The 72089-nt window shown below is 39.6% G+C and overlaps 1 long non-coding RNA gene across 1 annotated transcript; it reads right to left on the reverse strand.

The window, feature by feature from the left end:
• Positions 1 to 3034: 3034 nt before the first annotated feature.
• LOC125110628 (uncharacterized) lies at positions 3035 to 19655 on the reverse strand. Its single transcript, XR_007130677.1, has 2 exons — positions 19569 to 19655; positions 3035 to 3193 (listed from the first exon to the last, which is right to left on the reverse strand). It is a non-coding gene; the product is annotated as an uncharacterized LOC125110628 (long non-coding RNA).
• Positions 19656 to 72089: the final 52434 nt, after the last annotated feature.

The following is a 72089-nucleotide window of genomic DNA, read 5'->3' on the forward strand; positions in this document are numbered from 1 at the left end:
ACATTGTCGAGGTATATTTTAGTTCTCTCTGAAAAGACAAATAGCCAATCCATAATAAGGCTTGGTCAAGGTGGACCATTGCTGCAAATGCTATGACATACTTTGGAAAAACTGCCTCAATCCTTATCATTACTATCAGATAGTTATAAAGTACAAAAACACTGCTATAAGAGTAACAGCTGGTCACCTCATCACTCTTTACTGTAGAATGTTATCTTTTGTCAGGGTCCACCCCAATCAAGTGGTTAGGACACAGCCCCAGTTATAAGCACCCTTTTGCTTTCTGCTTCAATATATTCAATCATTCTGGTTTTTTGTTTCCTCCTCCACCTCAATTTGCAGATGGGAACTGCAAAAATCAGCTGGAAACCTCAACTTGGGCACAACTACTTGGAAATCATTTCTTTGATGCTGATGTAGCATCAGTGAAAAATGATGGTTAAAAATACTCTTCACTTCAAGGAACAAAGAAATACCTTTAAGAGCTATGTTCCAGTATAATAGAAAGGTTAAACAATTGAAACTCTTTTGTAGGTAACCTGAGGGAGAGTAGAAGAAAACTTATAAATTGACCTTAGAGAAGTGTTAGCCTAATAACCTCAGCACTCTCTCATACTGCATGAGTATGAAACTCTTATCTTAAAATGAAAAATAGAAGTACTGAGATGTTATTAATGGCAGCAAGACACAATAATGGTACTTAGGATTTAGCAAACCAAAAGCAAATCTAGGACTTGAAATCCACCCCAAGTAATAACTATCAATTTGATAAGAAAGGTATCACCTAAATTCTAGTCAGATACACACTATAAATAGATATCCACTGTCCAACTTTCTCACTCCCTAAATCCCTTCCTTAACTCCTGCTGCTGCCTATGCCCCAACTTGAGGGTCCATTTGGTTGGTATCACCATCATTTTCCCAGGAATGACTCTGAGCCAGTTAAACTTTATATGAGATCCCTGCACACTGATATCACTGAAGAACATTACTCCTGTCAGGTGAAAAGGAGAAAAGATACTTTGATTCATTCTGTATTATATCAAACAAGAAAGAGAGCAACACTGAGTCCAGGACACTCTATAGCTAGGATGGAGAAATATTACAATTTTCTCAATGCATGAGCATAATACCATGGTGGGCAAATTTTTAACATCTGAATTTTTGTTCCTCCCTATCTTTTCTCCTTCCCCTTTCTCTACTACAAAGAGAAACTAGACTCTGTGCTGCTTCACCCCAGGGAAGATAAGTGGCAGGGATTCTATGAAGAAAGGAGGACCAATGGAAAAAAGAGAAATTTGGAGGAAGAGGTAGACTGTCTCTGAAATGAACAAACATGATTCTCCAAACTGGGGAACAGAGGAGTCAGTAGTGTCTTCAGAGATGGAAACCTGTTCACTGCTCACTAAAAATGTGGCAGCACCTTAGAGGGAAAGGCCAGTTGGTACAGGTTGTGGAGTACAGTCCCGGTACCAAAGAACAAAACCAAGAAAAGAGCAGAGGAATTCACCTCCTGTGCTGACGGTGGCAACAGTGGTCATCCAAGCTGTTTAAAGTTTCCTGCTCAGAACTCACAGGTAGAGAGAGGGCAGTGCCTGGACAGTAAACTCGGAGGCTCCTGTCAAGACCAAGGCAAAAATGCAGATAATGCGCTCTTTTGTGATTCCTGTGACTGAAATTTTCACAAAGAGTATAGTGGTTGGCCACTCACCAGGACGCCAAAAGGCACATGGATGTGTCAAATATGTCCACTAGGGAAAAAGGACAAAAACTTCTACAAAAGAAGGTGCACAGATAAAATAGCACTATACTAATCCAAGAGGTCATCAAAAAAAAAAAAAAGACAGGTTAAAGAAACAAAACACAGTATCAAAAGGTGTCTTCAGCAAAGTTACACAGGCCCCAGCAGGGGTCAGAAAGGTAAAATCACTCTCTGCAGTCAACCATCATCAGGAGAAGGATATTTAGAGCAAATGAATGGCTTGGACTTCTGCAGAGATGGCAGAAAATTGAAAGGCTCATAGATGGCCTGACCAAATTCATTGCCTTTTCCCCTACTGGACACCTTGAGGGGAAATGGTAGGCTCCTCTGAGAATCAGGACAAAGAGGCAATAGAAAATCAAGAACAAGGGTTCCCACTATAGCTTAGCAGTAACAAACCCAAACAGTATCCATGAGGATGCGGGTTCAATCCCTGGCCTTGCTCAGCTCAGTGGGTTTAGGATCCAGCATTGCCACAAGCTGCTATGTAGGTCGCAGACAAGGCTCAGATCCAGAGGTGCTGTGGTTGTGTATAGGCCAGCAGCTATGCTCCTCTTCGACCTCTAGCCTGGGAACTTCCATATGCTGAGGGTGCAGCCCTAAAAAGAAAAGAAAATCAAGAACATCAGATTGGCCACAATCAAGATGACAGGGATGGCAGACAAGAAAGTGAGGGATCACTTTGGGGGAGCCAGGAAATCATGGCTGAGAAAGAAAGATATAGAACTGTTTCATGATAGCCAAGGATAAGCACTGCAGGTAAAGCTGGATATTCAGATTGGACAATCAGACAATTTGCTCATGGATGAGAAACAGAGGCTTAATTATATTATGGGTAAAGCAGTAGCAGCTATATATCTATCTGGTCTGTGAATCAATGTGGTTTGTGGGTGTACATAATTCTGCTGGTTAAGATGGTCTTTTCAAACACATGATAACTGCTTTGTTTATTTGCTTTGGTTTTGCAAATAAACACATTGCTTTGACTACCAGTATTAAATAAGCTGGATTTCTTTATTTTCTGTTTCGTAAGTTCAGTAAATGTATTTTTCACTCAGTTGAAAAAAAAAACAAACAAACAAAAAAAAGGTGGCAAGACCTCAGATACAAAGGCCAGTTGGTACAGGTTGTGGAGTAAAGCACCATACCTGAGAACATCATATGCCGAGGTAGCCCTGAAACAGTAGAGAAGTAGGGGGAAAGCAGGAAGGAGCAGGCAGATAGAGATAACAATCCAGTTGGCACACAAGGTAAAAACCAATATAGTCACAATTATCTTCACAAAGCCTTTAATTGCCCATTAGGTACAGTCTACAAATACAATCTCTCAGTAAAACCCGAATCAGCCAGGTTCCTTTCAACACCAAAACGGATCACGATTTCTTCCATTAAGCCCCAGATTAAGTCCCTGGATTGCAGCAAGGGGTGATGCTGTGAAAAAAAAAAAAAAAAAAAATCCTTGTAGTTCCCGTCATGACTCAGTGGTTAACGAATCTGACTAGGAAATATGAGGTTTCGGGTTCGATCCCTGGCCTTGCTCAGTGGGTTAAGGATCTGGCATTGCCCTGAGCTGTGGTGTAGGTTGCAGATGCGGCTCGGATCCCACGTTGCTGTGGCTCTGGTGTAGGCCAGCAGCTACAGCTCCAATTAGACCCCTAGCCTGGGAACCTCCATATGCCGTGGGAAGCGGCCCTAGAAAAGGCAAAAAGACAACAAACAAAACAAACAAACAAAAAAAACATCCTTTCAGCTCATCTCGATGCTCACATTTGGGAAACTGAACCTGAACGAGGGAGTAGAGGAGAACCAGCCTTTCCCAGTGTCACCTTCTTGAGGCCCAGAGAGGTGAGGAGAATGGTTTTCCTCACATTTTCTCTGACAAAAGAGAGTTGAATTTTACTGAACTACATGAAAGAATCCAATTGGGTTAAAAGATAAATGCAATAAGCAAGAATCTCTGTAGGGAGAAGGTTTCCCCAATAACCTGTTACTGTGTGGTTACTATGAGGTGTGCAGAATCATGGGCCTGTTTGGGGGCAGGAAGTAGAAGAGAGGGTTGAGAATCTGGAAGTGATTACATCTCAGAGGTAGAGTATGTTTTGTTAAGCAGGGAATGAGCTCAAGAGCTAAATCGACTTAAGGTCAAATGGTGGATCTCGGTTCACCTGTGTTCTATGTGTGATCTTGGGCAGGTTACTTAATCTCTTTGCCCTTCACTTACCTTACTGACATGAAATAATGAGGCAGGGTACATGGACAGGGGGATGCAGAAGGGTAACAAATTTGAAAATACACAAACTCTACACCATTGCTTAATCCCTACAATGTATCAACTGCTGTTTTTTTCCACACTACTCTCCTCTCAGCTCCCATTCCTCATCCTACCACTGGCATTCTTTTTTTTTTTTTTTATTGAAATTCTGAGAGTGTCATTCTAATTTCCTAATGCTGTAATGTCTGCAATGGCTTAGGCTCCATGTAAAATTTATAAAATCTTGTTCTACTTTCAAGTTTTTTCTATGAAAACTTTTAATTTATTTTCTTCAACTCCTCAAAACCTTTTAGCTATTAGCTCTAAAGCAAATAAAAGAGGGATGGAACAAAGCAATTCAATAAAAATTGGATTTACTTTTAAAAAAGAAAGGTTTTAATCTTCCTTAATTGGCCCTTTGATATAGATAATTTCCAAGAGTGAGACGTTTTATAGACTAAAAGATCATGTTAAAGTCTTTCCTTAGAGTAATCAAGATATGGTGATCCTTTAGAAGAACAGGAATCATTAAAAACAGCAAAGAGAAAGGAGTGATTAGATGTGGAAGATCAAGGTCTCCAATCTATTAAAATAAGCAATGAAGGCCCGCAAATTCTAGCAAGCTAAAGATAACATTCTTACTGCACATTTCTTTAAAAGAAGTAAAGAGCATCGAATCAATATATCATTGAAGAGATTATTATTTAGTACAAGCTGAAGGTTGGTGCAGGTCATTCAACTAAAGCAAACAGAACTTGTTAATTTAATCCAACAGACTTGGCAGTGAAACCAAACAGGAATTTAATCAGCAGGAGAAGTTGGTGAGTATCTCTGAAAATTGAATGATCGCTGTGCAAACAGTAAATATCATTATGGAAGGGTGAGGAAGGAAAAAGAGGGCTCCTTTCATGGTTTTCATTTGAGTTCATCAAACATAATAAACGATTCCAAATAAACCATTTCCAGGACTGCAACAATGACCTAATGTTACTTGTGCTGGAAAGTTAAAATTTATAGTTTTCCAGTCTCTCACTTTTCCTAAACACTTTTTTTTTTAAGCTGCAAGGTTATAAAATGAAGGATTGGGTGTCTTATATTCTGAGTCAAGACAGCAGCTGACTTTCCAGTTTCTCATCTCAACATCATGTGTCAATGCTCTAATGCCAACATGAAGGCTTTTTAGTACAGAGACACACAGCGACAACACAATGACAAGGCAAGAATGGAACATTAGGTATTCAGTTGCACAGTAATTGTTTTAATCATCTTCAACACTAAGAGCATTTTTAAAGGATGTATAATATTGCCAAAGGATAAATAAAACTTACCTTCTTCCCAATTCCTGCCTCTTGCCACTTAAATGTGAAATTGCCATCAAAGTTAATTCAGAATTTTTCCCACTTCTGTTATTGCAGAGTTTTCAGTTTCACCTGTCCTCCCTTCTTCTCATTTCAGCCTCTACTCTACTCTACTTGCAGGCTTTTCTTACTTTCAGCCTAGTCTCCTTGAAACCCTGTTTTAAAAGCATAATCTTTTGGAAATCTCATGCTAATGGGGCATATTAAGTGTATAGTATCTCCAAAACAGGAGGATTTTCTCAATGATGTTTTTTCTCTAGTTATAAAAACACAGTGTTATCATTAAACCAGTAGATTCATTACCCCCTGGAACCTCAGTAAACAAACATCAATTGTTTCTGAGGAGTGACTAACAAATGTAATTCATGTGATAAGTATCAAAAAAAGACATTTCAAAATCTCATGGAAGATATTTTTAACGTTCAATTACTCTGAGTAAATGATAAACTTATTTGGAAACTAGGTTGTCTAGCTTCATGGAAAACCAGATCAAGAGATAATGAGAATGAAGAACTATACTGTGTTAAGCTATTGAGAAGAAAAATTAATGATTGGAGGAGTTCCTGTCATGGCGCAGCAGAAACAAATCCCACTGGGAACCGTGAGGTTGTGAACTTGATCTCTGGCCTTGCTCAGTAGGTTAAGGATCTGGCATTGCTGTGCGTTGTGGCATAGGTCTCAGATGTGCTCGGACCCCACATTGCTATGGCTATGGCGCAGGCCAGCAGCTGTAGCTCCGATTCAATCCCTAGCCTGGGAATCTCCATATGCCACATGTGCGGCCCTAAAAAGCAAAAAAAAAAAAAAAAAAAAAAAAAGGAGCTACTATTTCAAAGTTATGTAGTCAAAGAATGGATTTGAAAATCCTAGCTTTAGGGAAAGAAGAGTGGTAGTTTTTCATAATTTTCTGTGTCTAAAAATTGACAGTAAATACATGCTCATTTGTTTCTAGCCCAGTTTTTATACTATCGTGAATCACTTCCCTCCATACGTCACCTTCCAAAGGAACAGAATATACTCATTTTTACGTGTATACACGTGCACCATCCTCTCTTCATTGTTATCCAAAAGGGTGGAATATTTAGCAAAATTTTAGTTAATTTGAAAGTCTAAATATCCCTGAAAATATTTATGATAGCCTATTTTCTAAGTATCAAGTGTTTATGGCAGGTTGTTTACAAAGAAAGCCACAAAAATTCTTCCCATCCTAATATGCACATTATCCCTTTGTAATGTGACATGACAGCTTCTTCCATCAAGAGGTAGAGAAGATTTCCCCTCATCCTGAATCTGAGCTGTCCTTGTCACCTGCTTGGGCCAAAAAAATATGGTGGAAATGATAGCTATGATTTCCAGTTCTAGGCCTCAAGAAGCCTTTCAGCTTGCCCTCGCCCTCTTGGAATGTTATGCTAAAACTGCCATAGGAAGAAGACAAGACCCTAGGATCTTGTCCTGGCTGAAGCCCTCCAAATCAACCTATCAACAACTACCAGATATGAGTGAGGTCATCTCCAATCATCCAGCCCCACTCAACTGAAACCACAGGAGTGACTCTAGGTGAGACAGGAAAAAGAGCCATTCAATTGTGTCCAGCCCAAACTGTGTACACTCAGAATCATAAGCACTTAAATGTTTATTGTGTTATGCCCCTTTGTTTTGGAATGGTTTAAATTATGTAGCAATAGTTAAATTATGTAGTTTAAATTATGTAGCAATAGTTAACTGATACTAGTACTGGAAGCAAGATGCAACAAAACCTGGAACATTTATCCTTGGCTTTGGGACCAGGAGATACAGAGTCTAAAAAGTGATAAAGGAAATGAAGTCCCTGAAGTTGAAGAAAATCGTATTAGAGGCTGTAAAAAGAGTGACCCTTATACACTGGCAGAATGTATAAATCACAATAAATTCATACGATAAATCATAATAGTAATACCACACCATTACATGATAAAAAATAAAACAACTCAAGAGTTAGAAAATGTACCTAATGAATTCATTGACCTGGCTGAAGAAATCGCTGCCCAGTATTTTGAAAGTCAGATCATTGGGTGTTTCTAACTGCACGTGACAAGTCAATGGGGGAGAAAAGAAGGAAAGAAAGAAGGAACTTATAATTTGCAAGCAGAATTTTTGAAAAGTTGCTGGGTTGGAAAATAAACCTATTTCTTATCACCAGATTATCCAGTTGGCAAAAGATTCCAAAGTTAAGAAATGACCTCAAGCAAAGATCAAATCAAAGGTGTGGGTATAAAACCCTTTGTTTAGGGAGTTCCCGTCGTGGCGCAGTGGTTAACGAATCCGACTAGGAACCATGAGGTTGCGGGTTCGGTCCCTGCCCTTGCTCAGTGGGTTAACGATCCGGCGTTGCCCTGAGCTGTGGTGTAGGTTGCAGACGCGGCTCGGATCCCACATTGCTGTGGCTCTGGTGTAGGCCGGTGGTTACAAATCCGATTCAACCCCTAGCCTGGGAACCTCCATATGCCGCAGGAGCGGCCCAAGAAATAGCAACAACAACAACAACAACAACAACAAAAAACCCTTTGTTTGACTTCACAAAGGGAACTTAATAGACCCTTTCAGATAGACAAAGAATTTCTAAAAACATTAAGGATGCTGTCCCACTACATGCTGACCACAGAAACAGAGATCCGTCTGAAAAGGAATCATGGTGTGACTTCAGGGGTGCATAGTCAAACCTGATAAGAGGTACAGGAAATGCACAAAGTTTTTTTTTTTAATTTTTTAAATTTTTTGGTTTTTTAGGGCTGCACCCATGGCATATGAAAGTTCCCAGGTTAGGGATCAAATCTGAGGTGTAGCTGCTGGCCTGCACCACAGCCACAGCAACACCAGCCCCTTAACCCTCTGAGCAAGGCCAGAGATTGAACTCAAGTTCTCATGGATACTACCAGATTCATTACTGCTGAGCCATGATGGGAACTCCAGAAACGTACAAAGTTTTAAAAACAGTTGTACCAGCAAAAGCCTCTCCTGCTTGTATTAAAAAGAGCTAAGTAATTTAAACAGACTGATGGGTTTCCAGCTTTCCATTGGCAAAAAGCAGGCTGAGAAAACAACTCAGCTGCAAACACAGACCATTTCCTCTTAAAAAGGAAAGATCTCACAGGATTGACCCAAGAGCTGAGAAGAATGTACTAGGGAATCAGTCCACTGCAGTTGAACTGGTCTCTAATCAAGGAACATCCTTGGCTCCTAGAGCTGAGGAACCTGGCATCATGTACCTGGTTAGATTTCCAGAATTTCCATGTGCAGATAATCACTGTGCGTTTCCATTCTTCCCCTTTTTGAATGCAATTGTCTACTGCAGTTATCCTTGTCCCATTGTAAGACTGTATGTATGTTGTGTATGGAATGTAAAAATATTTATCCTCTTATTTCTTAGGTTTCTAGATCAAGAGTCATAACCAAGGAGGTGCACTGAACAAATCTCATCCACATCTGGGCTTGATTTGGATGATTAAATCCTGGACTTCAAGGACAATATAAATATAAGACTTCTGTGGGAGGAGTGAGTATATTTTCACATGGGAAGAGATGTGAATTATTTTTGCTAGAGAGCAGATTATAGTCGGTTGAAGCAAAGATGGCTACAAAACTCCTCAAACCTCTGTATGCAAGTCCCTTTGTAATATAACTTTGTTGCTCCTCCCAACCAGAGATGGAGTTTATTTTCTCAATCCATGAGTCTGTCCAGGCAGGCTACTAGGAGCTTCAAATCCTAAGCATCAAGAGGTTTCCCAGCTTCTCCTCTTCCCCTCCTGGAATGCTGTCCTGAGACTGCCATGAAGAAGCCCAGGACAGTCAATTCGAGGATAAGAGGCCATGTGGAGCAGAGATAATTCATCTCAACGAAAACCCCTAGCCAAACAGCTGATAACCAGTATCCACTGCCAGACATGTCAGTTAAGCCTTCTTCTACTATGCAGTGCCACTAGAGATGCAGAATGCAGCCATGTGAGTGAACCCGAGAGAGAAGCAGAAGAACCACTCAGCTGAGCCCTGCGCAAATTATTTACCCACAAGAGAAAAAATGAATGTCGTTTCAGGTGCTTTCTTACACTGTAATAAATAATGCAGCGAACACCTTATTTCCTAATTTTTCAACACAATCCAGATTGTAAATATTCTGTCCTGTTATTATATGATATCTCAAAGGGATGCCATTTTTGTTGGAAATATGGCCCTGTAAGAAAGCAAGTACTAAAATGTGTGCTACAGCGATGGCTGGCCTGAATGAACATTGCTCACCTCATAGAAGGGAAATTGTTATTATAGTTTAGACTTAAAAGAAAGTCCTTTTAATCCTGAACACAGCTCACTTTGCTTCCAGGGATGCTAATCCAAAGGAGCGGGGAGGTTATTCAAATTCAAATGCCTTCTATCTGCAGAGGTGTTATAGATACTACTTGGTGACTTTTTTTTTTTTTAAGATTTTTATTTTTTCTATTACAGTTGATTTACTGGATACTTTTTTTTTATTATTATTACTCAAATGACAGATGTGATAAACACGATGACATTTAAATCCAAAAAATTCCCTGAACATTGTCTCAAGGCTACTCTTCCTGCCACATGCATCCACGAAAAACACAGACACGTAAAAGATAAAGTGAGGAGAGGAGTGAGAAAACTGTAGATTAAGGGACAAAGATGAATAACTGCTATAATGACACACTGAACAATCACATTTCTATAATATATTTTTGTTTGAACTGCTTCCCAGCTAGACCTCTCCTTTGGGAGACGCTGTGTAATTTCTCTAGTTATGTGATAGAAGCAAGATGAAAGATAACTCACAAGCTCCTGTGGCTTAAAATAATAATGGTTGAAAATCGGTGGGTTATTTTTAAAGGTTTTTTTTTTTTTCCTTCTGTCTGAGAAAGGAAGGCAGGATGGATACTCACCAGTCCCACCCCTGTCCTTCTTCTTCTTTTGGAGGTCAATCTGCCTCTTTTCTGTTTTTAAAGACATTGCTAAAAAAAAAAATTCTGATGCAAATGTATAATGTTAATACAATGGCCTAAATAGCATCCTCCTCCATCCCTCTACAATGAAAACCAAAAGATCTAAAACTTCTTAAAATAAAGTATATTCAAATGCTGAAGAACTCAACTTTAAATATCATCTATAATTGAATATCACTTATTGCAAAAACCATCATTATAATATCAAATGCCTCATGGAATAGTCATTTGGATTATGCGATCATTTATTTTAACCCCCAATCTTCCTGGAATAGATAAAACTCAAGAATTTATACATCCAGAATCTCATCTCTTAGGATCACAAATTAATTCTACCCAAGTTAGAACTTATTTAAACATTGATTATAAATTTAAATTAAATTATTTTAAAACTTGTAGACTAATTTAGCCCTGGTAGCACCTCTGTTCAAATATATAAAATTACTTGAGGGGTTTTTTCCTTAGTATATATGCTAGACATATGCAAAAGTTTGTGTTCTTTTTATGAAAAGCCAAAATCATAGACTCAGCTTTAAAAATGGACCAAAGTTAAACTTCCTAACTTTATATGAGATAACTAAAGGTCAGAGTGCTGAAATGATATGCCTGAAAGCATCAGAGCTTATTAGTGATGATGCTAGTTTAAGAATCAGGTTTCCTGGACTCAAAGGCCAGCAATCTCCCTGCTTTGCCATTTGGCTCATGTAGGAACTTGTGTCCACTGTGGATGGGAGGGCCTGGCCTCTCCTAGTACTAAATCCAGGAGCTGCCACTCCTAAGCACAGAACTTCCACAATCTTTTGTTCTCGCCCCATCCCTGACTCATTAATTCCAGTCCTCCAAGGAGCGGAGCACTAGCAAGGGATGTTTTAAAGTGCCCCCCAAGAGGCTCTAATAGGCAGCCAGGCTAAGAACCAATGAAGTGGCTTCTCATCCTCATTCCCTTAAATGGCTTACAGCTAACAGGCTGGTCGTCCCAGCCTTACCTCCCAGTGTTTCTGGCTCTCTGGCCCTTTGATACCCTAGATATCAAGAACAAATTCAGGGAGTTCCTATTGTGGCTCAGGAAGTTAAGGACCCAACATAGTCTCTGGTAGGCTACGAATTCAATCCCTGGCCTTGCTCAGTAGGTTAAGGATCTGGCATTCCTGTAAGCTGTGGCATAGGTCACAGGTATGGGTCAGATCTGGTGTTACTGTAATTGTGGTTTAGGCCAACAGCTGCAGCTGCAATTCGACCCCTCGCCCAGAAACTTCCATATGCCACAGGTTTGGCCATAAAAAGCAAAAAAAAAAAAAAAAAGAACAAATTCTAAGAATCTAGATTCTTAGAAAGGGATAAATAAAAAAGGAAAGATAGAAAATATTAAAGTACATGGTCTTAGCAACATGTATTGTCAGTGGCACATCTTACAGACACATGAGATCTAATAATAAACACCCATAAAAAGGGAAACTCAATTCAGCTATATAAAAGTAGCATTAGTTTAAACAGCTAACCAAGTTTGCAATACTGTGTATCAGATTGTTGATTGGTTCATTTCATATCACTCAACTGCTCATACAAAGTCATGGTCATTTGTTCACCAGCTCAAGAAATTAGAGGCAGGAGTTCCCGTCGTGGCGCAGTGGTTAACGAATCCGACTAGGAACCATGAGGTTGCGGGTTCGGTCCCTGCCCTTGCTCAGTGGGTTAACGATCCGGCGTTGCCGTGAGCTGTGGTGTAGGTTGCAGACGCGGCTCGGATCCCGCGTTGCTGTGGCTCTGGCGTAGGCCGGTAGCTACAGCTCCGATTCGACCCCTAGCCTGGGAACCTCCACATGCCGCGGGAGTGGCCCAAGAAATAGCAAAAAGACAAAAAAAAAAAGAAAGAAAGAAATTAAAGGCAGGATGGCTTAAATAGATTCTTAGACATTACAGTAATGGAGAGAAACAGAAATAGAAATTTTCCTATAAAGAAGGTCTACATCAGTCAGAATCCAGTTTAACCTACCATAAGAACTACTAGCAATCCAAAGGTGAACATAAATGTATCAACCAATTCTCAATTCCAAGCCAGTCCTCGAAGAACAAAACGAAATCCAGGTTGCTTCGAACCTCAGAGGAGAGAAAGATAAAACTGTACTTGTTGGAATAAGATTATAAGCAAGGATGGAATCTCTGTCTCTTGAAATTCCTGCAGCCATGGTAGAAAAATGGTGATAATTCTGTGAATTGAGCCTGTAGGTTATTTACACGCCAGGGGAAGCATAAACAAAGCTTGCCCAGCAGCAGTGTCCAACTTGGGTCAAATATTAATGAAAATCATATTTACCACCACATATCAGATATTCTAAATGTGAATGACCTAATCAAGAAAGATCATGTCTATCAAGTGGCTTGACTCAGAAGGGTCCAATATTGCAGAAACAAGCATGTTCCTTAAGCCTTCAACGGGTCTAAAGAGGAAAAAGTTAAAGTCTGTCTGGTTTTATCTTAATGTTCTAGCTGGGGGCATATTTTATGGAATGGATGGTTTTGTTTTTCTGCCTCTGTCACCAATTTTTCTCCACTACATTAAATCCCACACATGGAAGACACGAGTTAATTAAGCATTATATTACAGAGTATTAATATAAATATTTCAGATGCTCCTCTTTAAGCCTCTACAGCATAATTGCTAGTGCCCTGAAGGAGAAATGAATTTACAATGTTAACAGAAATACTTAGAAACAAACGTATTTAAATATTGAGCCACTGGATCTAAAAGACTGGATTAAAGGAAGCAATAGTTAAATCAAAACTTTAACATTTAGATGGCCCAGTGAAGGAAGGTGAAAACAAAATTCTGTAGGTGCCTGTTGCCATGTCAGTCCTACCGAAAGAGCTTCAAATAACCTCATTTACTTTCACTCCAAGAACCTAACATGAGTGTTGTCAATATCACTCTTTACTTTCTTCCAGGCTAATCATGAATATCATCAAGAAAGCATTTCTTCCAGCTCATCAAGCTCCCTCCCTTCAATAGATGAAGACAACTTCACAAGCATCAACAAGCACAGCCAATGTAAAATAATATGAGGGTTGAAATCACAGGGCTGCAAGTGACTTTCAGCTATTATACGGTGCGTCCTCCTCATCTGATATAATCATTTAAACCTGTGGTTTTCAACTTTCACTGCATATTGAAATCATTTGAGAAGCTTTTTAAAATTTGGCCGCCCAGCTCTAAACCTCAGAAATTCTAATTTAATCTCTCTGGAGTATAGCCCGAATGTCAAGTGGTTTAAAAGCTTTCTAGATGATTTTAACGAGCAGCCAAGTGTCAATGCCCATCAAACAAAGACCACCAAGAAAACACTTGTAGTCAATCAAGGACCGTCCGGTTTACATAGCTTGCAGTAGCAGAGAAGACCCTTACTAGCATGTCGGGCAATTTGGAAAATCTTCAAACTGGTGACTTTAAGGAAAACTGAGGGAAGCAAGAAACCATTCTGGAGTGGATGACATCAAGAAATGGGGAAAATTGGAGTTCCAGTTGTGGCACAGCGGAAACGAACCTGACTAGTATCCATGAGGATGCAGGTTAGATCCCTGACCTCGCTCAATGGGTTAAAGATCAGGTGTTGCCATGGGCTGTGGTGTAGGTCACAGACACAGCTCAAATCCCGCATTGCTTGCTGTGGTGTAGACCGTCAGCTATAGCTCCGATTTGACCCTTAGCCTGGGAACTTCCATATCATATGGTGCAGCCCTAGAAGGACAAAAAAAAAAAAAAGAGAGAGAGAGAGAGGGAGATATGAGGAATATTCAGTGACTGAGTATCTCAATTATCTTCATTCAGGAGGCAGAAAGATTAGAGCAGAGCTATCACTGATAAATAATCAAGATCATTCAGAAGGCAGGGTTGTCAGCAATGAAAGCATGTGTTAATCATTTTCAGGGTTCATGTGTGGCCTGTTCTAAACGTGGTGATTTATGTTCTTTGGCAAACACTATGAGTCTTGTGTTTTAGTAAGGCCAATCTCCCTTTCTCTGTTTATTTAATAGGACCTATTTTCATATTCTCACAAGGTTGAAAACCACCACTTTAAACAAATTTAAAAACCCAGCTGGGAGTTCCTGCTGTCGCACAGTGGGTTAAGACTCTGACTGCAGAAACTCGGGTCACTGAAGAGGCACAAGTTCAAAACAGTCCAGAGCAGTAAGTTAAAGGATCCAGCATTACCGCAGCTATGGCATAGGTCACAGATGCTGCTAGGATTCAATTCCTGACCCAGGAACTTGCACATGCCACAAGTGCAGCCTTTTAAAAAAAAAAAAAAAGATGGGAGTTCCCGTCATGATGCTGTGGTTAACAAATCTGAATCCGACTAGGAACCAAGAGGTTTCGAGTTCAATCCCTGGCCTTGCTCAGTGAGTTAAGGATCCGGCATGGCCATGAGCTGTGGTGTAGGTTGCAGACATGGCTCAGATCCCGCGCTGCTGTGGCTCTGGCATAGGCAGGCATCTACAGCTCCGATTCGACCCCTAGCCTGGGAACCTCCATATGCCACGGGAAGCGGCCCTAGAAAAGGCAAAAAGACAAATAAAAAAAAATGTATACATGTATGTGTGACTGGATCACCTTGCTATGCAGTAGAAAATTGACAGAAAACTGTAAATCAGCTATAATGGAAAAAATAAAAATCATTATAAAAAAATTAAAAATTTAAAAATTAAAAAAAGGTGACCATGAGTGCTATCTGGTTGTAACATCTGCCATTCTTTTGAGTTCCAGGGTTAAAATTAGTTGATTTAGTTTATTAAACATGTATTTGATTGCTCCCCAATTTTTCCAAGTGAATAAATGTTCCCAAAGCTGGACCTTCCCAGATAAAACTCTCTGTTCCCATTCCCTTGAAAAAAAATCTAATTAGGATCACAAGTTTAATTTGCTAGAGAACGCATACTACATTCTAAAAAAAAATTCTGTGAAATAGCCCCTTTTGATAGCATCACCATTAAAACACTGGTTCTGCTTTATTACAAAGTCATGTTCTATTTATTCTGTTCTCAGTGGAAGCCACCGTTAATTTTTCACAATTATTAACTCAGAATTACCTTGGTATGGTACCGCACATGAAGGATGGGGATTCTTCACCGAAGTGTTTCCGAAACCCTTCTGATAATGCTCTGCTCTATACAGGATCAGAATGTTATAACTGTTTATGCTTTAAACCATGAGTGAATATGTATATTCAGTGGAAATTGGGATTATGCAACTCTTCTTGGTAATGGGAAATACTGGATTGCTCTCTTAGGAAACCAAATCATAAGCCATACTTCATATCTCCCTGAAAATAAGGCTCTTGTGGTGTTTCACTCGTGTTAATATAGGAAGTCCTATTTTTATTTATCAATAAGAGTCAGAAAATATGTTAACTATCCAGAGTGCCAGTTACTCGCGGGGAGCACCACTCAGGTTTCCCTGATTTCATCTGTATTACCTACACCTCTAAGCTACACAGAGATCAGGTAAAAGTTTTCCTCACTTAGACCAAGTTACTTCCACTGTCAGATCCTAAGGAAACCTGTAAATGGCACCATTGCTTCCCTACTTGAGTTTGGAACCAGCTAAGGAAACCAAAAATTAAGGCAGACGGATATCTAAGGCCTTAATAACCCAAAGAGGCCATGTCATAAGTTGTCTTCCCCAAGTGCAGACACTGAGACAGAGTTTGAGTTTAAGATGTATGAACTGGGGACTTCACATTGTGGCTCAGTGGTAATGAATCCAACTAGTATCCATGAGGACTCGGGTTCAATCCCTGGCCTTGCCCAGTGGGTTAAGGCTCTAACAGCATTGCTGTGAGCTGTGATGTAGGTCACAGATGCAGCTTGGATCCCATGTTGCTGTTGCTGTGGCGTAGACCAGCAGCTGTAGCTCTGATTGGACACCTAGCCCGGGAACTTCCATACACCGTGGATGCAGCCATAAAGAATAAAAAAAAAAAAAAAAAGATGCATTAACTAAGTGAACATTGCCTGTGAGGATCATCCCAGAGTGGGGCTGAAAGATCTGGGCCTTTAAACCACCTCTTAGCTCATCATCAATTGCAGGCTGCCCTGGGAAGAGCATGGCAGTGAGCAAGCTGTCTGGCTCCACGCAACTGAGGCAGATACTAAAAAACAGGCAGTTGGGGGCACTCTGCCCATCACCCTCTTCACAGCTGAACAGAGAATCCTTTCTCAAAGGAGCTCTGGGGAGCACATCTTCGTGTGCTCCAGTCAGAGGACCTGACCAAGATGTTCATTAGCATTGGGTTTTTCAGTATGCCCCCCAGAGCTGGAACATCCAGACACAGGCAGCACGACCTAATCACAGATCTCATTTACAGAAAGAAGGCCCTGAAAACTCATAGCATAGAGATGCTGACCCAGAATATGCAGTTTCACTAGCCGCTGGCCCTTCAAGAAGAAAGAAAGGAAGAGACAGAGAAATATATATGCAAATTTCTGCTCCCACATTCACAAAAAAAAAAAAAAAAGGCACTCCATGAGAGGGAGTTGGGAATGGAGATGTGGAAACAGGCCAGGGGTTATGTACCTGTGTCTGTCTGTGGAGACAAGCCAGGGGTGACCTTCCACATGAAAGGAGGGACACAAGCCCCTCTGTCCTCCACCAACTCCATCACAGAACTTGACAGCCAGTTAACAGGAGTACAGCTAGGCTCATTAACATGTTTAGGTCCCCAGATTATAAGAATAATTCAAAACTCTCATGTATACGGTAATCATTTTTCTCCATACTTATAAATACTGTTCCATTTGAAAGGTTGGTTACTGGGGAGTCAGTTTGGTTGGTTGTTTGAGGAATTAATCAAGGTTTGAATTTTTATTATTGCAGTTGCATGTGAAAGAATAGATTTCTATACCAAGACTTAACCAATATTAACATTTTTTAGATCCTCTGTACTCTTTTCTGTCTTAATGCAAAAGTCACAGGTGAGATTTGAATAACTCAGTGGCAAAGTGATATATGCTACAGGTGGCAATTCAGCAGCCAGACTTCTTACCCTCATACCCTTTCAGGCGCGTACCTCTCAACACTATCCAGTGGCAGGCTGACAAAGAAGGGAGGCTGCCTTGTCAGCCACTTGGGATAGAAAGTACCTAGGAACTAGGATCAGGAAGTCGTGGAGAGCACAGGAAGCAAATGCAACCATGAAGATCCCCACTTCCTTAGTGAAATGTTGACAGTGAGTCCAGCAGTGACCACAAGGTGAAAAATCACAGATTTTTACGGAAGGAGCATTGAACTGTCAAAGACATGTCAGTCTTCTTAGCCAGCCAGCCAGTTTCTTTTAAGTCATTAGCTAGTCCCTCCTCTATGAGGACATGATAATGAAGTTTTGCTAAGGAGTTTTATTTTTAAAAGAAAGGTCAACTGTTTAATCACATTGTTTGATGTCATGAAGATTTAATAATAATATGACAGGCTGTTCATTTCTGCTTGTGCAACTGAGACAAGACTGTCTTTAGAACTCATTCTAGATGAATGATCTCAAGACCACCCTACAGAAAGGGAAACAAATAACCTATGATGTCACTTATATGAGGAATCTAAAATATGGCACTTTGCAGCAGAAGAAAGGCTGGGGGAAAAATGTAATTGTAATGTATACATGTAAGGATAACCTGACCCCCTTGCTGTACAGTGGGAAAATAAATAAATAAATAAATAAATAAATAAATAAAATATGGCACAGATGAACCTATCTACAGAATAGAAACAGACTCACAGACATAGAGAACAGACTTGTGGTTGCTAAGGGGGATGGACGGGGAGTTTGGGGTTGGTAGATGCAAACTATTACATTTAGAATGGATAAGCAATGAGGTCCTTCTGAACAGCACAGGGCCAGTCTCTTGAGATAGAACATGATGGAAAAAAATACGAGAAAAAGAATGAAAAAATATATATATACATACACATTTGACTGGGGTTATTATGCTGTACAGCAGAAATTGACACAACACTGTAAATCAACAAAACTTTAATAAAAATTGAAAAAAATAAGAAGGGCCACTCTAAGACCCTTTCCTAAAACCAGCCACCTGGAATGTTGGCCTAAAGTTAACCAAATTAAAAAAAACACAGATCCAAGTTGGTTCTGCCCAAGTCTTCCAGAACCTACCCCTTTAATAGTATTTTACAAAGTGTGGTGCCATGACCACCTTCTACACAAACACTTCAAGCACTTGCTAAAAATGTGAACAGCTAGACCCTGCCTAGTGAATGAGGCTGAGTCAACAAGCTCACCAGGTGATTCTAATGCAAACTAGGGTTTGAGAAAATTAGGCTGAAACAAGGTCAGAGACATAATCCAGAATTCATGCTCAAAGGGAAAATTCTACAAAATTCATTCGACATTTATTTGGGAATAGCATTTCTCGCGAGAGAAAACCGCAACTCTTATCCATTCAATAAATAATTGATTATGTGCCTGCCACATCCAGACCCTGTGTTAAATATCGTAGATTCAAAATAAAATGCATAGATTATAAGAGGTCTAGTAGTGTCACGCATTCTAAGTCCTTTCACACTGAATTCAGGTTTTACAATATGCGTTATGACTAGAAATTAAAATGAGAATTCAGGAAAAAATTAAGCTTCTGCTTAAGGGGAACTATCCTTTAAAAAGACAAACACTAAAAAGCATATACAGGATAGGATTACATGAATCTAGTTCTCTTCAGGGAAAAGAACCATGCAAAGGGTGGAGAGATGAGCACATGACTATTTTAAAATAAAAAGATCTCTTAAAATAAGAGATCAAAGCTTAGAGATGATTCCCATCCCAACTGGAGTCAGTTCTTTATATGAGAATCAGAGAGTTGATGAACTTTTGATCTGTCCTTTCTTTCCCTGGAAGCATAGATCTAAAAGCTATTATCAAACAGGATTATGAAGAGAGGATAAAAGGATAACATATAAATCATTATTGATTTTCCATAAAGTATCCATGAACTCAGCTGAAAGAAATGCGAGACATTAAAACTGCACCACACGTACTACCTGCTATGGTCAGAGCATTTGTGCCCCCCACTCCCATTCATATGTTGAGCCCTGCATGCACCGTGCGGTCTTGGCACATGGGGCCTTTGAGAGACGATTGGGTCTTGAGGGCAGAGCCCTCATAAATGAAATTACTACCCCATAAAAGAGACACAGAGAGCTCCCTTACCTCCTGCCACCACGTAAGGACACAAGAAATCTGTGAGCCAGGGCTCCTCGCAATCATGCTGGACCTTGGTCTTGGACAATTCAACCTCCAGCACTGTGAGAAAGAAACACATGTTGTTTTTAAGCTCCCTAGTCTGTGCCATTTTGTTATAGCAGCCCCAAGGACTAAGACACTACCAGAACCAACACGATAATTTCTCTTTGCTTGCTACACTAAGCTAAACTTGCTCACAATTCAGCACCTGAAATGGTTGCTTTTTTGTCTTTTTTTTTTTTTTTTTTTGTCTTTTTAGGGCAGCACCCATGGCATATAGAGTTCCCAGGCTAGGGGTCAAATCAAAGCTACAGCTGCCAGCCTACACCACAGCTACATGGGATCCAAGCTACATCTTTGACCTATACCACAACTCACAGCCACGCTGGATCCCTGACCCACTGAGCAAGGCCAAGGCTTGAACCTGCATCCTCATGGATTCATTTCCACTGAGCCACGATGGGAACTCCATGAACTGTATAAAGCTTTACACAAATAGGGTTACGTTTTGAAAAACCACCTAAATATAGTTCCAATTGACCCTCATAGCTTTTGTTTACAGAAAGATTTTACAAAATATTTGTATTCATAAAGTTGCCCTGTGATCAATTAAAACCTAATTAGATGGTTTTATCAACATCCTCCTGAAGTCAAAAAAAAGAAAAGCGTGTTCTTTAAGAAAAAAAAAATGGAAAAAATTTATTGTGTTAAAATTAAATGGAATGATGGCATTATGGTTGATTTTCCTACATTACCCAAATGTTTAGCAATGAGAATATATTACTTTATAATGAAAACATTTAAAATCCATTTCTGGAGTTTTTTTTAAGACAGTACAGTTTCTTAAGTAAAAATAACTTTCAAAGTTAATGCTGTCAGACCCTAGTTCATGTGCCCAATGCACGGTGTGACCAAATCAATCAAAATGTCAGAGTTTGGAGCAGAGGAATGTTTGTTAGTTGAGGAGGCGCTAACCTTGAAGAAGGGAGACCCAGGCTCATCTCAGATCCATCATTCTGGCTGGCTAGGGTGCAAGGTTTTTAAAAACAAAAAAGGTAAAGGGGAGAGGCGTCTTTGTGGTTTCAGCTTCCTGATAAGACCTCAGTTGCAGACTTTCCCTCCCTATCTTGTGACTCCTTATGTCACTGGTGACTGCGATTGATCTGTGTTTTCCTACAAAGCAAACCAGTAAAGTCATGGTCTTGTGATCCCTCAACTTCTTTCTAGGAGGGAGCTCGAACAATGGCTGGGGCATGTCATTATTTATTTAGAGACTTTGTGATGGTTCGAGTCAGTTCTTAATTGCTCCTCCCAGTGTCACCAATTTTAATCCTGCTTGGGGCCATCTGGTTGAAGCCACAGACCATTGTCCCGCCAGTTTGCAGTCATAAACTCAGGGATTCCTTTAAGCTAAAATCATGAAAAAGATAATGTTGGGCCTGCTCTTCCTCTGTTTCTGTGTTCTCTCACTTTCCTGGTTAGTGTTTGAATCTGCTCTCAGGGAAGGTCTAGGAGACTAAATAAAGCCTTTTTACAAACAAGAGGCAGCCAGAAGACCAGGCTCAGAAGTAGGGGTGGGGGTAGGGGGAACCCCATAGGATCCTGCTTGTTTACAGTAAGAGTCTCCGATGGTCACTGTTTTCTTTTTACCTTATGTCCTTTCTTCTTTTCTAAAAAATATGTTTTAACCTGCAGGCCAAATCACCTCTATTCTTTCAAACATTTATAAACCTCAACATTTTTGATATAAGAAAAAGTTTTCACTCTCCTTTTTCTCTTCTTTTGTATTACAAGCCTATAAATTCTAACTACAGCTGTCCCATCATTCTCAATAATCTTGACTAACTGACTTTGAAAGCATATTGCTTTAGCACATTAACTTTTGCTGGGGCACCTTTTTTCCACACCTGACTCTCCTACCCAGCAATTTTACATCCATTCTAACTAACAGTTTTCTAGGTAATAAATTATACATGACATCTGTCTTGTCCTAGTTTTTAAAATCCCTGTAGCCTCTTAAAAGTCTTTTTTAATGTCCTTATCCTCAAGTCCAGGCCATCTCCAGTATTTTCTTTATGTGATAATTCTCTAGTTATCTTTTCTTTAATCTTTGACTTTATCCCCTACTCTACTATCTTCCTCAGCATTTCTTTCCAGAACTTTTTTTATTCCCCCCCCCCCCCCCCCCCCCCCCGCTTTTATGGCCACACCCACAGCATATGGAAGTTCCTGAGCCAGGGACTGAATCTGAGACGCAGATGCAACTGACACTGAGATGCAGGCGAAATACACTGCAGTTGTGGCCATGCCGGATCATTTAACCTTCTACACTGGGGCAAGGAATCAAATCCACCTGAGTCACACAGCGGGATTCGTAATCCTTGCCCCACAGTGGAAACTCCCCTTTTTTGTTTGTTAAATTCTTCCCCTTTGTAGTTCACGTCACCAGCTGTGGGCTACTAAAATGTGACTGCTTCTAATTCCCCACCAAAATTTCAACCCTTCTATCTACTAAAAATTTAAGTATAAATATAATAAGGTAGGACAGAATCTGCCATGCATCACACCCAGTTCTTGCCAGGAATAAAGGGCTACTCCCAGCAAGTCCCTCAGAATGTTGCCTTGAGCGGAACATTTTCCACGCCATATCTTATATTTTTGTCATGTCTTAGTTTTTCATCTACTTTTCCCTCTAAACTTTAAAGTCCAAATAGAGGAGAATGGGTTCCTATTCAGGCCTCTAGCATCAATACTTATCATAGGTACTCGCAGCAGCAAATGTTTAATAATTGTCTATTAGGTGTGTGAAATGAAATTCACATTTTATGGCAAACAGGAAAAATATAAACAAGAAAATCTGTGCCCTTTGGCTTCCTCTCTCCTGCTCTCCTGGGCATTGTGTATGTGCAATATACATCAACCAAACCTTCCCTATCAGCAAAGACACCTGCTCAACCAAAAAAAGCAACATTTTCCTAGCCACCACCAAGATAACTACTTAAAGATAACATTCTTGATCCCATAAGAATTCACATGACACTTGGATCTGGATCATGTAAACTCTCAATAACACAGCTCTCGGTCTCAAAAAACTTACATAACTGTACCTTGATTTCTAATGGACAGAACAGTTCTTGGAGTTTTCTGAGATGTTCTTCCTGGGTTATAATCTCCAAATTTGGCTCCAATAAAATTTTTCATTTCTTTCTTAGATCAACTGATTATTTTTTCTTTGACAAGATAATATACAGGATCCATTTTTCACAACACATGAATTCAAAAGCAAACATAGGAACTCAGCTGGCTTCAACTAAGCCAAATAGTAAAGAGATTTGATAAAATACAAAATGTTGCCTGCCTTCCCACTAATTTTTGTTTTAGAAAATATGATCACTAGATATTATATTTCAGATGATAACAATAATTAAAATTGTTTTATGCATGTAAATATGTAGTGGGTTTATTATAGTTATTTTAAGTAAATTTATCCATAACTTTTTAAAATTTTTTCTCAATTTTATTTATTTTCTTTCTTTTTATTGCCTCATTTGCAGCATATGGAAGTTCCTGGGATAGGAGTCCAACTAGTGCTATTGCAGGCCTACACCACAGTCACAGCAACACCAGATCCAAGCTGCATCTTTGACCAACGCCACAGTGTAGTACCTGATCCTTAACCCCCTGAGCAAGGCCAGGGATCGAACCCACATCCTCATGGACATTATGTCAGGTTTTTAACCCACTGAGCTACAATAGGAACTCCTCAATTTTATTTCTAATATGATGATATTAGTAAGTAATAATGCACATAAATAGAAGCTCTATGGCATCCTCAATAATTTTGAAACTCCAGAGGTATCCTGAGGCTAAAAAGTTTGAGAACTACTGTTTTAAATCATCTTGATAAACCAGAGAATCAACACTGCTTAGTGTCTCCCCAGATCTTCCAAGCTTCACTCTTCTTTGGGGATTTTGACCATTTGTTCCAGCCACTTCTTCAGTGACCAACTCTGCATGGCATCTAACTTCACCAGAAAAAGCCGGTATCATTTGCCTACACTGTGCACCTCTGGCCTCCTACACAGGCATTCTCTGTTTACACCAAGGCAGTCATTTTCAAGCTATCTTTGGTGAAGGGTTATTTCTTTTCTCCAATCCACTGCTGACTGACACTTTGTAAAATTAAAAAAAAAAAAAAGAATTGCTATAAAAGTGAATTGAAAAGAACAAAAGCATACAAAAAGACAAGCACAATTTTTTGATATTAAATTCAAAAGACATAAAATTACTCAGCCAAAATGCTATAAAACTTTCTAAACATTTACTTTCAACTTCTGTACTTATCATGGACTAATGACAGTTTCTACCCACAGATCACACTTTGAGTAGCGCTGCACTGAGACATAGGACAGCCCGGGACCTGCTCAGCATCCATCCATGAAATGTAGGAATTGAAAAACTCAAGGGGTAACCTTCAACCACTAGAAGATGAGAGCTGACAGATAAGGTCACGGGTCTTTTCCAATGGGCCCATGGGTTGGCAACAGCCAGCCACAGCAGTGACAAATTTTATTATGCATCTTCCTTCCTGCTTTGCTGACCCTCTATCTCCTACTTCTACTCCCTAGGATAATGTTCCCCAACAAGGCACTCAAACTTGAGCTTTTGCCTCAAGATCTGCTTTCTGGAAAGCCCAGGAAACAAAAGCCAAGATACTCCCTGAAGCTCACTAAAGTCAGGAGAAGCACAGGGGCACAGAACATGCAAAACTCTGGTTATTTTCCCTTTAATGCTTCACACAGCTTATTCTTCTATTGGTTTCCTCTTTTCCCACCTTTTGGCCAGCCTGTGACAGCTGCTGCAAATTTAATCACCCAACCTATGACAGACCCTTCTATTCAACCTCGAGTGCAGGTACCAGGTTTTCTTCATCCTAACATAAACCACTCAGTCATAGGCAAGGTTCGTTTGATCCTTACAATTGACCCTTAAAATTGGCTAGTGTGGTGAATAGGACATTTATCATAACCCTTATAGATGGGGAAACTGAGAAAGGTTAAGTGATTTGTCCATGAACAGTCAATAATTTTGTGACAGAGCAATAAACTGTTTTCTTTTTTGTGTGTTTTCACATCACTTTATATTCTGACAAGAGCAGACAGATTTTTCTGGCCCAGATGGTCAACAATCCTAGTGCTATGACTCCTCTAGCTAATATTTGAACAGACAAACTGAATACATAGGTAAAAATACCAGTTACTTGCAAGGAGAGGTCATGAATTCTCCTTTAGAGAATGCATTACTTTAAACACAGTAGGTACCCCATAAATGTATGATAAATGAAAGAATAAATGAATGACTAATCAATCTAAACATAGTATTTTTACAATCTATAAGGCTTTAAAATTATTTTTCTAGAATATAATCACACGGAGATTTCAATCATACAGACACCTAGAATCTCCTAGATCAAAGGAAATCGTTTTAATTTAAAGAAAGTACAAAGTTTAAAACACACACAGACATACACGTGCTCCCTCAGTCAACAATGAGCATGACAGGTAGACTGGACTCATTTCAGGATAATGATACAAACATACAAAGTAAAGTCCACCCTAAATCTCCATCAGTACATGAGCATTCATTATAAGAAAATGTATCAAGAAGCCTGAAGGCTTGAGAAATCCCATCTACAAAACACTGGCCTTTTCAATTCTTCCGGCAAATTCTGAATATGCAATTGACACCAGAATATATAAGCAAATAATGCAAGCATGCACGCACCCAAATTGGGAGCATAACTAGTCATCTAGTCAGTAGATGAAAATGTCATTCCCTGGTAGAAGTACAGTTTCATGGGCAATTGATGGTAGATGCCAGTTCTCTGAATGCATTTTCAGACAGTGACTTGAAGGACCCTGAAACTATAAAGGCAAAGAACATAACGCTGCTTGAACTAGAGTGTGATCATTCTGACTTGAAATTACTTGAAAGGAAAGGTGATATTACATACCAAATAGGTTTTTTAAAAAGTATTATAGAAGTTAAAAATCTTGCTAGGAAACCAATATAAGAAGTTGTACAGAATTATAGCAAACCATCCAAACCTGTATTGTTCAATACTGTAGTTACCAGCCATGTGTGAGATACTGAACTATGGCTGTGTAACTGAGAGCCCAATGCTTAATTTTAATTCATTTTAATTACTCTAAAGTTACATTTAATTCTAATTAATTTTAAGTTGCATTTAATTTAATTCATTTAATTTGAATTTTAAAAAAACAGTCCTCAATACAGTTATTAGGAAACTTTACATATATTTGGAATAACATAGGTGTGTGAATTTATTTTTTCAACTGTAAGTTCCATGAAATCTAAATAAATACCCAGTGTTTTCTGGTGAAAAATTCAGTGTCCAAATGAAGGTATGCTGATCTACTCATTTGTTAGCTACTTGCAGAAAAATAAGTTTTCTCAAACATGGCACACCCTACTAAGTACTTCCTTAGTTTCAGAAATAACTAAAATCATGACAGTTAAATACTAACTTCAAAAAAACTTCCCCCTAGAAGATAACTGTGCAAACAAGAAAATGTCTTGAAAGAAACTAGCTATATTTTGTTGTCTTGGATTAGATATCAGAATGAATATAAAAGTATCAATTTTCAATAGGGTTTGCAATATTATTAAATCACATAATTATATTGGACAGGAATTCCAAAAGCAGCAAACCAAGTCATAATAATATAGCAATCAACCACAACATGACTCAAAATCTTAAAACACATTACCAGGACTTGAGATGGAGATATAAGTTGAGAATGGGTGAAAAAATACCCACATGATATTAGAGATCACAGGACATACATTCAAAACAATTTTTTTTAAGATCCCTCTTTAAATATTCCTCAAAACTATTTTCAGGATAACACACAAAGTTTCAGACTGAATTGCTAACTACATGGCAGTAGATGGCAATTACCACAAAGGTTGAAAGAAAATCTGGAAGATTAAAAGTGTTGTCCAAAATGTATAACCTAGCTTCATAAATCCCATCATAAATAGACATGATTTACAATGTTCCTTGAACGCAGGGAGCAGGCCATTATGCTACTTAAATTCACATATGTTGAGGAGTTCCCATCATGGCTCAGTGGTTAACAAATCCGACTAGGAACCATGAACTTGTAGGTTCGATCCCTGGCCTTGCTCAGTGGGTTAAGGATCCAGCGTTGCCGTGAGCTGTGGTGTAGGTTGAAGACTAGCTCGGATCTCGCATTGCTGTGGCTCTGGCATAGGCCGATGGCTGTAGCATCTTTAGACCCCTAGCCTGGGAACCTCCATATGCCACGGGAGCAGCCCTAGAAAAGGTAAAAAGACCAAAAAAAAAAAATTTCACATATGTTGAGCATCATTACAAAAGGTCATAAGTTAAAACTTTATACAGAAGAGCAGCATACCCAAAGCTGAAATGATGTGTTCAATTATGTTTGCTGTTCACATGTCTAGACAGGAATAAGAGATCAAAAAGAGATGAGAGGTTCAACCAAAACAGCCCAAACTAAAGTGAAACATCAAAAAGATTAGACACCACAGAGTAAAAAGGGATGATTAGAATGTTTCAAAGGCTATTTCTAAAATACTTTAAAAAACAATAGAAACAGTAAACACCATTTTGTTTAAAAAAAATATATTTTAGGCCAATGGATGATTCATTCATTCAATATTTACTGAGGACCCACTTGGTCTTAGATGCTAGAAAAGGTGGTCTCCAGCACAGAGATGTGTAAAACAAAGGAACCACCTTCAAAAGGCCACAGTGTGAAAAGAACAACCTAACAATTACAACAGAGTGTAGTAAATATTTTAATATAAAGCATGGCCTCGAAACAGAAATGGTCTGGAAACAGATATTATTTTATATATGTTAGAAAATATTATTGAGAAATGTTTATGTATATTGACAGTGTCTCCAGACTTTAAGGGCACCTTCACCTATATACCAAGTGCACCACTAGTAAGGATGTTCCCAGATTTTGAGGAGGAAAAGAGGGAAAATGTCAGGCACTATTTTACAAAAGAAATAATGCTTGAGTTTAGAAGGATGATATTGGAAATTGGGAAACAGACAATGGAGGGAACATTCCCTGGTTGAAAAGATGATATAACAACAGAGATAAAAGAAGGCACTAAGCATCTGAGAACTGGCTAGAAGCCACTCCACATAGCCTGAGCACAGTCTGGGTAACATTGACACTCACTTCCTATACACCACTTTTAGTAAAATAATAGGTCTTTTTTTTTTTTTTTTGGCTGTTCTCGTAGCATGTGGAGGTTCCTGGGCCAGGGATCGAATTTGCACCACAGCAGCGACCCATGCCACTGCAGTGCCAACTGCCAGATCCTTAACCCATTGCACCATAAGGGAACTCCCTAATTATATCATATTTCTACCACCCACAAGAAAAAAAATTTGGTTACTATTCTATGAATATAAAGTTTTTTATGGGTGGATGAAGATATAGTGACATTCTACTTTTCATTTTTCACTTTTTGACAGAATCTTCCTTTATATTCAAAATTATTCCTAGATATAATTTTATTTTTTCCAACTTCATTGATATGTAACTGACAAATGAAAATAACATATATTTAAGGTGTACAAGCTGATGCTTATATATACATTGTAAAATGATTATCACAGTCAAGCTAAGTAACATATCCATCGCCTCACATAGTTACCAGTTTTTGTGTATGTGGTAAGAACACAAAATCTATCTGAAATGTTTTCAAGTACATAATGCAATATTATTAACTATAGTCGCCATGCTATACATTAGATCTCCAGAAGTTACTCAGCTTGAATAACTGAAATTTGGCACCCTTTGACCAATATCTCCTCAATTCTCCCACCCATTTCTGAGACATATTTTATTATTTTATTTTTTATTTTACTTTTTTATTTTTTGGTATTTAGGATCACACCTGCGACATATGGAAGTTCCCAGGCTAGAGGTCGAATCAGAGCTGTAGCCGCCAGCCACAGCAATGCCAGATCCTTAGCACACTGAGAGAGGCAAGGGATCGAACCCACGTCCTCATGAATACTAGTCAGGTTCATTACCCCTGTGCCAGGATGGGAACTCTGTGAGACATAATTTTAAATGTCTGTGTAGTAATCAGACAGATATAAACATTTCACTATTGGTGTTCATTTAGATTCTTCACAATGTTTCTTTATGAATAATAATGCTGTGGTTAATATTTTTATACATCACTCTGTATCAGAATTAGATATTATTTCCTTCTTGAAAACGAAATGAAATTACTAGGCAAGGAATATTTAAAATCTTTCTAATATATATTATTGCCACAATGCTTACTAGAAGAGCTGTACCAATTTATACTACAAAGAAATTGAAGATACATATGCACCTATCTTCCCATACCATCGGCATAATGACTTTTTAAATTTTTTACTAACTTGTTATGCAAAAACATGCGCTCAAATTATATTATAATTTCCATTAGCTTTATAATGAAATTTCATACATTTATCAGCCAATATTTTTTCACTTTTTTGAATGTTTGTCTATATAACTCACCCATTTATATATTGGGGTATTGATTTATTTTATGTATTTTAGACTATCAGACCTTATAGCCTTATAGAAAACAGGATTGACATTTGCTCTTGAATTTTGATTATAATGGTTCAGAGACTTTTTTTTAAGTTTTAATTTTTTGCCTTTTTTTTTTTTTTTTTTTTTTGCTTTTTAAGGCTGCACTTGCTGCATATGGAAGCTCATAGACAGGGTCGAATCAGAGCTGTAGCTGCCAGCCTACACCACAGCCACAGCAACATGAGATCCGAACCATGTCTGTGACCTATACCACAGCTCACAGCAACGCTGGATCCCAAACCCACCGAGTGAGACCTGGGATCGAACCCGAATCCTAATGGATCCTAGACAGGTTCATTAACCGCAGAGCCACAATGGGAACTCCTAAGGTTTAACTTTTAAATAATTAGACATATTATCATTTCATCTGTAATTTCATACCTCACCAATATTTGCCTAATGTTTTCTTCCTTTTTATGGTGTTTCTTTCAACTCTCCCAGGAGTTTTTTTGGTGGGGAGAGAGAGTGTTTGCTTATTTATTCAAGTATAGTTGATTTGCAATGTCAATTTTTGCTTATGGGTTTTCTACCATTTTTTTCAGGGCCACACCTGCGGCTCATGGAAGTTCCCAGGCTAGGGGTCGAATCAGAGTTATAGCTGCCGGCCTACACCACAGCCACATCAACGCCAGAACCTTAACCCACTTATCGAGGCCAGGGATGGAACCGGAGTCCTCATGGATGCTAGTCAGATTTGCTTCCACTGAGCCACAAAATAGCATTCTTTTGACATGCTAATTAAGGTGAGTCTATTTGTTTTTTTTAAGAGCCGGCCAGTGTTCCCAGTACCACTTACTGAGTTATGCAACCCTGCCTTATTGACTATAATTCTTCCTTTCTTATATATTAAGTTCTATAAATAATTCAAGCAAAGATGGTGCTGCAGAGCCAGTTTACAATCCCCACTGTAGCCCTCCCGAAGCCCACAATGGCCAACATTTACGCATTCCTTACCTGTGCCAGGCACTATTCCAAGCACTTTACATGTATTTATTCACTCAACCTTAGGAAACACATTTCATTAATCATTTTATAAAGGAGAATAAGAGTAAATTTAGGCAACTTTCCCAAGATCACACAGCTAGTATTTGGCAGAGACCCTGTTAGAAGCCTACCAAACCCTGGAGTCTTATTCTATCTCTTGCCTCCCCAGGATCTGTGTGCTTCAAACACATTTGCCTTCTTTTCATTCCTGGATTATCCTGAGTACATTCCCACCCCAGAAGCTTAGAAGGTGCTCTGCCCTCAGCCTAGAACAATTTTTTTTTTAAAAAAACAGATCAGAGAAATTAAGATCACACAGAGTTGGATTCATATCTCAGTCCTGTTATATGATTGTGATGATCGGTTTTATGTGTCAACTGAGCCAGATTATTAAATCAAACTAGAGGTTGCTGTGAAAGTATATTGTAGATGTGATTAAAATCTCTAACCAGTTTACTCTGATAAAGATTATTTTAGCTAATCTAAGTGAGGCAGATTCAATCAACTGAAAGGCCTTAATAGTAGAACTGAGGTTTCCCCAAGAAAAAAAGAAATTCTGCTTGTAACCGTAGCTTCATCCCTGTGCCCAAAAGTTTCCTTCTGCCCTTCCTGATTGTCTCCCTACAGAGGACTTTAAGACTTGCCTTGCTAACCCCCTAATTATGCAAGTCAATTCTTTACAGTAAATTTATCTATTTAACCTATATACAAGTACACACACACACACATAAATCCTATTAGATCTATTTCTCTGGTGAAACTCTGATCTGCGACAAATTATTGCAGTGGGTCTTAATTTCCTCATATGGGAAATGAGGAATGAGTTAGTACACAACTCAAACAGCTCTTTTTTTTTTCCTAGGGCCGCTCCAACAGCATATGGAGGTTCCCAGGCTAGGGGTCAAATGAGAGCTACAGCTGCTGGCCACAGCCACAGCCACAGCAACGCCAGATTTGAGCCACATCTGTGATATACACCACAGCTCACGGCAACGCGGGATCCTTAACCCACTGAGCAAGGCCAGGGCTCGAACCTGCAACCTCATGGTTCTAGTTAGATTCGTTTCCACTGGGCCACGATGGAAACTCTTCAAACAGCTCTTATAAGAACTGAATGAAAGATTATGTTTAAACATTTAGCACAGTGCCTGATGTGATAAATTAACTTTTCATCAATGTCGCCATCCAATGTGTTCCAGTATTTATAAATCTGTACTAATATTCATAATTGTACAAACATTTGTAAATAGGGTCCAGATCAAATAACAAACTTTAATTTTCTTTTCATTTGAACTGAGGCAACTCCCTTAAATATTAGCAAGACATTTATCATAAAGACTTTGCCGTACACAGCGCAATTCAATCCTATTCTCTTGGGAAAAAAACAACAAATATCCATGACAGTAGAATGGAAAAATTTAAGGCTATTCCACTGGTACAGTGAAAAATTGAACAGCATACAGCAATGAGAACAAAATACTGACCACAAGCTGGCTGAATTGCACACACTGAGTGAAGAAGAGCATCACAACAAAATACATACTGAACAATTTTATTCATATAAAGTATAAACTCAAAGCTAATCTATGATGAGGGAGTCAGGACAGTGGTTAATTGGGGAGGTCAGGAAAGGAGTCACTGGGAGGAAAGAGAAGGGAGCTTCTGAAATGCTGGGAATGTCTTTCTATTTCTTGATCTGGGAGCTTTTTACACAGATACATGCTTTGAGAAAGTTAATTAATGTGTACATTTAATTAAGATCTGTGTGCACTCCCTTAGGTATGTTATTCTTCAATAAAGAATTTAAATTTTTTCCATTTACTTCCAAAGGAGAAACCACTCCTTAAACATTTTGAAAGAGAAAATGTCCTCAGAATAAGGAGCTCAGAAAATTGGCTCACACTCTGTGGTTTTAGGATCTAGAACCCTTCATGACTGACAATAGCAACTACATGGTAGGCTTTTAGGGTAGAGGTTAGGTCTGTTTTTTACCCCCAAAGAAAAAAAGATATATTCATTTTTCCTACAAATATCCTGGTCTCCCCAACCCCCTGGCTCATACCATAGTCCACACCACTGTCTCCTCCTGCCGGCACTACCCCAGCTGTCTCCCTGCTTCAGCTATGACCCCTCTACTCATTCTCTAGATCCTCCACAGAGAACTTTTTTTCTATTTAAATTAGATCATGTCACCTTTGTTTAAACCCTATCAATGGCTTTCTAGTCATTGCATTCAAAGTAAAGCCCACTCTCCATATGTCGTCTACAAGGTCCTGCCAGCCTCTCCACTCTCACATCCTGCTCGCTCTCTGCCCACTGAGTCTGGTCCATTCCTAGGATACTCTGAATTCTTTCCCCATCTCAGGGCCTTTGCTCTTCCTGTGTCCCCTGCACAACAGTCTTCCTTGGCTCCTATGTTACGAGCTCCAGCCCATCTTCTTAAATGTCACTTACCCAGAGATGCTTTCCTAACCCCTTCATTTGAAAACACGTTACCCTTTTCTGTTTACTTCCTCCATATTATTGACCACAATCTGTAATCATTTTGTTGGGTTGTTTTGTTTACATTTTGACCCACAGTAGTTTCTTAAAAAAAAAAAAAAAAAAAAAAAGTGGATTTCCCATTGTGGTGCAGAGGAAACGAATCCTAATATCCATGATGATGCAGGTTCGATCCCTGGCCTTGCTCAGTCAGTTAAGGATCCAGAGCTGCCTTGAGCTGCGGTGCAGGCCACAGATGTAGCTTGGATCCCACATTGCTGTGGCTGTGGTGTAGGCCAGCTACTGCAGCTCTGATTCAGCCCCTCGTCTGGGAACTTCCATATGCCACACGTGTGGCCCTAAAAAGCAAAAAAAAAAAAAAAAAGTAACAAAAAAAGAGTGCTTATCAATCCATAAATACCACTTAGGCAAAGCTGCGGGCATGTGCTTTAATAATCCTATGGCTTCAGAGTTCCCGTCGTGGCTCAGTAGTTAATGAATCTGACTAGGAACCATGAGGTTGAGGATTTGATCCCTGGCCTTGCTCAGTGGATTGAGGATCTGGCGTTGCCATGAGCTGTGGTGTAGATCGCAGACGGGGATCGGATCCCCTGTTGTTGTGGCTGTGGCGTATAGGCCGACAGCTACAGCTCCAATTAGACCCCTAGCCTGGGAACCTCCATATGCCGAAGGAGTGGCCCTAGAAAAGGCAAAAAGACCAAAAAAAAAAAAAAAAAGAATCCTATGGCTTCTTTCCCATCTCAAAGTTTTTCTGGGTATTCATTTTTATGAAGATTTATCTAGGGCTGTGGTGAAGAGCTAGACACACACAGGATTGTTCTCGTTAACCACAGACATTCCAGGGAATAGCCGGGAATGAATGAAGGTCAGGGTCTTCTGTTCTTACTACTCTCTGACCTTTAGAAAGGATGGCGGAGTGTAAATAATACCTTGTATGGGTAACCTGAATGCCCACAAGAATCCGGTGTCTTTCCTTTATTATGCAGATACAGTCCATGTGATAAACAATAGCAGGTGACAAACAGATAATTTTGTGGTGGTGTAAGGAGACTAAGCTATATTTCCTGAGTCTAATCCTCCTGCTCTGTTCCTTATCAACAGCTCCCTTGAAAAACATAACTTTTTTTGATCCACAGGTTTGTCAGCGATAAAGTTGAGCTATTAGAGTAACATACACTTCTCAGGGTTGTTATGGAAAGTAGATGAGCAAATCTATGTGAAAAGCACTTTGCAAACTTCCTATATACTGTATACTATAAGTTATCATAATTATTTCAATGTAAGCTTTTTTCCTTGCCTAAGCATAATTTGTATCCCTCATTTCTGCTTGGGATGCAAACACTATGCAAGCAAGATGAATGGAAAGATTTAATCATCACATAATGGGGCACATTAATGTGACAAGGATGGTTACATGGGCACAATTACTGTACCTTATGTCAGTTCAGCCCCAGTGCCAATCAAATCTTTTATATGCACGCCTTTGTGTATGTGTGTGTATGTGTATCTCATAAATTCATCTTTTATACCACTAAATACTATTTTCCAAAGTGAAACAGATGCCAATAAATTTATCTATGGAATATCTAATTATTAATGCTTTGCCTATAAATGTATGTAAACTACCTGTTTTTCAATCTCTCAATATTTTCATGTGTTTAATAAATGATAAAGATTAGATCATCCCTACACTGTGTACTCATATCTCAGCAGAAAACAGCACTTGAATTAAGTTCTGCATTTCCTCTCCCAGCTGTGGCTTTGACTCTAGCAGGAATTTGGTCAGGAAAAGTCTCTGTCCAGCTTTTTCTTTTGATTATAATATAATAAGCACTAGGATTAGAGACACAAGGCTTGATTAGTCTGGAACCATGTAAGTTGAAAAGAGTTATCCATATTTATGGAGTTTATTATATAATTAAATGTTAAGTATAAGCCAGTCAAATTCTGAAGTCTAATATTTTACCTCTATCAAAGCAATTTACACACCTGTAGAATTCAGTCCATTTCTAACTGAAATTTTTTCTGCTTGAGGGAATTTTATACCAATATATGTTTTTGCCTTTTCAAGAAGGAAGGAGGAGTTCCCGTCGTGGCTCAGTGGTTAACGAATCCGACTAGGAACCATGAGGTTGCGGGTTCGATCCCTGCCCTTGCTCAGTGGGTTAACGATCCGGCGTTGCCGTGAGCTGTGGTGTAGGTTGCAGACGCGGCTCGGATCCTGCGTTGCTGTGGCTCTGGTTACAGCTCCGATTCAACCCCTAGCCTGGGAACCTCCATATGCCGCGGGAGCGGCCCAAGAAATAGCAACAACAAACAACAACAACAATAACAACAACAACAACAACAACAAAAAGAAGGAAGGAAAAAGGAAAAGAGGGAGGGAGGGGGAAGGAGGAGCAGAGGGTGGGGGAGGAAGGAGGGACGGAGGGAGGAAGAGAGGACTAAAGCTCCAGAAAAGCTAAACATCGCATGATAAAGCCATAGTTTATGCAACCATTCCAGTTTAAAACAGGAAATCAGTAGCTTCAAGGTAAAGAAAATAATTCTAAAAAGTATTTTAAAAGCTAGAAGATGTTAACAATATGGTAAAGAAGACACACGCTTCTCATTCATAAGGGGGGGGGAAATCCGAATCAGTTTTCTCCAGGAATAATAATAAAAATGATATAAGCAACATAGGTCAGACATGAAACCAATTCAAATGTAACATGATTTTGAGCAGCCAGTGGAAAGTCTAACAAGAGATGCAAATGTAATCAAGCTTGACTATGAAAAATTACAGCTTCCAGAAACCAGGAAATGGAGGCAGAAGGAAGCCTAGATGCAGAAATGTCTTTATCTTACAACTTGGGGAGGCAAGAGAAAGTGTTTACAGTTCATGAAAGCAGAAGATTTAAGCAATTTATTTAAATTTACAAGTATACCAAATAGAATTTTTAAAGACATAACTATTAGGAGGAGGTAGAAAGAAAGACGGAAATTGTTCCATCTAATAGGCCAAATGGACTAAAGGTTCATGTAGCACAGCAAGACATAATGCAGAAATTCACAAATTAAGAAAGTGCAATATAGCATCATATTTGAAGATACAGAAGATGGCAGTTATCGCTAAAGGAGTTAAACACACTTAAAAACGTTTACCTCTAAACACTAATGTTCAGTAGAACATCAATGGACAGAGATGTAAATGGACTGAGAGTAGAATAGATCAAGAGACTATCACCTTTTCCTATAGGTTCTTCTACATTTACCTGTAAAATTGTGTGTGTAGGAGTTCCCCTAGTGGCACAGCAGGTTAAGGATCTGACAGTGTCACTGCAGGGACTTAGGTCGTTGCTGCAGTGCAGGTTAGAGTCCTGGCCCTGGAAATTCCACATGCTGGGACTGTGGCCCAAAATTTTAAAAGAACTGTGTATATAAATTACGCTTAGCAGCTACCCACAGCTTCACTCACGCTTAAGAGATCCGTGTTGAATTCATCATCATTCCTCAAGTATGTGCCTCCCACCACATTCTTTTTTTCATTCAATAACTCATTCATTTATTCATTCATTCAAAACTCGAGTGCCTACTTTGAACCACTGTGCTGAATGCTGGAGATACAATGATGGCAAGATAGACATGGAGGAAGACACACACACACACACACACACACACACCGAGAGACAATTAATATTAGATCTAATCATCATAAGTGCTTAAAAAGGGTGGGTCTGGAAGCTAAAATAACAGGGATGGCCAACCTTTAACTAGGATGTGCAGGGAGGTCTCTCAGAGGTGACATGTAAGCTGAGACCAAAGACATAGTGGCTCACCATAGGTAGTGGAAATTGGTCATATATGGGGCTAATTACTAGCTTTTTTTTTTTTTTCTTTTTACAGCCACACCTGGGGCAAATGAAGTCCCCAGGCTGAAGTCAAATCAGAGCTGCAGCTGCAGGCCTATACCACAGCCACAGCAACACAGGATCCAAGCCGCATCTGCAACCTACACCACAGCTTGCGGCAATCCACTGAGCCTCAACCCACTGAGCAAGGCCAGGGATCGAACCCAGGCATCGAACCCACATCCTCACAAACACCATGTCGGGTTCCTAACCCACAGAGCCACAACAGGAACTCCAGTACCTTTTGAATACACTGCCTGTGTTTGAGGCATTTCCTGTTTCATAAGAAATGAACACTCAGTCCTACTGAAGAACAGAGCATTGTTTAAGAATCCACTGCAATTAAGTGAAAGGAGTAAGTAACAGAAGACCACATACCATATGACTCCATTTATATGAAATGCCTATAATAAGCAAATCTCTAAAGAAAATCAAGAATACTAGTGGGTGCCTAATATACTAGGAGAAGGGTGGAGAAGGGAGGAAGAGAATGAGGAATGACTGCTAATGGGTACAATAATTCTGTGATGATGAAACTGTTCTAAACTTAAACTGAGACGATGGCTGCACAACTCTTTGAGTACACCAAATCTGTGACAAACGGACACACACCCCACAAGCGTCCTTAGCTTGTTTTCAGTGGTCATTGTTGGCTTAAAGCCTATCAGGTAAGAGCTGTGGGAAAGGATCGAGGTTAACTGTGTGATTAGGCATTTAGCATTAAAGATTAGGCTGAGCCTGTGTTGAGCACCAGAGCCCATTAATACAGGAAAATTTCTGCACATTAATCAACTGATTGGAATATGAGGAGCCCTCCAAAGGCAGGGTGCAGGCAGAGCTCCACTTGCCTAAACTAGGATGCTGGCAGTGGACATGAAGAGAAGTAGAAAGACTCTAGAAACAGTTTGGAGCTAGACTTGACAGGACTCAATGATTGGTAACATGGGGGAAGATGAGGCAAAAGCTGTTAATGCCCAGCCAACTATGAATCCCCTCACTTCTTGGAAGAAGAAGAGGAGGAAGATAAGAAAAGAGAGGAGGAGTGATGAGAGAAGGAATGTAGAGAAATTAAATTAGAATTATTTTGTTGACTTTTTGAGCAGCCATGTGCTTCCTGCCCCTCCCCAACCCCAGTGGCTGGATGATGACTTACCTAAATCCATCAGCTATCAAATTCCCCTAAACAAGAATTGATTTAGATACTGGCATATAATATAAAATTTTCATTGACCAAAAATATATAAGGGAATATCTTCTGGGAGAACTTCTTTGAAACTTTTCCTTATACATCAAGAACACAGAATACAATGCTTTGCTAGGAAAACTGTTCTTAACTTATCTAGATGAGATTGACTACTTTTCCTTTATGTCCTCAGGTTCTATTTTTTATGTCTACTACAGCTCATTTAGCATGGCTCTTTCTGTTAAAGTGTAAACCTCTCAAATGCATGGATGATATATTATTCGTCTTAATTACCCTCAGCTTCTAGAACAGCGCCTGGCACCTAGTAGTTCTCATTAAATATTTGGTTGCTAGTATAGTATAAGGCCTAAAATTAAGATCCAATATTGGATTTCCTCTTGTGGCTCTGGTGGTTAACGAACCTGACTAGTATCCACAAGAATGGGGGTTTCATTCCTGGCCTCTCTCAGTGGGCTAAGGATCCAGCATTGCCATGAGCAGTGGTATAGGTCACAGACAAGGCTCAGATCCTGCATTGCTGTGGCTGTGGTATAGGCCAGCAGCTATAGCTCCAACTCATCCCCTAATCTGGAAACCTCCATATGCCGGAGGAGGCATAAAAGATAAAAGACAAAAAAAAAAAAAAAAAGATCCAATATTATGTGCTGCCTTTATATCTGGTGAAATTTGGAGAGACTCAAAGGCCTAACCACAAGTTCCCCTTCCCACTCTGCTCCTGTACACAAAGTCCTCAAGTTAAACAACCCTCTTTATCAAATGGGCCAGGTACAGTACCTGCTTACCAGAGAGCAAGTTTCAGCTCTCTCCCAGTCTTGGAATTCTTCAAACAAGCCAAGGACACCTTCCCCACTGCAACCAGGAAGCGCCTCACCCTCTTGGTACTACAAAGCCTGCCTCCCACAATCCCCAGATGTTCCCTCCTGACTACAAACATTATGAGGCCCTGTGTGACAAGGCCCTGCCCTTTTATATCAGGTTATGAATGGATATCTACCTATCTAGCAGTTGATGTTGGCATTTATATGGGCCTCACTCTCCCTGTGTTCTTCTATCCTCGAGGAGACTAATCTAGGTTTCCTTGTGACACATCACTAATTTGGAGAGCTGTCAACACCATCTGTCCAATACTAGGTGTTGTGTGTTCAGCCATCCTTATAACCCTAAAGCAGGAATCCCTCCCTCACCAACAGGGTGAATAGAAGGTGACTCTTCTCTAATTATCTCAGCGTCTAGTCAGATTATGTGGTTAAACAACACTGATAGAGAATGTATGCCTCTTACCAGCTGACCATCTTTAGTGATGCTCACCACAGATAAAAAGCCTTTTTCAAATGATACTTGGTCAATGAGGCCATTAATCACCACAATCCTTTTGATCTTAATTCAGCTTCATTTTGGAAAGAATCATTACACCTATCTCTATCAAGTCAGTTTAATTCTAACTTAATTTCTCATCAGAAATGGAAATATTACACAGAAGGGTATCTTCTGCTTTGGAAATGAGAGTTATCCAATAATTCTTTTTGATTGGGAGCAGAGCTTGTCCGCAGTACCTTGGATATCTTGAGTTTGGAGATCAGCAATACGGTCACAAAGATCACAGCCAAAGAACAAAACTAAGTGGTTTGTACTGATTAAAACACACATTACAGGAAGAGTTTCCCTTTGTTTTAAAAATGCATCATCTTTGAGTTCCCACTGTGGTGCAACAGGATCTGCAGCATCTTGAGAGCCCTGAGATACAGGTTTGATTCCCAGCCCTGTACAGTGAGTGGGTTAACGATCCAGTACTGTGGCAGCTGCAACTTAGGTCAAAACTGAGGCTTGAATCTGATCCCTGACCCAGGACAGCAAAAAAAGAAAAAAAATGCAACTTCTTTATAAACTTGGATATTTTTTCTTCTCTTCACCTCTGGGCTTAACAGTGCCTCCCACCAATTAAGGAGTCTTAAAGATTTTAAAGGCAAAAAATGAAGCTTGATGTATACTGTCAAAATATTTCTCTCATCAGAGGGAAAAGGGCTAAGCACCAAAACTGACCACATAAAAGTTAAAAGTAGTCATAGGTTGGAGTTCCCTTTGTGGCTCAGTGGAAACAAATCCAACTAGTATTCATGAGGATGCAGGTTCAATCCCTGGCTTTGCTCGATGGGTTAAAGAACCAGCATTGCCAAAAGCTGTGGTGTAGTTTACAGATGCAGCTCGGATCTGGCATTACTGTAGCTGTGGCATAGGCTGGCGGCTACAGCTCTGATTCCACCCCTAGCCTGGGAAATTCCACCTGCCAAAGGTAAGGCCCTAAAAAGCAAAAAAAAAAAAAAAAGAAAGGAAGGAAGAAAGAAAGAAAGAAAGGAAAAGTGGTTATAGGTTTTAACAAATTTGTCTTATTTTAGAAAATAGGAAATTCCTTACAAAAGTATCTATTCAGCTGTAAAATTATTATAACTTTCCACCTTGAGATTCTGATCTTCTATCTTTTTCATTTTGTAGCTTGCAACATTATTGGCTTTTGCCTTTCTCTATGATTTGATCCTCTGAACTTGCTTTTGTGATTTTCTATAGATGACCACATATTACTAACCAATAATGCAGATGAATATGCTACTACAGATGTTGTGGGGCAAGCTTTGCAGGAAAGGCGATCACAGTAGATTACACAGTCAGAATTGAACTTCTACAGTGCTTGGGTCACATCTTCTCTCTTGTGCTATCCATAAACCCAGATACTATTAACAAAAACTGACATCACTGAACATGAACTATGTGCAGGCACCAGGTTTAGCATTTTTTACGTCTAGGTTCATTTAATTTTCCCAGCAGCCCCATGAGAGGCCTGCCATCCAGCCACAGAGTTTTAGGGAGAGGGAACTTTTCCCATTTGAGTGCTATTTCTGAATTTTTATACCAGCATGATTGACAATAAATACCGCAGCTACAGTTGAGTTTTCACTCTCCCACAATAAAGCAACTTAATTATGAAAACATGAGCACAATGAAAAGCAGATCAATTACAAAGGTTTTACTTTATAAAAAATTAAAGATTATTAGATTTTTTTTTTTTGTCTTTTTGCCTTTTCTAGGGCCACATCTGCGGCATATGGAGGTTCCCAGGCTAGGGGTCCAATCGGAGCTGTAGCCACCGGCCTACACCAGAGCCACAGCAACGCGGGATCCAAGCCGAGTCTGCAACCTACACCATAGCTCACGGCAACACCAGATCCTTAACCCACTGAGCAAGGCCAGGGATCAAACCCGAAACCTCATGGTTTCCAGTCGGATTCGTTAACCACTGAGCCACGACAGGAACTCCAAGATTATTAGCATTTTTTATAAAATTAAACGTATGTTCACCAATAGGACCCAGGAATTCTAATCCTAAGTATTTATCCTCAAGGAGGCTAAAACACATCCATACAAGCACATGTAGATGAATGTTCATGGAAGCTTTAGTTATAATAGAAGCAAAAACCGGAAACATCTCAAAATCTATCAACAGGTAAATGAATAGGCAAACTGGTACGTTCAAATAATGGAAGAGTAATAGCAATTAAAGAAACAAACTACTCATACATATAAACCAAGTATAAGTCTCAAAAATATACTGAGAAAAAAAAAGATTAGACATACATAGTGTACATATTTCACACAAAATTCTGAGGTAGGTAAAACTAATCTATCTTAACAGAAATCGTATCAGTGGTTTTCCAGGAAATAAGGAGGAATGATTATAATGGGACACATGAAAACTTTTTGGACTTCTGGAAATATTCTACATCTTCATTTGAATACAACTGATCACTCACGTCTATCCAATTATTAAAATGCATACTAAAATTAAAACGGATGTCTTTCTTTATACATTAAACTGAACCCTAATAAGTTGATTAAATAGAAAAGACTGCCAGAAAATTTCATTTAAATAGTCTTTTTTTTTTAATTTCAGTCCTTATATATTTTTAACTACTCAGGAAGAGGTGAGGCAAAAAATAAAGTATTAATAGCCACAGACAAGGGGAAATGATTCTGATTCAAAAAGAAGATAATTTCTGAATTATGTACAATTCTACCCAATTCAAAAAATGATCTATGCAAGGTTATACAAACGCATGTATTGTGTATCCCATTTCTACATCAGAGGGATTGGTTTAGCCTTGTTCACTACAGTAGACTTTCTGGAAAGAACGAGTTATCCTCCTTTCCCAGGAAAGTAAGGCCTCTGCTCTTGAGACCTGGACTTTCTGTCCCAGAGCAGGACACTAGGTTGTGGGGAAAATGGAAAGAAACAAGGAGATGGTGTTAACAGAGGTTTTGATGTTTCTCAAAGAGACACTATCTAGATATTTGTTCACGTGTTCCTGAACTGCCATTTCTAGGAACGATAGTTTTTCTAAACTATAGGCCAAGAGCCACAAATTCAAATACCTATGAAAGGGCTAGACGGTAGTATAAAGGAGCGAAACAAACTTAAGGAAGATGCCACGTAATGATGGAGATGATGATGAACTGGACAGCCCATCCTACATTTCATTGTCTCATTCAGCAAATATTCAGTAAGCACCTACACTTTGCCAGGCACCACTCTAGGCACTGAAACCTAAGCCTGAACAGAACAGACAAATCTCAATTTAAAAAAAGAAAAAGAAAAAAGGTAGCTTAAATTCTAATGGAGAGAAAACTGACAACAAATACATGAATGACTAAATAAAAACATGTCATATGCGAATGCTACAGGTGAAGGGGATTAGGGATGAAAGCAGAAGTTTAAATAGGGTCATCAGGGACGTTCTTCCTGATGAAGTGGCATTTGAACAGATAAGCTACCTGAGGAAGAAAAGAGCAAGCCACGTGGCTATGGGAGTGAGAGGGAAAACATTCCAAGAGCAGAAACAAGAGATCCCAGAGCAGATGCACTGTAAAGAAACAGCAGGGCTCTTGGAGGAGCTGGGATGGAATGAGGAAGAGACAGGGGCCAGATATGGGGCAAGGAGAGAAAGGAAGGACTGTTGTTAAGGTTGGTTCAAAGCCTCGCTAGCATAGGATGCTGTGGCCTTGACACAGGCCATGCTATGCTTGGCTTTGTTTTCACTACAGTGAGATGAAGAGCCCCTGGAGGATTAAAGCAGAGAGGTGGCGTGGTCTGTCCGACTGCTCCAACTGTGTGGATAAAAGACTGGGGGTGGGGGCAGGGGCGAGGGAGGAGTGGCCATAAATCAGGAGAATTGATGGTGGCGTAGAAAAGAATGGGGTCTGGAGAACTGGTGGAAAGTAGGCAGGATCTGAATGAATTTTTCAAGATTGAGACAACTGAAACAGCTGATGGCTTGGAGATAAGGTTGAGACAGAAAGAGAGGAGTAGAGGAGGCTCACTCTTGAGGCCCCTGGTAAAGATTCAACATGAGAGATGCCTCATAGAAACTATGACCATTTGAGACAAACTGACAAAATGTTATTGCCTCATTTAGCAGCAGCTTGTGTGAACTCAAAGACTACGAGGATCCAATCCATGACAGATGGTTTTATTTTTTTGGCTGCACCTGTGGGATGTGGGAGTTCCTAGGCCAGAGATGGAACTCGCACCACAGCAGCGACCCAAGATCCTTAACCTGCTGCACCGTAGGAGAACCCAAATCCATGACAGAAGTTAACGGTAGAGTTCTCATCCAGGAACAATTTATCTCAAGACTCAATCAGGCTGTCATCATGGGAGTCATCCTTAGTAACGCTTGTTTTTCTCAATTTGGAGGTAAATGTTCTCTAGGTCAGTATACTCACTTTTCATTCAGGACTGAATCAAGTATCTCATGGGGGAAGACTGTTATCTTACAGACAAATGGACCATGGTGAGGTATCCAGTGTCTCTGTTGACACTGCTCATAATAAAACTGCTCAAAATGTGCCTCTTGGAGTTTCCTTCGTGCTCAGTGGTTAACGAATCCGACTAGGAACCATGAGGCTGTAGGTTCGATCCCCGGCCTTGCTCAGTGAGTTAAGGATCTGGTGTTGCCATGAGTTGTGGTATAGGTTGCAGATGCGGCTTGGATCCTGTGTTGCTGTGGCTCTGGCATAGGCCAGTGGCTACAGCTCTGATTCAACCCCTAGCCTGGAAACCTCCGTATGCTGTGAGAGTGGCCCAAAAAAAATGGCAAAAAGACAAAAAAAAAAAAAAGCCAATGAATAACCAAAATCGGGAAACTCCCTTTCCTACTTCCCTAAACAAGTATAGGTGAGGATCAGAGGTGAGGCCCAAGGACCCCCCCAGACGGCATCTACCAGGGCTTTGTGGCATATGATCTACAGCAGTCCAGCCCCAGAGAGAACCCTGAGATTATGCTAGACATAGTTCACCAAGACAGAACACCCATCTGACAATGCCAGCTCTCTTGGCTATATGGACACCTTGTTTGCTGAGAACGAGCTCTAGTTATAGAGTTCCTTTGTGGTGCCTGATGATATGCTACAAGAGCATGTGGGAAAACCTGAAGTTTAGGATTAGGTAATGTGGTATAAACACAAAGAGTTTGCTGGATTGGAAGTTTGCCTGACTAAAAAGGTTAAGATGGAGCCAGTCCCAAAATGAGTGTTAGAATACAGGAGTGTCCCTGGATTCTGAGCCAAATGTGGAAGGGTTTTCAGGTTGAGGAAAAAAGCAGGTGCGTGATGCCCCCAAACAGGAAGAGAAGCATGAGTCCTACAACAAGGAAAATATGGCAGTGCTGGCAGGCTCTTCCTTTCCACTTGACCTAGGAAACAAGCTCATTCCCCCATTTTTTTCTCTTAACCTCAAACTGTTGACTTAACACCTTCCTCCCATTTTTCCATCCATTTTGTGCTGTCAATTTCTAGAGCTATAATCCTCCTCTTTCTCAGGCCCCCATTGGGGTCACAATAGCATGTTGGCACCAGTGTGATCTAGGATCCCTTCACCCCCCCACCCCCCCCACCCCGCCCCCACCCACATTGTGAGACTCCCATCCCCTTGTATAATCCACAGGCTGAGGAAGAGCATTAGCTGGAGAAGACAATTATCAGCTCCCAACCTAAGTGGGTTCAGCCCTGGTCATGAGGTGTCTTCCTCACTGTAATCAAAGTGAAGAACAATTCCCAAGGTCTTCATGCTGTGTGTAAGCAAAGTGAAGCCCACCTCAAACTGTCTGAGCAACTCTGGAGAAAAAGTAAATTTTAAACTTTGAAGGCAACTAAATTATACCTGAATTGACATTGGCATGAACTGGACACACATCTGAGGCAGCTACATCCCCACTGTGTCAAGCTCTGTTAGGAATTGCATCTCTTGGTGTTCCATGTTCAGGTGCCCTGTTATTCCCCTTCTTCCTAGAGGTAATCTCTGTGTTTGTTTGGCCTCCATGATTACTTCAGTTGGGAATATAGTTCCACATGTGCAAGGATGGCATGTGAATTCTTAGTTGATTCTTAATATTCCATTTACTGCTTAAATGATGCCTTTTTCTGAATATAATAAGGTGGATAGAAAAGCCAGGCAATAGTGTGTCTCTCTGTCCAGTCCTGATGTCTCTGGCCATGACCTGAGTCGCCGTAGTCACCGATTATGATGCTGGATCACACATTTATGATTGGTTAGAGGCAAAATAGTGATGGCTGCTGCCACTCCAGTTTGTAAGTGGGTGTCCCGTGTGCTCAAGACATATTATTTCCTCAGGCTTATAGATGAGGATCCAATATGGTCCACCTGTCAATCATACACTGCACATCTTCCCCACACTGGTGTCAGAAAAGATGGTGGCCTTGTAGACGTACAGGGCTGTCGCCACCACGACTTCAAAATGTTTAATCAAGCCTATTTTTTAATTAATAATTTAACTTCACCAGCTAAATTGAGAATGTAAAATAGCAAAATTTGTATTATTTATTTCACAACCCAATTAAGGGTGGCCAAACAAATTTTGTCACTGGACCTTTTTTTTTTTTTCCCAGAAAAAAGCCACCTTTTCTGAATATGGCAGTAACACTAAACTAAATGATAATGATAGTTTTACTCAGATGTCTGATACCTCATATACTAAATTCAGGTTTGTACTTACATCTTTATGTTTGGTATGCAAATGCACCTTCAGTTTTATGGCTTCATTGCTTCATTAGCCACAGCATCATTGGAGAATATTACCCTGTGATTTTAGCATCTCTCCCTGCTTGTCGGTTGTTTCAATTCACATCAACATAAATTTCCAGCATCACTTCAGATTGTGACATCACACCCCCTGGATGTAACGTCTACCTCCTACATTTTTTTCTCTCCTTATTTTTTAATTGTGTCAGGTAACCACTCTAAGCATCCTAATACAGCAGTGATGGATGGTGGTGTTTCATAAAACACAACTGTGTTTTTTCATTCAAAACAGAGTAATCGAAAGAGCATTCTAGTATGGCAGACTTCATAAACTTGAAGTCTTTAGTATTCATAAATTCCAAAAAGACTACTCCCTGATTTCTGGGCAGTGATTTTAAGGGAATCTCACTCATGTTTAGACATGTAATTTATGTGATGCTGTCTAACCATTCAGCAGAGTCTAAAACAAACAGAACTACAGTCTCTACTGCCTTGTAGAGAGAGGGTACCTCAGCAAGAGCCACAGCACATCTGCCCAGGTGTCACTCCTTGGCATTTTGGCCCCAGCTTTGCTCTGGCTGATTTCCATCACCAGAACAAGTGACATGCAGGCGTCCTGCCAATGACAGGAATTAGAAGAAATTCCACCCATTACCCCAGCCAGAAGGCTCTTCCTTTTCCCATCACCAATTGGCTGCCAAGAGTTTTGGCTTGTAGCTGGCATTCGAGGGTGTTTTCAAGTTCTAAATATATGTAGAGCAGAGTATCACCTCATGAAAAATTATTTAAAGAACAGAAATGGGTATTGAGTAATTCAGTCTCTCTCTTTGTCCTTCAAAAAAGAATCCTTCCCAAAACCCTCCAGCATGACCCTTCCAATCTTTTTCCAAAGAGAAAAGAATGTCTCATTCATCTGGAGACCTCTGTGGCTTTTGCAATACTTATCTCGCCTTTCTTGAAGCACAGCTGACAGAAACTCAGTCATCTTTCCAATGAACTGTTGACACAGTACTCACAACGCAACCAATCTGATTTTTATTAAACAGTACAGGTGTCTTCACAACTAAGATTTTTTAAAAAGGCTAAAGAAAATGAAGCATATTTTCAAGATTAAAAGAATGTAATGTAGAAGTTCCCATCGTGGCACAGCGGAAATGAATCCGACTAGGAACCATGAGGTTGTGGGTTCAATCCCTGGCCTTGCTCAGTGGGTTAAGGATCCAGTGTGGCCATGAGCTGTGGTCTAGGTCACAGACATGGCTCGGATCTGTGGCTCTGGCATAGGCTGGTGGCTACGGCTTCGATTCAACCCCTAGCCTGGGAACCTCCATATGCCGCGGGTGTGGCCCTAAAAAGACAAAAGACAAAAAAAAAAAGAATGTAATGTAGTGTTGCAAAGAGTTGCACAGTAAAACATTTTCAAAACTTTCAATAAATTGATGCTTTATACACAAAGGCAGTTTAAATTAAGTAGGTCGTATGGAATTGATGACTTCCCAAAGTTTCTAGAGCTCACATCTTGAGATGTGATTACATTCACTAATGAAACTAACTACTGGTTAAATGGGCACCAAATAAATTTAAAAATAGTAGAATGCAATTTTTTTAATTGAAAACTGTCTCTGCACATCTTCACCGAGGACCCCAGAAGATGCTGAGCTGATACAGCTTACAATTTAGAGTCCGGTTATCCAAGAATGCCACAAATAATTAGATTTGCTGAGGTATTTCTGCATACCACTGCACTAGGAAATGCTATTTATTTTGACAATCAGAGTTTTGTCTGAAATCATTATTTATTTGAAATCCTTTTTTTTAATATGTATCTTACTGCCACCTTGTGGTGAAAATGTTCTTCTTTCTTTTTTTTTCCTTTACAAATACGTGTCTATGTGTGGATGTCATTTCAATGAAAACGTAAACTTCTGCTCCAGAGGAACTTTTAGTGATACTATCCTATTTCCAATTATAACCACTCTAGATCAAACAACTGCTTTTCTTTTTTATTTCTAAATTACACTATGAGTCTTTAAGTGAACCATATTTCCAAACACATTTGCTTATCTGTTTTTTAAAGGTTTCCTCTAGCTTCTAATATTACCCCACAAAATAATCCTAGAATGAGATAAAACATGATCTTGGGTCTATGGATATAAAGAAAAAAAAAGATTGAGGCAGTTATTCACACATCTTAGAGGAGAAAATGGCAAATTTAAGACTAATAAGAATCGTATTAGTCTTATTTAAGAGTTATTTAAATTCTGCAGGGTATGGAATCCCACTATTAGCCTATAAGATCTTTGACAAAATGCCAAGAAGGCCAGGGCCAAAATAGATATTCAGACACAAGAGTTAGATAGTTAAATTCTCTATACCAATCCAGAAGCTTCAGCAGCATCTGAGAACTTCTTTGAAATTCAGAGTCCCAGGGCCCATTCTAGACCTATAAATCATAATGTCTGCATTTTAACAAAATTCCCAGGTGATTCATAGGCACAGCAGAGCATGGCTCTGTCCCTTGTGCTCATGATAAGATGTTGCTTAGATTGACAGAAACCATTACCTCTAAGGATCTAGCAGATATGGTCAATAAACTGCATGTGCCTAAAGACTTCAGAATGTGGTCAGTTTTTTTTAATTTCCTACCCACGCATGCCAAGGACTGGCCATATATGAGCATAAGGGTTAGGGTTAGGGTTAGGGTTAGGGTTAGGGTTAGGGTAAGGGTAAGGGTAAGGGTTAGGGTTAGGGTAAGGGTAAGGGTTAGGGTTAGGGTTAGGGTAAGAGTTCCTATAAAAGACTACAATCTCAGTTCTGATAAGTAAATTAACCTCAGGCAAGAGAAAGGCATGGGATGATGCTGGCTTTCAGTTTTTCTTTAGTTTTTTTAATGGAAGGAGAGGGATTTCTAATTTACAAAGAGCAATGGAACAATGAAGATTTGCAACTATTCTTAGGCTCTGTCTGTTCCAAGATAAAGTCAGAATCTTTTCTTAAACTATCAGCTATTCACTCACCATTTCATAAATATTTATTGCCCACTTCTTTTCCATGAGTTGTCATCCCAGACATTTTCAAAAGCATGATGTGATAAACAGCAGTAGACTCACAACTAGTCTTCTCTGTCCTGACTAGCTATATTAGTAGCCCACAGAGAAAGAGAACCAATAAGATATAAATAAACATATAAAGATATCTGTTAGAAGGAACATGAATAGACGTTCAACATCACTCAACATTAGAGAAATGCAAATCAAAACCACTATGAGGTAGCACCTTACACCAGCCAGAATGGCCATCATCAAAAAGTCTGCAAACAGTAAGTGCTAGAGAGGGTGTGGAGAAAAAGGAACCCTCTTACACTGTTGGTGGGGATATAAATTGGTATAACTACTGTGGAAAACAGTATGGAGATTCCTCAGGAAACTAAACATAGAACTATCATTTGATCCAGCAATGCCACTCCTGGGCATCTAACCAGAGAAAACCATGACTCGAAAAGACACATGTACTCCAATATTCACTGCAGCACTATATACAACAGCCAAGATATGGAAACAACCTAAATATCCATTGACAGAGGAGTGGATCAAGATGTGGTACATATACACAGTGGAATATTACTCAGCCATTAAAAAAAGAAATAACAGCATTTGCAGCAACATGGATGGACCCGGAAATTATCATGCTAAGCGAAGTCAGACAATGAGACACCAACATCAAATGCTATCACTCACATGTGGAATCTAAAAAAAGGACACAATGAACTTCTTTGCAGAACAGATACTGACACACAGACTTGGAAAAATTTATGGTTTCCAAATGAGACAGGCTGGGGGGTAGGGGAATGCACTGAGGGTTTAGGATGGAAATGCTATAAAATTTGGTTGTGATGATTGTTGTACAACTATCAATGTAATAAAATTCATTGAGTAATTTTTTTAAAAAGGTATCTGTTAGAAGGAAACAGATATCTTTGTATCTGTTTCCACAAAGACTTAGAAATCCCAAGATCTTCCAGCTGCAAGATGGAGACCTAGGAAAGCCAGTGATACAGTTCCAGTCCAAGTTCAAAGGCCTGAGAACCAGGAGCGCTGATGATGCAAGCACCAGTTCAAGGGCAGAAGACCAATGCCCCAGGTTCAATAGTCAGGAAGAAAGAGCAAATTCTTCCCTTCCTCTTTTTGTTCTATTCAGCCACCAATACACTGGCTGGTGCCCACCCACATGTGGGAAGGACATCTCCTTTACTGAGTCTGCTGATTCAAATGCTAATCTCATCTGGAAACACCCTCACAGAAGCACTCAGAAATAATGTTAACCAAATATCTGTGCACCCATGATCTAGTCAAGTGGACACATAAAATCAACAGCTTGTTCTGAATAAGTTGCTTGATGTCTCTCTGGAACTACTAAGATTTGTACAATTAGCATGTGCAGGATAAATGCTATTCGATGAACATAAAGAACAATTTTAGGAGTTCCCATCGTGGTGCAGCAGAAACAAATCCGACTAGGAACCGTGAGGTTTTGGGTTGGATCCCTGGCCTCGCTCAATGGGTTAAGGATCTGGCATGGCCATGAGCTGTGGTGTAGGTCACAGACTCGACCTGGATCTGTTATTGCTGTGGCTGTGGTGAAGGCCGGCAGCTGTAGCTCTAATTGGACCCCTAGTTTGGGAACCTCCATATGCCATGGTTGTGGCCCTAAAAGTCAAAAAAAAAAAAATTATTTATTTATTTGTCCACAAAGAATGATTTTAAAATTCTGTGATTCTATGGTCATTAACTCTGCTTCTGCCCAACATTAAATCAACTCAACATTTATACTTAAAAATAAAACTCCGAAAAATAAGCAATGCAGACAACATAAAAAGCAAATGCAGAGAATGGAGGTATCATGAAGAGTCAGCCACCAAAACATGTGTCTGCTTAGCCATCTCTACACTCCAAATGGAGAGCAGGACTTAAACACAGAGAAACCAAAAAGGGTTCTACATGTACCTGCTGGCACTTCATGAGTACAGATCAAAGACAACTCACTTGCCTTATACAGTATCACACATTACGAATTTTGATCCACTACAGTTCTGTACATCCAAAGTGCAATGAAAAAGCAAGACTTTTGACTGTCAATATCAATATAAAAGCTTTTCTGTTTCAAAAGCAACACTCTAGACTCTTACAGTCCCCAAAACCAGACAATGTCCTATCCATCTCTGAAAGTCAGGCGTTCTGAGAAGTAAATAGCACTGCATTGGATTTAAAAGTATCGAATTCCTGGCCAAGCCACTTGCTCTGAGAAAAGAAGAATTGTATTATATGTTTAGCTAGCAGAGGAACCATGAAACAATTCTAACCAGAAAGCTATATCTGAATACCTCAACAAAACCAATAAAAGTGGGACATTTTTATAGTAGAAAATTGAGTCGGAGTTCCCGTCGTGGCGCAGTGGTTAACGAATCCGACTAGGAACCATGAGGTTGCGGGTTCGGTCCCTGCCCTTGCTCAGTGGGTTAACGATCTGGCGTTGCCGTGAGCTGTGGTGTAGGTTGCAGACGCGGCTCGGATCCTGCGTTGCTGTGGCTCTGGCGTAGGCCAGTGGCTACAGCTCCGACTGGACCCCTAGCCTGGGAACCTCCATATGCCGCAGGAGCGGCCCAAGAAATAGCAACAACAACCAAAGAAATAAAATAAAATAAAAAAAAGAAAATTGAGTCAATGTGCTATTATTTAGATGTACTTAGGCTCTATTTATACATACAAACAAGTTTACTTGAATTCATATTTTTTAAGCTTTCAGCAAACAGCAAGAATTTTTCATGTCTCCATAATATCAATTATTTTTTCAACTGAATTTTCACCCATTTTTAACCAGTTGTTTTGTCTCTATACAGACACAGTCAAGGAAAAATCCAAGTTTCACCTGACATTTTACTTGTATTTGGTTATAGCATCACATAAATGTTAGACTTGCCATCAAATGACATTTCTGCTCCCTTGTTAGGTCATTTTTTTTTGGGGGGGGGGGTCTAACATAAGACACCAGAAGTGGCCTCTATCAAAGGTCTTCAAAGATATTTTGTAGGAAAAATTCCCTTTCATGTCATAGTTTAATATTTTATGAACTAAAGTATAATCTAATGACCTAAAGCATAAAACTCTTAAATCACCTGCTTTACTATATAAATGCTATTGGTTGTAAAAATTCTCCCAACCTCATTTTGAATCCAGCTATTGTAACTGACCTGATGACCTCCTGTGGTAATAAACTCCACAGACTGAATAAAGGCAATCTGGGAAGCATACCTATCTACTGCTTTACCTCTACTTACTGGGGCCTGTGTGAGCAAGAAAGAGGAGATTAGGGGCTGAAGGTTTTTAGAAGAGAAAATGAGACTAATTACATTCCAGTGACTATAGCTAATAACTGTGGAACACCACACAAAGTCTCATTCTTGGAGGTCCCATTGTGGTGCAGCAGAAATGAATCTGACTAGTATCCATGAGGATGCGGGTTTGATCCCTGGCCTTGCTCAGCGGGTTAAGGATCCAGCGTTGCCATGAGCTGTGGTGTAGGTCGCAGACACAGCTCAGATCCTGCGTTGCTGTGGCTGTGGCTGTGGCCAGCAGCTGTATCTCCGATTTGACTCCTGTCCTGGGAACTTCCATATGCCGCAGGTGGGGCCCTAAAAAGCAAAAAAAAAGAAGTGAAACTGGGGGGGAGGAAAGCAAGTATAAGAATAATTTAGATCTAAACTCCTTTAACTGAAAAAAAAATGAAATAATGCAGGACAACCTGACTTAATTGAATTTCTTGTCTCTATTGATCATCCAGAGCAAAACTGTTGATTTTTATTCTAACTGGCCCATGTAGACACAGTTAAAAGTATCTTTCTTGTAAATCAACCCCCTTCCTTACTCTACTCTTTGATCTCCGACATTAAAATACTTCATACGTCTGCTGAATTTCTTTTCCCTGTAACTTGAGACATTTCACAATATCCCCTCATTAATCTTGACCATATTATTTCAGATAAATAATGGGAAAGTATCACTATGTGCATTCATGAACATGTGTTAAAACACAGAAAAGTTAATTAACTTGCCAAAAGTCATACAACCAGTCAGCCTGAACCACATCCATCACCTTCTGTCTCCTAAGGCCTCACATTCCATATTCTCCGCTTGGCCTCACTGCTCCCTGCCTCCACAGAGGGAAGGGAGCCCCTCCTGCATTTTGAATCCTAAGCAATTTTATGATTCAACATTGGTTTTCATTTTATCTTTTTTTTTTTCTTTAAGATTTATGCAGCAAGGTGTTTGGGTTGGAGGGTTTTGTTTTGTTTTGTTTTAACTTTGGGAGTTTTTTAACCTCTTAAAAAAAGTTTTCCAACAGTGCTTTCTCAATCCATCAATGAATCAAAAAAGCGTTATGCTGGAGTTCCCTTTGTGGTACAGTGGAAACGAACCCAACTAGTATCCATGAGGACACAGGTTCAATTCCTGACCTCACTTAGTGAGTTAAGGATCCAGCATTGCCATGAGCTGTGGTTTAAGTCACAGATGCAGCTCAGATCCCACGTTGCTGTGGCTGTGGTGTAGGCTGATAGCTATAGCTCCAATTCAACCTGTAGCCTAGAAACTTCCATATGCTGAGAGTGCAGCCCTAAAAAGAAAAAAAAAAAAGTTATGCTTTCTTCTATGTTTAGTTTACATCAATGAAAAACATTGGAATCCAGCCATCAATTTGGACTGTCTCTGATAATTCTGAGATTCCATTATTCTGTGGTTATTTCTTAAATAGATACTACTTGCCAAGAATTATAGCAGGCACTGAATTTTGGAATATAAAGAACAAAGGAAATATTTGAGACTCTTACTATATTAGGTGAGGAAGTCAGAAGAGGTTATCTGGGGAGTACTGGAAAAGAGGTTTGAATAAATGGGAGGAATAAGGATAGATTATGAATGACTTTAATAATGAGTCAAAGGAATTCCAACTTGATTGGTAACTTTGGACAAAAGGTGAACAAAATCCTTTCCCTTTCTGAACGAGATGCTAACCCCCAATTAACATCACTATTCTTCTGACAACCTAATAAAGGTAGATCATTTCACTGTCATGTTCTATATAACATATGTTCTATATGACATTTCTGTATAACATTGCTTACAGTAAAAATGACTCTGGACTAGAAGAAAATATAAGTGAATTACAAAGAACTGGTGTAGGTGTCATACATTGGACTTCCTTGAATGTGGTGACTCTTTTAACTGATTATGTCCCTGCCAGGGTCCTTGCAAGGACCCTGGAAGCTACTGAAAGAGCAGTTTGCACCTGTAGTGCATAAGGCTTCTAAACCAAACAGTGTCCTTGTCCCTGAGCTTTTGGACGGCTACAATGGCCTCTGAAGAGGAAGACCCGATCGTGCCCTGTGGCAATCTGGGTTTTGCTCCTTTTGAGTAGGCTGGTGTTAATGTAGCCTTTGATGATCAAAGTGAGTCTGAATATTTAGTGGGCCTAAGATGACCACTTAGGGCATGTTGTCATAACCAATGCAGAATGACCATAGTTTCTTGAGTGGGAGGACAAAATAAAAGCACCAAAGGATTGAGGCAGGAAATAGATGGGCTCCAGGCTAGACATTTACAATTAGCCTCCTGTTTATACTTCAAGGTAAAAATAACAACAGAAACAGGATAAGCAGCTGGACTTTGTCTCCTGTGGACACTAAAATAACGGTAACAGCAGGGGCAGAGAGGGGCTAAGCCCTGCTTGGGTAAAAGATAAGAAAGTCACATATTACTCATCCTCGGGGAAAAAACAACCACCTCCAACCCAAACATGTGCAGAAAAGCTCCTTGCAGGTCAAAAGGGAGAGGGAGCTATCCAATAAAAGGTGCTGTCAATTTCCCAGAGGCTGCCTTGCTGGAATTTATCTTTGCTAAAAGATGTGCATGCACATGGGGAAGGCCCTGAGACAAATAAGATACAGGGTCAAAGCAAGACAATTGGCCAGAGGAAAACAAAGATCCAAAAGACTGCATGCAAAGGTGTGACTCTCTCTGAGCTCACCCATGTGAATTTCCACATGTATTCTACTTTTTTAATAAACTACTTACTTTCCTTTTTGCCTTCTGTCTCTTTGTCAAATTCCTCTGGTTTTTTTTTTTTTTTGGCCACACTAGTGGTATGTGGAAGTTCCCAGGCCAGGGATCAAACATGTGCCAGAGCAGGAACCCAGGCCACTGAAGTGACAATGCCAGATCCTTAACCCACTTCACTACAACAGAATTCCTCAAATTCCTTTTTTTTTTTTCCCAAAGTGGACTAGAACTGAGGCCCAGCTTCTGAACGTGGGTCCTTCTGGTCTAGTGGGGAAGTCAGCTCTCACAGCCAGGTTTTGATCCCAGATCAGGAAACTAAGATCTTGCTTCAAGCTGTCACCCACCACTGTTTCCCCAAAATCAGGATGAGTTGGGTGTTGAAGGTAATGGTAGGATTCATTGTAAATTAGAAGAGTGTTGAGATTCATAGTTGATTAAATTGAAGAAATACATGGAATAAAATTAGGTGGCCCTTAAGATGTTAAGGGCCTAGATTAGGGTGGTGGTCAAAAGGAAAAAATACAAGAAAAAGGAAAATCTAAGCGATAGCTTGAAGACAAAAATTACTTGATAACAAATAAAATAAAAATACAAAGATTCCAACGTTTCTAACCTGAGATGAGCATAACGGAGAGGTTACAGACAGAGAAAGACAAGGAAGGGGGAGTTTTATTTATGAAGTCAGTCTCTGTCTTCAAAAGAATGGCAGAGGCTCAATCAGAGCTATTGTATGGACAAGACTATGGTAGATCTTGGCTACAGGCATACCCAAATTGGTAAATGGTGGTAAAACTATGAAGGTGGATGAAGACTTCAAGACATTGACTGCATAGACAGACAAACCAAGGCTTAAGCATTTAATACTGGGACAATTCCCAGAATTAAGGGATAGAAAGAAAAAGAACTAACAATAACAACAAAAACAATAAAAACCCCACAGAAGCAGGAAATAAGCAGTCATGTACATGGAAACTAAAGGAGGGCAAGATTTGTCAAAATTAGCAGAGAAGTCAAATAAGAGAGCTAGGGACCTTTGAAAAAGAAAAACCAGTGCTACAGAAAGGAAGTAACAAACATGTCAAGGAGTTAAGAGGTCTTAAGAGGAAGAAAATTAAAACCAAGTTATCTGCAAAAAAAAAAAAGAGAGAGAGAGAGAAATAGTATGCTAGCTAAGAGAAATAATAGCATAGGGCAAAGTTCAGCTGACTATATGACAGAGTCATGTCTGAAGGTTGATTCGTGGAAATAAACTATTAGTGAGAAACTGGGCAATCATCATTTAATAAAGCAACTGGAAAAAAAAAAAACCTACTGAGGACTACTGTAAATCAAGCAATGTATTAGATGCTGGAGGTACACAAACATGACAACATTACTTTCCCAAATGGCTTACAACCGAATAGGAAGATAGCCAATATCTTCTAATAAAAATCTGATGAAATGCAGCAACTGCTACCTAAGAAAGAGGCAACCTAGACTAGACGGCTGGGGCAAGGCTCTTCATAGGAGACGGCATTAAAAGCAAATTCATAGAGGAGTTCTTTTGTGGCAAAACAGGTTAAGGATCTAACGTTGTCACTGCAGCAGCCCATGTAGCTGCTGTAGCGCAGGTTCCATCCCTGGCTCGGGAACTTCCACATGTTGTGTGTATAGTCCCAAACAAACAAACAAATGGGGAGGGGCGGTGCAGTTCATAGAACAGGTAAAAGTTACACAGACAAGTGGCAGTGGAACATGTAGACAGGGAACAGTGTGTACAAAAGAACAAGGGCATGGGGAAGCTGGCAATTTTGAAAAACAGCAATCCTGCTGCATGTGGCCCATAGGATAGGTCAAAATAAATGAGATCTTGGAGTTCTCATCATGGCACAGCAGGAACAAATCTGACTAGGAAATGAGGTTGTGGGTTCGATCCCTGGCTTCGCTCAGTGGGTTAAGGATCTGGCATTGCCATGAGCTGTGGTGTAGGTCGCAGATGCAGCTCGGATCTGGCATTGCTGTGGTTGTGGCGTAGGCTGGCAGCTACAGCTCCAATTCAACCTATAGCCGAGGAACCTCCATATGCCTCAGGTATGGCCCTAAAAAGCAAAATAAATAAATAAGATCCTCAATTAATGGTTAAAAATAAATGATAAAAGGCCTAAAAGTCAAACTACAGAGCTTGATTTTCTCCTGAAAGCAATGGGGGTTAATTGAAGGATGGAGAGGAGCAAGTGAAAAAGGAAAAGAATTTTAAGTAGTATAATAAAAACAACTTTGATTTCATTAACTGCCTGAAAAGCCCTCAAAAACCCAGGGATGCCAAGCCACACTTCGAAATCTACCTATATTAGCACGTTGTAGGCTACAGGAATGTGAACATTACATAACTTAGCTGAGTAATGCACAGAATTTTTGCAGTGAGATGGAAGAATTATTATTATTTCCTCTGAGAATGAGATCTTTCCACTTTGAATACAAAGTTAAAATTATAAATATTTAATCATCCATCATCAGTGGCTATTTATACTGAAAAAGAAAATGTATGTTCTTACCAAATCTACTACATTTTTACAAATCAGGAAATCTCTCCTTCCTAAATCCTATATGTTTTTTCTCAATTCCTTTTAAAGCAATCTATGCGCAAAAGCTTTCAAGAAATGTACAGTTGGAAGGTAGGTAAAATTAGTGCACCATTGTATAAGAAAACATTGAAATCAGAGGTGTTTTTAATGGTTTCCTTGAATTTCTCCACCCTGAAGATAAGAGTGAAACTCAGAAAGCAAAGTTCTAGAAGAGAGCGTGTGTAAGAAGAAAGGTCATCTCAATGGTATAAGCCTTTGCCTGCGGTAAAAGAAAAACAAAGGCCATTATCATGCTTCCCAACTCTAATTCAAAGGATTAAAATAGAGAAAACAACAATTCAGAATCTCTCACAGTTACAAAGACCCTTTTGCCCAAATGTATGAAATTATATAAGCGTAGGATTCCCAGGATATCATATATTAGTCAAAACATCAGGTTTAAAAAATAATTAAAGCATTATTTGCAAAAATAATTACTGGAGATTCTAATTTAAAATGGCATTTGGCTGGAGTTCCCATTGTGGCTCAGCGGGTTACAAACCTGACTAGTATCCATGAGGATGTGGGTTTGATCCCTTGCTAACTCAGTGCGTTTAGGATCTGTTGCCATGAGCTATGGAGTAGGTCTCAGATGTGGCTCAGATTCCGTGCTGCTGCAGCTGTGGCGTAGGCCGTCAGCTATAGCTCTGATTCAACCCCTAGCCTGGGAACTTCTATGTGCGGCAAGCGTGGCCCTAAAAAGACAAAAAATAATAATTAATTAATTAAAAATTTACAATTTTTAAAAATGGCACTTGGCTTCCATTCCCTGATGAAATCTATCCCCTTTCTATCTGTTAGAAATGTTGCCAAAACTTGGCCTCTGTCCACAGGTTCTGAATAGAAATGGAGACAGGGTTTTGGGTAAAGGAGAAAAGGTAGCTTTTATTACTTTGGCAGGCAAAGGAGGCCACAGCAGGCTAATGCCTTAAAGACTGGGAAGAACTGTGGAAAGGTTTATGGTAAAAAAGGAGGAAAACAGATTTTCAGAGAGGAATCAGGATTGGGGCAGACATGCATTCTTCTTTCTATGGGGGAATCTTAGTCATCAAAGCTGGGGTCAGGAGATCTCGGCCTGATCATGGTGGTGGTCTCCTGGGTTATCGCCTAGAATAACAGCACTTGCAAAAAGGGCACATTGATCAGAGATTATAGCAAACTAGGAAAGTTCCTGAGAAAGATCATGTGCTAACAAGCTTTAATCCACAGTCAACTGCGCTCAGGGTACCTAATCTTTAGCTTATGAGCAATTGTGTTTAGTGCACAATTAAGCCAGGGAGAAGGACAAGGAAGGACTCTAGGCTGTTTAGTTTTAAAGTATTCATTTCTAATAGAAGTGTAAGGAATAAAACTTTTCTCTTAGGTGTATAAGATGCCTGCCTCATTATGTGTATCCCTTAAGAGGGAACCAGGATCTTGCCCCAAGGCTGTACCGTCGTTTCTTTCTTTTTTTCTTTTTTTTTTTTTTGTCTTTTTGCCTTTTCTAGGGCCACTCCCATGGCATATGGAGATTCCCAGGCCAGGGGTCCAATCGGAGCTACAGCCACCGGCCTGCGCCAGAGCCACAGCAATGCGGGATCCTAGCCAAGTCTGCAACCTGCACCACAGCTCAGGGCAATGCCACATCCTTAACCCACTGAGCAAGGCCAGGGATCGAACTCACAACCTCTTGGTTCCTAGTCGGATTCGTTAACCACTGAGCCATGACGGGAACTCCAGTACTGTTGTTTCTTGACTGTTCCTCCCTAGTCTTTGCCTCCCCTACCCTCCCTGAGCAGCAACTGTCTACCACTTGGAACTCAGGGAAGGCCATGAAGGCTGAATGAGGCCCATTTCCTAAAAAAAAAGAAATGGGGGACACAGAAAGGCTTTTGTGCCCAGGGGCCCCACAGGGCCCTAATCTGTTACATTAATACAAAAAATAAATAAATTTAAAAATAAAAAAATAAAAACCAACAAAAATTGACCTATTGCCAGAAACAGGATAATTTTTCCACCTTACCTTACCAATATCACTGATCAAACTCACTGAGAAATGCAATTTATGAGTCATGAAAACTTTCCCAACTGGAAACAATAAACTGCCCATCCTAAAAAGATGAACAGAAGGTATACTACCAGTCATCACTCAGCAATGCAGGAGCCATACAAGATAAGTAAAACTAGCAGTCACTCCGTATTGAGTGACAGTGTATTTTGAAGCAGCCAGAATTGTGTAATTTAACTTTGCCTTCAGTTTCCCTTTCTGGAGACAGAGACCAGATTGCAATTCCACCTGTAATAAACAACAGCTCAAAAAGAGAAAAGGACTCCATATGTTGTCATATGCCTCTCTATGTTTACTAGTATAGACCCCACTAGTAAAATACTTCAGGCAGAAACAAATAAAGAGGCCAGGTAGCTATCTGTACAGGTCCTGCTTTGCTTCCTGGCATTAGGTTGTTTTTTTTTGGGGGGGGGGGGGTCATATTTTGGGGGCTTTTTTTAAGTAGAAATGGTAAGAGAATAACCCACACTTCATTTAACCAGCAAAGATAGATGACTGCTGGTTATCGGGAACCAGACTCAGAACTACATAGAGGAAATTATGTGGAATTTAACTAGCATCACTGTTGGGTGATTGTAATCCAAACACTTTGACGATTTATAAACATCCTATATAGAAAGAGCTCCCTTCATTCCAGAGATGGTAGAGAGAGCACTGTCTTTCAATCTGTATGGAATGAGTTTTAATTCTAGCTTCTGTACTCTAAGCCTCTGCTTCTTTATCTATTACATTGAAATGATAATCATTGATATATAAAGATATCCAGCACAGGGTCTAAACTGGAGTGGGCACTCTATAAATGACAGCTATTATAAAAAACAATAAAGGGATGAAAATTAGAAAACAGCTTAAGCAAAAACAATGAAGAACAAGTAAAAGAATACAACATACTGAAAGATAAAAGTGTTCCTCTAAATATTATTAACTATAGGAAATGGTGGGACATGTTTCAATATGAGTCCACTTTCTCAAAAAAATTTAAAAGCCACAACCTCTAAGAAAAAGAAACAGAAATTCAAGGGGACAACAAAATGAAGTTAAAAATAAAGATAGCCAAAAGGAACCTAAAGGATATAATTTAAACGTTAGCATTAAAGCAATATTAAGACAAAATTAGAAATGAAACATTATTTTAGTTATAATAAAAATTGAAGAATTGCAACTGGGGAAAATAGAATAAGGGATAAGAAGTATGAACTTGATCTCAACAAAAAGCAGAAGGAGAAATTAAATAAAAGGATGACAGTGAAAGGAAGGAAAAATGCAGATTAAAACTAAGAATTATTGATTTTTCTAAAAAAAATAAGAATGATTACATCAGATATAATTTATCAAAAATAAGACTGAAGAAAACTTCCCTGAGCGAAACCAACATATAAAAGATATCACACCTGGATATCCTTTCTGAGGAAATTACCCAAGAATGTATTCCAACTATATGGAAATAAGATCTGAATGAAGTTTCTTTCTTCCTTTCTTTCTTTTTCCCCTTTCTTTCCTTCTTTCTTTTGCTATGTCCATGGCATGCAGAAGTTCTAAATTCCCAGGCAAGGGATCAAACTTATGCCATAGCAGCAACCCAAGTCACAGCACTGACAAGGCCAAGTCCTTACTTGCTGAGCCACCAGGGAACTCCAGGATGAAGATTTTGAGAGAAAAGATGAGGTGATAAAAATTTGGAATGAATATAGACCCTACTGGAGGCTTAAATTACTATAAATTATACATAATACAAAACAAGTGGCTGAGGACCAGAGTGTGAACAAAAGTAGACAGATTCTGATAGGAAGCATCTTTTACAGGAAGGAGAAAAGGAAAGCTGTAGAAGTAAATGATGTGATGTTTAGTTTCAAACTAAGAGCAGGTGACAGACACACTGGAATCAGCAGGCAAGGGTACTAGAGGAAAAATGTAGTCCTTATATAAACATACATATTTAGAAGCCAAAACATTTTTTGGCTAGGTTTCACTATCAGGATAAAGTTATCTCTGATCTAGAATACATTCCAAACTAAAACACATTAGTATAACATATAATACATAGGCAATATGACTTTAACTCTCTCAGAGGGGATGTAATTAAAATAATAATCTGTGGGATATTCCTACGTCAAAAAGACATTGCTTTTTCTTCCTTTATCCTGAGATAAAATAAATAAATTTAAGAAGTCACCCATTCAGTTATAATTTTTACATTTTTAGTTATTATTCTTAACCCAGAAAGAGCATAATTCTTCTTCAATTTAGCTTTATGGTCAAAAATATTACACCTAAATGTCCAGTGGCAAGCCATGCTCAGAGATTCAGAAATTATGGTTACAAAAAAAAATCATCAAGAAAATGTCAACTAACCCCTCTGTCTCTAGAAAGGTTTCTTCCAAGATTCTATTTATCATAATGTTCCAGTATTACAGGCATTGTAAAGTTACATTTCCTTACTGTTCAAGCAAATAAAGGAAATGTTTAACATATGAAGCATAATTAGATTTTCTAAGATGTTCTCTCAGAGGTAAGGTAAGAATATAAAAATCAAATTTTTTTAAAAGCATTATAGTAAAATCACAATATATATGTTTTATAAGCAACACTTAAAGAAGTAAGCCATTTCATAATATGACAGATATAATAAAAAAATCCTTAAGACTTTATATAAAACCATTTATTTTCCACTTACAATGTCCCATTTCCTTGCATCATCAGATATAAGCATTTACCACTAAAAGCAGTTTTAAGTCATTTTAGGAACAATTTATATGAAGTATAAAGTGATATAATTATCTCTTAGGTGCATTTTGCAATAAAGTGAACCCTTTTTATGGTCTCCTAGAGATAAAAAGAAAACATTCACATTAGAACATTTTACCTGATTTATTATAAATGAAAGACTATATAAACCAAAAAGCTAATGTGATAAATCAAACCCAATTACAAAATCCTACAGAAATATGACATTAATGAGGAAAATCATTCATGCTATTTCATGTGTTTTGAAATTGGGGAAAAAATACTTTTGAGTTGTTAAATATTTTCCCCAAAAATACAGATGTTGGTTTGTTCCTTCCTGCAACCTGGGATTCTCTCTTTTTGGCAGGTGAAATGACATCACGGCAAGGAAGACAGCAGTGGATAGAATTATAAGGAAAATTCCAACAAAGTTGATGTCCATCAATGGCACAGACCTTCCAACACTCTTACACGCAATGATTTATAAGCAGATCAAAAGAATCGTTCCATCCCCCAAATGCATTTCCATAATATTCTCCACTATTAGTACTGGTGGAATCGCAGAGAATTGCGCTACGGGAGCCATTAAAAGGAAGAAAAACATCCTAAAACATGTTAATAATATACAACATTGCTTAACATACATTGTAGCACAACAGAACTATATGAGAAATGCTTTTAAAAAATACATGGAGTTCCCCTTATGGCTCAGTGGATTAAGAACCTGACCCGCTGTGTCTGTGAGGATGTGGGTTTTAATCCTGGTCTCAATCAATAGGTTAAGGATCCAGCATTGCTGCAAGATGCAGTGTAGGTCACAGATGCAGCTGGGATCTGACATTGCTGTGGCTGTGGTGTAGGCTGGCAGCTGCAGCTCTGATTCAACCCCTTGCCTAGGAACTTCCATTTGCCACAGGTATAGCCATTAAAAAAAAAAAAAAAAAAAATTCAAACTCCAACCCAGACCTCCAGACCTACCAAATAAAATTTTCTGATGTGGTTCCTATATATATATATTATATATATAACATATATATATAATATATATACACACACATACACATATATATATTCCCTTATATATTATTCCCATATATATATATATTATTCCCATATATATATATATATATATATATATATATTTTGGTTTTTGTTTTTTGTTTTTTCACCTGTTCTCATGTGCAGACAGGTCTGAGAACCCTCCAAAATACAAGATCACTGCAGTATAAATCCAACTCTCCAAGAACACATTAAAGTGTCAATTGACGTTTACTTAGTTTTTATTTTTTGTCTTTTCACAGCTACTGTACATTTTAACTTCTGTAAGAACATCCTTTCCTCCCTGACAGAGGCTGGAACATGAAAATCAAAACTGTTTAGTTTCATTCTAATTCCTGGGTAAGCATTGCTTCACAGACAAAAATCCAAAAGAACAAAACTGGATTCAAAATGGAATATTTGTATGTCTTTTTTATACATTTTGAATTGAAATATGGCTTTAAAATTACATAAAGAGTCATCTACTTTGAATATGGTGGCACAGTGTCAGAATTTTCCTTTTCCTAGCTTGTAAATCCTTTCCCCAGCAAGGAAAATGATAATAGAAATGGAAATTCTGAAATTCCCATCAATGGTGCAGCAGAAACGAATCCAACTAGGAACGATGAGGTTGCAGGTTTGATCCCTGGCCTCACTCAGTGGGTTAAGGATCTGGCATTGCCATGAGCTGCAGTGTAGGTAATAAATGTGGCTCGGATCCTATGTACCTGTGGTGTAGGCTGGCAGCTGTAGCTCCAATTAGGCCCCTAGCCTGGGAATCTCCACATGCTGCCAGTGCAGCCCTAAAAACCAAAAAAAAGAAAGAAAGAAAGAAGAAAGAAAGAAAGAAATGGAAATTCTTTATTTAGCAACGTCTAAAATACAGTTTTAAAGAACCTACATAAATATAAATTTCCTTTAAAGCAAACCAGAAAATGAAACACTGTTATTGTTAAAACGAGGAGCTTCCACTGTAGCACAATGGGATCTGCAGCGCCTCTGCAGCACCAGGACCCAGGTTCAATCCCAGGTTCGATCCCAGGCCTGGCACAGTGGGTTAAAGGATCTGGTGTAGGTCAAAACTGTGGCTTGGATTTGATCCCTGGCCTGGGAACTCCACATGCAGCCAAAAAAAGAAAAAAAAAATCATATTTTCACCTTTTTAAAAATTATCCTTTAGTACTTCTACAAGTCACCCGTTGAGAGGCCTGGCTGGACTGACCTGATGGAGCCAGGTAAATTGTGTTTCCAGGGAAGCAAACTTCCTGGGCTATTTAAACCCACGCACATATTTCTTTAGCTCCCATAGTGAATCCCCAGGGGCAGTAGAAGCTTAAGGTGCTAATGTTTTCTCTAGGATGTTTGTTTCCTCACCACTAAATTGTGTTCTGTTTTGGTTTCTGGTTTGTACACAAGTTATTTCCTATTGGTGGCAGCAATGATTGGGCATTTGGTTTCTAGTCTATCTAACCATCTAGTGAATTCTCTCCATGGATGATGATAATGTTTTCTGTTAAGTGAGAGATGAGAGAGAATCTGATTTGTTAGACTTTTTTGTTTGCTTATCTCTTTGTCTATTCGTAAATACAAATCAATTCAGGATTTATACCTATTGAGAAGAAAGTTCTTTGAGATCTGGACCAGAAAGTTTTTGTTTTTCCTGTTTATGTTTGACTGGTGGCTGAAGTTCTATAGGTTAGGTGAAGGGAGCTATCCATATCTGGGTGTCTAATGTGTCTATAAATGAGAAAAGTCTTGACCTTTTGTTATTTGGGTACAAAAGTTTTTCCTATCTCCAAATAGCATTAATAATTTAGATCCTTGTGTCTCTTAAATTAAAGGAGTTCCATTCTAATTAGTTTATAGAGATAGCCTTCGAGATGGCCTAAGCAATCATCATCTCTAATAGTGCCATAAGTCACAAAACAATAAGGATATTGAATTCTAGTCATTTACATGTGCTGGATATTTAAGGAAGAAAAGAAAAATTCCTGTTATGGAAACTGCTAGCTCGGAAATTTATTTATGTATGTATTTATTTATTTTTAGTCTTTTGTCTTTTTAGGGCCACACCCACGGCACATAGAGGTTCCCAGGCTAGGGGATGAATCAGAGCTGCAGCTGCCAGCCTACACCACAGCTAACGGCAACACTGGATCCTTAACCCACTGAGTGAGGCCAGGGATTGAACCTGAGTCTTCATGGATACTAGTCAGATTTGTTACCACTGAGTCATGACAGGAACTCCCTCATCTACAATATGAAGGATGACTCTTTAGCTTTTATAAATCTGTCTAGATGGCAAAAAATTCTGTTTCTTTCTCTTTTTTTCTTGAGAAATTCCGTTTCTTACCAGAATAATTTTCTGTACATGTTGACATGTACACTTGACTAACTTAAAAAAATAAAACAAGGCATTCCCTGGTGGCTCAGTGGGTTAGGGATCTAATGTTGTCACTGCTGTGGTGTGGGTTCAGTCTCTGGCCTGGGAAATTTCCACATGCCACAGATATGGCCAAAAAAACCCACATAAAAACAAAAATCAAAACAAACAAAACATTGAGAACAAAAGTTTTCTCACTTGTGAAAGAGTTGTTTCCTTAGACTCAAGTTATTTTCTTTTGTGCTTATTGTAATATATTTTATTTTCACTTTTATGGAATGGAAAACCAAGTGTTGTTCTTAGGAAACCATAAAAAATTGTGGGATCAAAAAAAAAAAAGATATCCTAAAAGTTTTATTTATTTTTAATAAATAAAAATAAGGCCAGGGATCAAACTATAATCTTATTTTTAAAAACTGACAAAAGGGAGTTCCCGTAGTAGCACAGTGGAAACAAATCCAACTAGGAACCATGAGGTTTTGGATTCCATCCCTGGCCTTGCTCAGTGGGTTAAGGATCAGGCATTGGCATGAGCTGTGGTGTAGGTCGATGACTCGGCTCGGATCCAGCGTTGCTGTGGCTGTGGTGTAGGCCGGCAGCTACGGCTCCAATTAGACCCCTAGCCTGGGAACCTCCATATCCCTCGGGTATGGCCCTAAAAGTACAAAAAAGACAAAAAAAAAAAAAGACAAAATGGAGTTCCCTGGTGGCCTAGTGGGTTAAGGATCAGGCATTATCACTGCTATGGCTAAGATCATGGCAGTGGGTCAAGTTTGATCCCTAGCCTGAGAGCTTCCACATGCCATGGGCGTGGCCAAAAAAAACTGACAAAATCTTTTGTCAACACTTCATTGTGCCTTCCCATGATCATAATCCACACTTAGAAAAAAAATAAAACTTTCAGGATATCTTTTATTTTATTCCAGACTTTATTACAAAGTTATGCACTGTGTTTACATATTAAAATATGACTGGGGAGTTCCCACTGTGGTTCAATGGGTTAAGAATCCAACATAGTGTCTGTGAGGCTACGGATTCAATCCCTGGCCTTGCTCAGTGGGTTAAGGATCCAGTGTTGCCACAAGCTGTGGTATAGGTCGAAGATGTGGCTTGGATCTGGCATTGCTTCAGCTGTGGGGTGGGCCTGCAGCTGCATTTCAACCCCTAGCCTGGGAACTTCCACATGCCGCAGGTGCGGCCCTAAAAAGAAAAAATAAAAATCAGACTAGGCTGTGAGGCCCTCTTGTTTCACTATGAGGCAAGTACCACGTGTTTGTTTATTTCTGGTCTGGAAGAGAATTAACTGGGCTCTTATTCCTGCTCTGTCTCAAACCAGTACTTTTCTTGCTTATTGATCGATGAGGGGAGGATTTGAACCAGGTGTTTGCTGTGGTTCCTTTCAGCACCAACCATCTGTAATGTTGTAATATTTTTTATGTGCTCAAGAAGTTTACATTACTGACCCTTCATCAGCCTTTCACCCCCACCCCAACAACTAATTTGTCTGCTGACCATCTACTCCAATGTCACTGTGTCTATGACAGCCTCTCTTATAGCCACTACAGGACAAAGGGAAAGCTTCTATCTGGGTGACCTTAATTCAGGACCAGTTGAGTCCTATCTCAGTCACCCAAGGCCAGAACTATGGGAGGAAGCAGGTGAGAAGCAGGGGAGTCTCTGAACAGACCTACAGACTGTCTCGTGTGCTCCAGAGATCCCTGCCAGTCCATACCCAACGGCCCTAGTGCTGTGGCAAGTTTTAGAGGTAAATACAGTTCAAGTAGGAAAATGTTCCACCATAAACAATAACAATAAGCTGACAATAGTACTTAAGCATTAACCAGAATCTATTCTCTTTTATGCAAAGTGTTTACAAGTATTTTCATATGTAATCTTCCCAATAACCCTTGGAAATAACTCTTCCTGCTTTACTGAGTGAGGAGCTGAGGCTGAGAGAGAGGTAAAGTCTATAATGGCCTAACAGGTCGCTTTAGAACTTGGGGCTGAAGTTTCTTCATGCCTAAAAGTGAAACCATGTACAAGCACCTGTGCCCTTGTGAACTGAAGTAAAAGGCTTTCCTTTAGCCTCTCAGGCCTCCCCTTGGTCTCAAAAGGCACTCTCAAGACTTAATGATTAGGAAATGTTGTTACAGCTAAAAACCAGTGAAAACAGTCTCCATTATGTTATGTCCTGCCTTGGCCCACTAACTTACTCTAACCAGCTTTTCACAACTGATTTCTTCCTTGCTTAATCGCTTTCTTTTACGCATGCTTACTCTCTAGTTACATTGCAGGCCTGGTGTTTTCTTCCTGTGACACACTCCCTAACACCCCCTGTCCTTTTGTAGGCAGTCTTACTCCAGAGAGAAGGTCAAGGGGTGATAACCCCAAAAACCATCGGAAACCATCACCAGACCACGTGACCCCGGCCTGCTTGACTTTGAAATGATCTATGGAGGGAGAAGAAGGCAGGCACCCTAATCCTTATCAACAGCCCTGTTTTTTGAGCTAAATCTATGAGACCTCTTGCTATCCCCTCTCAAGGGAGGACACAGTTTTGAGGGTATTCGACTGCTATGACCTTCTTTGCCTGGCAAAGCAATAAATCTGTTCTTTATGCTCCACCCAAAATTCTTGTCTCCAAGACTTAATTGGTGCCGGTGTACAGAGGCCGGGTTTCAGCTACAACATCAGGAGGCTTGGTCTGGGTCCGTATTTCACAAAATGTAGTATATGGATATATGGACCATTCTCTCCAATCACCTGGGTGCTTGTTAAAAGGCAGACTCTTGGCTCCACTCCAGATCTATAAAATCAGGATCCATGGGAGTAAGGCCCAGGAATCTATGTGTTCCACGAAACCCCGAGCCATTCTTCTTCTTTTTTTTTTTTTTTTTTTTGCCATGCCCACAACATGAAGAAGCTCCCAGGCCAGAGATCAAATCTGCACCACAGCAGTGACCTGAGCCCATGCAGTGACAATGCCAGATCCTTAATCCCCTGCACCAAAGAGAATGCCCAGGTGATTCTTAAACCAGGCACACGACTGCTAAATCTCAGCCAGCTCTAATATGATGGCCTGTCGTTTCCTTTTGTTACAGATTCTTTGGGGAAAAAAAAAAGGAAGCTTTTCTCTTTAATTGGACCCCAAGTTAACCCCCAAAATTTGACTTTATATATAATCTAAGGCCTACAAAGTCCTCCCAAGAAAACTGGCCTCAGAAGGGGAAAGGAAGGTCACTTGCTGACAAGCCAGGAAACTTAGCAATTTTTGGAGACCTTAGGAAGAAATTCAATCAAATTTATAGGTACTGAAAGGGAGCAGAATCTGTCACCCTAAAATATGCCTCTTCAGCATAAGGATTATTTTAAACTGATTATTTTTAAGAAACAATAGACACATGAATTTCTCTGAAAACCAAGTCAAAATTTACCTTTTGGAAGAGAAATCTACGTTTATAATGGAAATATCCATTTCTAAGGGTGTCTCATCAATAGAAATGGCAGCAATTTAAATCTACATAACAACTCCCTACATAACAACTCCATCTCCCTTCCCCCCCCCCTTTTTTTTTTTTGCTTTTTAGGGCCGCACCTGTGGCATATGGAGGTTCCCAGACGAGGGGCTGAATTGGAGCTACAGCTGCCAGCCTACACCACAGCTCACAGCAATGCCGGATCCTTAACCCACTGAGCAAGGCCAGGGATCAAACCCGCAATCTCATGGTTTCTAGTTGGATTCGTTTGCACTGCACCACAAAGGAAATCCACAACTCAATCCCCTTATTTATTTTGCCTGAACATCGTATAATTGGCTCCCCTTCCCTTCTCCTCCAACATTTTCTTTTGTCTTTAGCTGAAAATTGTATTGAAGGTGATGGATGGGCCATTTCTGGGAGTTAGTTTTCCTGGAGCTCTCACGTTATTAAACTTCTGTTTTTCTCCTGTTAATCTGCCTTTTTCTAGAGGGTGGTCTTTTATTACAAGATGGATTCTAACACCAGGGTCTCTAGGGAGTTGACAGGATGTACTGTGGTCTGTGCCCAGGAGAGACCTTTCTGTGAGTGTGTAGTCCCGGAGGTCTCCTGGACCTCAAGGATGAGAAATAGGTGGTCTCTATCTTTCATCCAAGCAGGACGCAGCCCCTCCCTGCTCAGACTGTAAGCTTTATTGTGAAGTTATCTGTCCACAGGGGACAGACTCCAGGAGCTCAGTCTGGGACCCAGCTCTCCTGCCTCCGTCTCAGCCAAGAACCTTAAAAGGTGTTTTTCCCCCTCCCTTACAGTAAAAAAATCTTATGGGGAGTTTCTTGGACTTTGTTTCCTAATCTTGGGATAGAAGAACAACAGATTCTTTTAAAAGTCCACTCCAAGATCCACTAGAAAAATGTCAAAATCAAAGTTACTTCTGTGGCCTGTAGTTTTCCTAATATTTACTGGCTCTAAATTTATAAAGCAAACTCAACGAGGCCCCTATGGATAAGTGATAGTCTTCCAGTACCCTATTTTAATAATCCGGCAAAACCTAAGGAGACCAGCTTTTCTGTGATCAAAATAAATTATGATCACAAGTTGGAGAGGGTGAGACTATTAAACTGCAGACTTGGAAAAACAGCACAAGAGATTACTGGGTGTCCTTAGTGGAATGTTAGTTATTTGTCTTGCAGATTCTGTAACCTAGCAGGGCCCTGTGAGGCCTTCCCAGGGTGGCCCCCCATGCCTGTTCTCCACCTGCCTTTTTATCTTAAAAAAAAAATTATTTAGTCAAAGAATCAGTTTAATCAGAGCAGCGAGAAAATACAGAGAAAAAGGAAAACAAGACGGCATAATAATAATTTAGCCATTCAACAAAGTCAAGGACCTTTAGTTAGTTCTTCAAAGACTATAGGCAATATTCTGAGCCAGGTTCTTGGAGTTGTCTGGTAGATGCTGAAGCCCCCACCAGGTGGAAGAAGTCAACTGCATGCTGCCCACCAGCACGTAGACCCCAGATCAATTTAAACCAGAGTTGATGACACTGACTCCGAATTAACTCACCATCCACCAATCAGGAAAATGTCCATAAGCTGATCACACCCTGCTCCTCAAACACTATCAGACTCCTCCCTACACCCCCCAAGGGGGGCACAGTCCTTGAGGCAGTAGCCTGCTGTATTCCCCTCTTTGCCTGGCAGTCAAAGCGACTTTTTCTGTTTCCTCCAACTCTGTCTCTGAGTCTCTACTTGGCCTCAGTGTACAGAGGCAGCCAAGATTTCTCGGCAACAGTTCTCTAGGGATACCTGACTCCATAGGGATGTGAACCTCTGACTGTCTTTGATTGACTACTCTATTTTTAAAACTTTTCCGGGATAGAAGTTAACATGCAGAAAGCTGAATAGTAAATATAAATGTTTCCAAGCAGTACTAATTCAAATTGTTCTTTTGCGTAGAGATCCAAATACATTTTGACTAATAAAATACAAATCTCTGCAAATCAAATTCTCTTTTTAATTAGTTTTAACATCTTACTGGATTCCTCTCTGAAAGGAAAGCCAAAACGGAGCTGGTATGGCTCAGAGAGCTCTCTCAAACGGAGCAGGAAGTCACTGAGGAAATAGGATTTAGGTACATCTCAGCCAGGAGGCAATCTGAACTTTTCACTACTTACTGTCTTAATGCAGGCATCCAAAATACCTGCACAACATTAAGGATACTTATTGGAGCCTCACCCTAAATCACCTGTGAAAGTTTATCATTTAAGGACAAATATTTTCTTTTTGCATCAGAGCCAATCATAATTCTTGCAGGGCAATTTTAACAACCTTGTAACTGGCTTTTGCCTTTATAAGCCTCTGACGCTTTCTCTTCCCCAGAACACTCTTTCAGTTTTACCCAAAACTGTGTCTCCGAAATTGCAATTCCTAAGACCCCTCCTCTTTACTCTTCCCAGCTTCAAAACTGATTATTGTTTGACACCTCACTAAAGAGTTAATTGAAATCTTCCTGGTAAGTATTCATTTTAGATTTCCATGGGCATCACGATTTTACCTTTTGAAAATTTTACTTCATCACCCTGAACCTAGAAGTATGGAAATAAAGGATAATAAGAAATATATTTTAATAAAATTGTATCACATGCTAGCAATCATAATAATAGCTTCTATTTACTAAAAGCCCCAATGTGTCCCAGATACTATGCCGATGCCAATATTTTAGTTATCTTTCCAACAACCCTGCATTAATACCATCACCACAT

This window comes from Phacochoerus africanus, chromosome 11, assembly GCF_016906955.1.
Source record: "Phacochoerus africanus isolate WHEZ1 chromosome 11, ROS_Pafr_v1, whole genome shotgun sequence".
NCBI classification, from domain to species: domain Eukaryota; kingdom Metazoa; phylum Chordata; class Mammalia; order Artiodactyla; family Suidae; genus Phacochoerus; species Phacochoerus africanus.